At 48.2% G+C, this 71,917-nt stretch overlaps 2 protein-coding genes and 2 pseudogenes across 2 annotated transcripts; all 4 read left to right on the forward strand.

Annotated features, from left to right (window-relative positions):
- The first annotated feature begins 25,449 nt into the window (after positions 1 to 25,449).
- Positions 25,450 to 30,825, forward strand: LOC136457245 (uncharacterized; annotated as a pseudogene).
- Positions 30,826 to 31,319: 494 nt separating this feature from the next.
- LOC136484569 (uncharacterized) lies at positions 31,320 to 32,686 on the forward strand. The gene is made up of 4 exons (XM_066481630.1): positions 31,320 to 31,428; positions 31,525 to 31,886; positions 31,969 to 32,109; positions 32,199 to 32,686. Exons 1-4 carry the CDS (start codon positions 31,337 to 31,339, stop codon positions 32,321 to 32,323), a joined length of 720 nt encoding a protein of 239 aa, XP_066337727.1. The 5' UTR covers positions 31,320 to 31,336; the 3' UTR covers positions 32,324 to 32,686.
- A 2,056-nt stretch (positions 32,687 to 34,742) lies between these two features.
- On the forward strand, positions 34,743 to 35,682 carry LOC136457253 (non-specific phospholipase C4-like; annotated as a pseudogene).
- Positions 35,683 to 35,880: 198 nt separating this feature from the next.
- Positions 35,881 to 37,792, forward strand: LOC136484585 (uncharacterized). The gene is made up of 2 exons (XM_066481631.1): positions 35,881 to 36,013; positions 36,114 to 37,792. The coding sequence occupies exon 2, from the start codon at positions 36,129 to 36,131 to the stop codon at positions 37,554 to 37,556; it is 1,428 nt and encodes a 475-aa protein (XP_066337728.1). The 5' UTR covers positions 35,881 to 36,013; positions 36,114 to 36,128; the 3' UTR covers positions 37,557 to 37,792.
- The last annotated feature ends 34,125 nt before the right edge of the window (positions 37,793 to 71,917 follow it).

A 71,917-nucleotide genomic window follows, 5' to 3' on the forward strand; every position in this document is an offset into this window, starting at 1 on the left:
GTGCGAGGCCTCAGGCGAGGCGGAGAGCCAGTGGGCTCGGACGGGGCCGGCGATGAACCCATGTCTTACCTTCTTGCTTCATTGTTGATGAGATTTAAGTGACTCTTTTGGTGTACGCTCAGGGTATCCCGTTTTATGGTACCCAACACTATGTGTATCCAAATGCTTTGTATTTCCGTTGGCCTAATGGAAATGGGGAACACCTCGTGTTAAAAAAATATCTTTCTGGAAGAGAGCTCTCACTGATTGTCCAGACACACACACAAGTACTTTTTTCTTCTTCTGCTATATAAAAGCAAAGCGGCTTTATGAGTGGCACAATCAAATTCAACATGTTATTTAGCATGTTCGCTTGTTGATTTCAGCCAAGCCTTATCAGCCAACCGACAGTATTTTTCTCTCACAACAAATCAACATCAGTCAGATTTATCAACCTAGAAACTAACAAAATGATACGATACAAAAGCGGGGCACTTGTCGCTGTAGTGTCTTTTCACGTTTCACTAAACTTAGGGTGCGTTTAGATCCAAAAATTTTTGGATTTTGGCTCACTGTAGCATTTCGTTTGTATTTGATAATTAGTATCTAATTATGGACTAATTAGGTTCAAAAGTTTCGTCTCGCGATTTCTCGACCAACTGTGTAATTAGTTTTTTTTCATCTACATTTAGTACTCCATGCATGTGCCGTAAGATTTGATGTGACAGTTACTATGCAAAATTTTTTGGCAACTGAACGGGGCCTTAGCAAGAGGAACAAAGCATCGAACACGGCAAGTACAAGTTGGTGCGGAGTATAGTAGTACTCCATCACCAAGGAAACAAAAGAAGAAAGAAAAAAAAAGAGACGGATGAGCTCCCAGTGACTAAAATTGTGAAACTAGAGCAGGGTACTGGGTACGTCGTGTTCATGACCTCATGTTTACCTGCAGCGGTGCAGGGCCGTCATGAACTGGACGTTAATGCTGCTCTAGATTGTATACTTTGGATTATTTATTCAGACATTTCGTAATCATCCTGTCTTTTCTAGAGCTCGTAAAGTCGTAAAAGAAAGTCAACTAAAGTGATGTTCAACATGTCCGAAATAATCTTTCTTACAGTAACGTCAGACTTTTTAGAACAATTCAACCAAAGCACCGTCGTCCGATCCCTTTTCACAAACCCTAAGATCTCGATCGATAAATTCATTCAAACAGCAAAATTATAAATAAATAAATCTTCGCGAGCTTCACCTCCCTCCGAGTTCTTCTGATGCGGGCCTTCGTTGTATCGCGGTGGATCGCATATTCGGGTGCCCCAGCCACGTTATTTTGACGGGGCTCTCAAGTGAAATTTCAGCCAGACCCAGATGTCACACGCCAGACCACGCGGGGGCTTCTATGCTCGAATACTCAAGGCCGTAACTTTTTTTTGCAGATAAAAAAGTGGAGATAGGCCTGGCCGCCGGTGGCAGCCGTCCTGTTTGCTTAGCTAATAAATCATGATTGAAAGTACTGTTGGTTAATTTATTGTAAAAGAAAAATACTATTTATTGACTAAAAAAATACGATTTATAAACCAAACGAAAAAGACGCATTTCGATCTGCACCACAGGCGTCCATGCACGTTGCGGCCCGTCAGCGTAGCCACGTCTCGCCTCGGGCACCCTGGACAGCCTAACCAAAAAATTACGACACAGTTTCTATACTTATTATCAATACCACACATAAAAACTATATTTTTAATTGATAGACATAGTTTATTATGTAAAATTTGTTTTCTTATTAAAAAAAACAAGTTCTCACCGGCCAACACCTGGTACCTCGCTCGCTCATGGAACAGATGCAGACCCTGTGCAACCGCTTCAAGTGCTAGGCGGCAGGCGACCGGCGAGGAGTGGCAGAAAGCCAGAGAGTGGGACGTGTGGGTCAATTCGAGCGGACGGGCTTCACGAGTGGCATCAAATACTCAATCTGTTCGCTTGTTGCAGCCAGGACTTATCAATTAATCAACAGTATTTTCTTCTTACAATAAACAAGCATCAACCGAGCTTATCAGCCCAGAAACCAAACAACGAACATGCCGACTATCACGAGTCGCAAAAATGTCGACCAAAAACACCGGAACACGAGAGAGAGACAAAACGAAAGCGAGATAAACAACCTGTTGGCCGAGCGTGGGACACATGTAAAAGCTGGAGAAAAGGGATCTTCGGTGCAAGCGGCTACAGTTGAGAGCTCCGGTACGGTGGCGCTAGCAAGACCTTGCAGCGCTCGGCTACTAGCACAGATCAAGCGTGGGGCACGGAGATGAGGATATCCGACGAGTGTGGTGAAGGAGGGGCGCAGGCCAAGCGAGCGCGAAAAATGTACTGCAGTGTGGGACCTATATATCAACTACTTCATCCTACATCATATATGCCCCTAAACCTAAACACAAGACAGAGATGAATCCGTCCTCTTCAATCAAATATGAGATGAGTTCATCATATCCATCCTAAAAAACAAAGATAATTTTATCCCATCTATAAACGATCGAAACGCATGCCTATATAGTTCAAAATCGAAGTGGCGAGTGGCAAACCAAATAGCCAATGGACCCTGCGTCCATGATCTTGGACCGCATATCCATCAAGATAAAGATGCCATGCCCATCTCCCTCATGTAGATGTAGACACTTAAGTGTATTGTGTAATCAGTAAATCAGATCATGTATATATATTCTATATCACTGCGTGCCGTATGGTTGCTTGTATATGCATACAATCAGCCTGTTCGGGAGGCCGTATCGTATCGTGGATTATTTACTGCTGGCTGGTTTGGTGTGAGAGAAAAACACTGTTCCCGGCTGGAAATTTACGATCGTTTACGAGCAAGCGAACAGGCTCTGTATTCAGCCTGTTCGCTTGCTCGTAAACGATCGTAAATTTCCAGCCGGGAACAGTGTTTTTTGGTATACCTACTACCTAATGTCCTAATGAAGAGAGTAGCTTCTTGAAAAACTAAGTATTTATTTTGCCTTTAGAATTGTTCAAGTTTAATTATAACTAGCAAGAACCCCACGGCAATCGCCGCAGGCTAGGCAAAGTCAGCTGGCATTATTGGTTCTGTTCTCTGTAGAACATAGATTAAACATTTCGAGACAGGAAGCATGAGAAATTCTGTACCAAGACTTAACTTTTTCCGGATATATCTGTACCTGAGAAAATGGTAAACCAACCTATTTCATCATTCAACTAACGTAAGAACCTAAGAAAAAAACTAACATATATGAGTCTCGTATGGTAACTCTGGCAACTTCACGGTCTATATGGTTCCTGATGATCTTAGACATACCATAGTTATAGATGATTAATTCATTGTGGATTCTGCACACACATATACGTATATGTATAACTCGATAGCTGTAGGGCTGCATAATGCAGCGGCAATCCCATACATAAGGCATTGTTTGTCTTAAACTGTAAAACTGTAGAGAAGCAGACAATTGCTAGGTCGGTACGTAAGAAGAGAGAGTTTGAGCCAGAATCTTTTCAGCAGGCACAGCAACTCTTCTCAGCTTGTATTTGGTATACTGTCGCTGGCCTGTGCAGCCACTGGCAGTGCGTGGCGGATCAGGTTGTGGTACCTGCAAAAAAGGAAGCACATTAACTTTGCATGGTGCGGAAAGCGTTCGCAAACACCGCACTGGGTTTAAGTCCATGTTGAAGTTGGTTGGCATGGTTGAACCTAGTAATGCCAGACAAAAGCAGGAATCCAGCCAAGGTAGATCAATCTAGGCATGTCATGCTATGACAGCTTGCATTTTAGATCGATAAATACACTGAATATGTATTACTTGGTGGCAAAAGGAGTAGCAGATGAAAGAATTCGAACATTGTTTTGCATGCTCAGGCACATAGCTATGTTCAGGAAGGACGATGTAGATGAGCTTTTCTCTGGACGGGTGTTTGGCATAGGCATGCAAGTTGCTGTGTGGATTGGCACATAAGGACAATGTTTTCGTAGGTAAATAGAATAATCTGAACATGTGTTTTTTTAGGTAACGAAGCCACAAGTGGCACCTGAAGCAAATGAACGTGTAGGCATCAAACTAAAATGGCAGCAGCACAAACCAAATCAGTAAGAACCCATTAGTTTGATGGTGTGTCACAGATATGTCCATCTAAATTGGCCAACTATAAGTCATGGAATAATTATGAATGTCGCAACATAAATCATGTATTTCAGGGCAAGGCATAGAAAATGTGAAAAATGTCAGGTTTTATTGTTTTGCAAATAAATGCATATGTTTTAGACGATACGTGGAGGCTATGTAATAGCAGCATAATCTTGAACCACACGTGCAAATAAATTTGAGCTGCATAGGTGGCCTAAACGCTGAAAATAGCATGGATACCATGAATTAATGCCTTAATGGGTTGCGTGTTTCAGGCACTAATAAACCGGGACATATGATTATGTATACCATTCAATTGGGTACCCAAATTTTGCTTTCGCGGCCTATTAATTTTTTTACAGGAATATAATTCTACATATAGTCCTATCAGTTGTGCAGAGATGTATCCATCTACGCCTAATAATAGTTAGATGTAGGGCCAGCTGGGAAATATATTACTTTTGCACAACAACTGTAAGGAAAAAATGGAACACAATGTATTTCATCGTTATGTTTGGCATAATGGTTTCCCAGCATATATAGGGTTGAAAAAGGGTTATTTTCAGGATAGCCTACATACAGGAGTGGAGGAAATTGGACCTAACATTGGCCTACTAATAACAGCAAGACACAATTGTTGAAGCTATAGTATCACTAGGATCATAGATCTAGCCGGTAGAGTTATTCTATTCGGGATAAAAGACGCAGTACATCCTAATACATGTAGAACTAGAGAGACAAAGAGGGAAGGGAGAAGGTGTTGAACCTGACACTGCAGAAGGGGAGGGTTCAGAGGACGCCATCATATTCGTTGGTGTAGTCTGCGCACGGACAACGACGGTCGGTGAAAAGGGCGGTGAAGACGTCGACGTCGATGGAGCGGGCGACGCAGCTGGTGGCTTCCCGTCACTGGCCGCGCCCCTCTCTAGATCGGGTTAGGGTTTTCGTGTCGGTGGGGAGCTCGGCTCAGGCGAACCTTGTGATAAGAGCCGTCGGCCCTCACCTCTTTTTATAGCGTAGTGTGACACGGGCCCTCCAGCCATGGTGGGCTGGGTGCCCCCGATCAGGGCGCAAATCAAAGGCCCAACTGGGTCGTTGGGTCCAGTTAGGATTAGAGATCAATCTAACAATCTCTCCCTTGATCTTCTTCTATCTTTTATTTTTATATCATTTACTTTTGTTCATTCCATTACAGATTAGCGCATAGAGCATGTCTCACCATCACGGTCCATTGCCGATAGATTTAACAGTTACAACACACCACTCTGTTCTGAAATAGATACTTATCTTTGGGCCTTTTTTTGTCCAGGAATTATAGGCTTTCCCTTAAACCCATGCCGGCTACATGTTCTCTGAACACGTTGGGTGGTAAGCCTTTTGTAAACGGATCCACGAGCATCTTTTCAGTACTTATGTGCTCAAGACTTATGACATGATCCCGGACTTTATCTTTCACAACATAATACTTTATGTCAATGTGTTTGGCAGCACCACTTGACTTATTGTTGTGAGCATACTGTACTGCCGGATTATTATCGCAGTATAACTTAAGTGGTCTATAGATATCGTCAACCACCTTCAAACCGGGTATGAACTTCTTTAGCCAGTTCACTCGCCCCGTTGCTTCATAACACGCTACAAACTCGGCATACATTGTGGATGATGTAATGACGGTTTTGCTTTGAGCTTTTCCATGAAATAGCTCCCCTGCGAGAGTGAATACATATCCAGACGTGGATTTTCTATCATCTCCCGCATAATCAGAATCTGAATATCCCACTATATGGAGTGAATCAGATCTTCTATACGTCATCATGAGGCCTTTCGTTCCTTGCAAATAACGCAAGACTTTCTTTACTAATTTCCAGTGTTCTGTTCTAGGATTGCTCTGGAATCTGTCAAGTAACCCGATAACAAATGCTAAGTCAGAGCGCGTACATACTTGAGCATATTGCAAGCTTCCGATAGCTGAAGCATATGGAACTGCTTTTATTTGATCGATCTCATATTGGTTCCTGGGGTATTGAAAATCCCCATATCTGTCGCCCTTGACTATAGGAGTAGGTGAGGGACTACATTTGTGCATACTGATTTTTTTTAAGATTTTTTCTATGTATGCCTTTTATGACAGTCCTAATACCCCTTTACTTCTATCTCGGTGAATCTCGATCCCTAGAAAGAACGAAGCTTCACCAAGATCTTTCATATTAAATTTTGAGGACAAAAACTTCTTTGTCTCCAGTAGTAGACTGACATCACTACTAGCAAGTAAGATATCGTCCACATACAGGACAAGGAAGATAAACTTCCCATTTTTAAACTTTGCATAAACACAATTGTCCTCAACATTCTCTTTAAACCCAAAATTCCTTATTGTCTGATCAAACTTCAAGTACCACTGTCTTGAAGCTTGTTTTAATCCATAAATGGATTTCTTTAGGCGGCATCCCATTCGTTCTTTTCCTTCCATGACAAAACCTTTTGGTTGTGCCATGTAAACATTTTCCTCCAAGTCTCCGTTGAGAAATGTCGTCTTTACATCCATCTGATGTAATTCTAAATCGTAATGTGCCTCTAATGCCATTATGATTCTGAAGGAATCCTTACATGAGATTGGAGAAAAGGTCTCATTGTAATCAATCCCTTCTCTTTGCGTAAAGCCTTTTGCCACAAGTCGCGCTTTATATCTCTCTATATTCCCTTGAGAGTCAAGTTTTGTTTTGTAGACCCATTTGCAGCCTACTGTTTTGGCTTCTTTAGGAATTATTTCCAAGTCCCAAACTTTATTGGCATTCATAGATTTCATTTCATCTTCCATGGCCTCAAGCCACTTTGATGAATGATCACTTCTTATGGCTTCTTCAAATGAGGTGGGATTATCCTCCATTTGAAATTCCTTAGTATTATATACTTCATAGTCAGCAGGAATAGCTAATCTTCTAACTTTTTGAGATCTTCTAGGGGCCTCCACATTTGGCACATCTTATGTTTGAGGCTGTTGTTGCTCCCCCTCATGTGTGGCAATAGGATCTACAGGATCCTAAAGAACAGGTTTCTCATCGTCATTCATTGTTGCCACAGGCGAAATAACAACAGATGTTGGCACCACAGTGTCTTGCACTGTCGGTGCAACGATAGCAGGTAGTGAGAAAAATGGCTCATGAATCATCGGAGTGGGCGCATACACCCGCTTCTCTTCAAGGTTAATTTATCAAGCTACCATGCTCCCCCTCATCATTTCATCCTCTAGGAAGACAGTGTGTCACGTTTCCACAAACTTTGTATGTCTATCTGGACAGCAGAAATAAAAACCTTTTGACTTTTCTGTATAGCCAATGAAATGGTAACTCACTGTTTTGGGATCTAGCTTCCCAATGTTTGGGTTAAATACTTTAGCCTCAGCAGGACTCCCCCCCCACATGTAAGTGGTTTAGTGAGGGTACTCTTCCTGTCCACAACTCATACGATGTTTTGGGCACCAACTTACTTGGTACTCTATTGAGAATATGAATGACAGTTTTTAACGCTTCCATCCACAGGCTCAACGGTAAGGTGGAGTAACTTATCATACTGTGCACCATATCCATCAGGGTACGATTACGTCTTTCAGCTACTCCATTCTGCTGAGGTTCACCAGGTGTAGAATATTAGGCTACTATACCATTCTCCTGTAAGAACCTTGCAAAAGGTCCAGGAACTTGGCCATATGGGGTATGCCGACCGTAGTACTCCCCCCCATGGTCGGACCTTACTATCTTGATCTTTAAATTGTGTTGGTTTTCAACTTTTGCCTTAAATATCTTAAATTTATCCAATGCTTCTGTTCTTTGTTTGATTGGATAAATGTAGCCATAACGGGAGTAATCATCTGTGAATGTTATGAACGAATCATAACCATCCACACTCTTTACAGGAAATAGACCACATATGTCTGTGTGAATAATCTAAAAAATTCCTGCACTTCGTTTGGCATCTTTCTTAATTTTCTTTACATACTTTCCTTTTATGCATTCTCTACATTGTGCTAAATCTGAGAGCTCTAATGAAGGAAGAATATCATTCTTAACTAGTCTTTCTATTCTCCCCCTCGAAATATGGCCTAAACGACAGTGCCATAATTTCGACAACGCGTCGTGAGCTCTCTTTCGTTTTCTATTTACATCCACAGACGAGGATACATTTTCATTGTTGCACACAACGTTCCCATCATCGCATTCAACATTCACATCATCATGTAGTGATAACAAATAAAGCTCATTTTGTAAGATAGCAAAACCAACACATGCATTATTAAATGTTATCTTACATTTGCCATTTCCAAAATGGCAATCATATCCATCATTGTCCAAGCATGAAACACTAATCAAGTTTCTCTGTAGAGAGGGAACATATAGTACATCTCTAAGTAAAAGTGTGAAACCATCAGCAAGCTCTAGAGAAAGATCGCCAACGGCTTCAACATCTGCTTGGACTCCATTTGTAACTTTAACGTGTCTTTCGCTTCTTTGCGTAGTCCTCGTCGAATGGAATACCTATAAAGAATTAGCAACATGAATAGTTGAACCTGAGTCAATCCACCAAGTAGATTTTGAATACTGTACATACAGGGATTCATTTATGAACATAATAATGTTCTCACATTTCTTTGCCATGATCATCTTTAAGTAATCAGGACAATCTTTCTTATAATGTCCCGTCTTCTTGCAATAGAGACATTGATCTTTCTCTACTGTGAACTTGTTTTGTTGAGGCTGATGCAGCATGGGACTCTTTCCCTTTGACTTTGAGGAGGAGTTAGTATTACTATTCTTTTTCTTATTGTCTTTTAGATAATTAATAGTGCCACCATTGACAGCTTTCATTCTCTCCTCCTCTTGCATACACACAGCCATGAGTCTCTCCATGTCCCATTTCTCGGGCTGTATATTGTAGTTGACAACAAAAGTATCAAACTCTTTTGGCAAGGAAGCAAAAATCAGATAGATAAGGAACTCTTCCTTGAGAGCCAGATCCATTGGTTTTAGCTTGGATGCCAAATTGCTCATCCTTAGTATGTGCTCTCTTATGCCACCATTACCTAAGTACATCTCTGTCACCAGCTGCTTTATTAGCTGGGTAGCATATGCCTTTGAAGAGCCAGTGAACTAACTCTTTATTCTTTCGAGGTACTCGATGACGGTGTCATGCTCTAGGATTGAGCCCACAATGGTAGGCTTAATCATGTTCTTTATCACAGCCAAACATTTCTTGTTGGTAGTGAGCCATTTCCTATGCTCAAGGTCATAGGACATCTTTTAGGATACAAAATCCCTCTCTCTCTGGTTGCCCAAGTGGTATCAGCCTCGTTTGTCTCCCTTACCGGTGCCACAGGCTCAGTGGGACACGGTGAGGTGACTACCCAGTCCACCTCAGCCAAGATGAAGGCTAGGTCAATCTTTTTCTTCCACTCCATGTAGTTATCACCTTTGAGAGTGGGGATCTCTTTGATACAACCCATCAAGTTGTATTCGTCTGAAAACACAATTCATATAGAGTGAGAACATAAATATAATAAAATACGCAGCAGAATAAATGAACTCATTTTCTTGAATTTTATCCACAGGAAAAATTCTCTTTTCTATTTTCTTTAAGCCATTAATCAATTTCTAGGAAATAAAACTTTTACTGGAAAAAGAAAAACAAAAAAATAATGCATTTCTTTACTGTTCCTTCGGCTCGACCAAGAATTCGGACTGGCCCAGCTCCGCTGATGCGCGTGCTGTACCTCCTAGGCCACAACCTAGGCCTGGGTCGGCAAAGCCGCCCGCCCGTGCGCTCACGCCTGGGCCGATTGCTGGCCCGATCACGCTCGTCCATTCATCCAGCATTAGACGATCGCGCGTCGACTTTGCTCGGAATAAAAACCGACGCTGCGTCGCCCCCGGGGAAAACCCTAATTCACTCTTTGTTGCTCTCTCTCTCTCTTCACCTTGCTCCGCTCTCTTCTCAGCGTAGGCAGCAGCCAGTGCAGCAAGCAGCAGTGGCAACCGAGCGACATGGCGCCTTTGCTGACCCCTTCATCGGTGTGCGCGCTCCCCATGTGGGTGAGCGTGCCACCGTCGAGTGGACTAGCAGCGGTGCCCTTTTCCCCTCAGTGAGGAGCTCCCGAAACCCCAAAACCCTAGATCTCCTTGCCTCTTCTCCACCTTGTTTCTCTTAGCCCCACGAGCACATGCCCGGTGGCTCGCCCCTTCTTGCGAGTCGACGAGGTGGCAGTGCGGTACAGTGGTGAAGTTTGTTGTTTCCCCTTCCCCATTTCTTCTTTGATTGGATTTTTGTTCTTTTCTTCTCGGATCTATCTGATTTCTACCTTTTCTTTTTGGATCTATCCGATTTCTACCTTTTCTTTTCGGATCTATCTAATTTATGGTTGGGGATGGGGATCGAAGTTAGGGTTAGGGTTTTGGGTTTTGTTAGGGTTTTACTATTTATCTTCCCCGTGAAGTCTTCACGGGTTTAGGGTTCGGCTCTCACCTTCTTAAGGCCGAAACCCTCTTCATCTTTTCCTTTCCTTAACCCAGTTAGGGTTGGGATTCAACTGAACCCTTTGTCTTCTCAGATCCGAACCAGATCTGACCTCTCTCTTTTCTAACACCTCTGCCGAGATCTACACCTAGTGGACTGGCTCTGATACCATTGTTGAAGCTATAGTATCACTAGGATCATAGATCTAGCCGGTAGAGTGATTCTATTCAGGATAAAAGACGCAGTACATCCTAATACATGTAGAACTAGAGAGACAGAGAGGGAAGGGAGAAGGTGTTGAACCTGACACTGCAGAGGGGGAAGGTTCAGAGGACGCCATCATATTCGTCGGTGTAGTCTACGCATGGGCAGCGACAGTCGGTGAGTAGGGTGGTGAAGACATCGACATTGATGGAGCGGGTGGCGCGGCTGGTGGCTTCCCGTCGCTGGTTGTGCCCCTCTCTAGATCAGGTTAGGGTTTTAGTGTCAGTGGGGAGCTTGACTTAGGCGAACCTCATGATAAAAGCCGCCGACCCCCACCTCTTTTTATAGCGCAGTGTGATAGGGGCCCTCCAGCCATGGTGGGCTGGGCGCCCCTGATCAGGGCACGAATCAAAGGCCCAACTGGGCTGTTGGGTCCAGTTAGGATTAGAGATCAATCTAACAACAATGACCAATAAAATGTAGGACAAATAATTATAGATGGTACCTGAACAGTACAGTATCCCAAGCAACGATTTTGTTTTCTTTTGCCTAATCAATGCAATCTTTTTTAGATATAATTGATCGATACAATCTTATAAACCACTGGTATTTTTTAGTTCCATATGAATGAAACGAAATAAGATGAAGCGTACACCTCTCTGCAAACACAAATAGAAGCATTTATGGTCCAATTTTGAAAGACATGAAAGCTCGTTTAGGATGACACAACAAATGAACCTCGTATTGTAATGGTCTTTAGGTGGTGAACAGTCCAATAATCCTAACACTTATCGAAATTAGCCAGCATTAATGACATGGAGCAGCACATATGAAATAGGAATTGCACTACCATACCTTGAACCTTGAAACAAACCCTTGTAGGGAAGTCCTCTGATACCAGGTCTGTTACTATGCTTTGGGCGACTAAAAAACATACAGCTTTGGGCGACTGATGCCAGGTCTGTTACTATGCTGGAGCAACATATAGTCATCCTCATCGAGCATGAATTCCTCTGATTCCCTGGGTAATAATCATATATCTCTTACATTTGAGGACAGTGTACACAATAGACGCACAACTATTAATTCATTGATCTTGACCATCCTCTGCACATAAACATATTTGTTAAGTTGCTACTCCACAAGCTTTAGGGGAAATCATAGTTTGATACTAACAACCATACAGTTGTTGCCTCACAAGCCATAGGGAAATCATAGTTTGACACAACCAAAAAAAAAGGTGTGAATGAAACAAAAGACACGGCAAAAACAAAGCATAAAAAACTGAACAATTCGAATAATAAGGAAGCTAGGGACAAAACTACACATCCCACAACCAACAATGTAGAGTCAACAACATGAAGAAATTGCGAGGAAAATCAGACCATCATCATGGTCGTCATCATCGCCATGGTCATCCATATCGTCCCTGTCCCTCCGTGATGACTGTGGATCATCCTCGATCTCATCTTCTAGGGTTCCAATAAAGCCACTAATTTCCATCAGTAAATGCACACAAATCACCATGAAAACTGCCAAACATCCCAAACCGTAGAAACCAGCGGGAAAAAACAAATACCATCTTCATTAGAGAGCAGCAAATAGCTAGGGTTTAGGTGCTCGATTTCGCACAGCAGGAACGAAAGAGAAGGGGTGCGCGTACCTATTTGCCGCTCGTTATTGGGGAAAGCCGAAGATGGAGGCCTGGGTAGGTAGCGTAGGGCAGAGGCGGCGGCGGTGGCTAAGTCATCACCACCAGAGAACACTCTCCACCGCTGCCCCATGCCCCTTCGCGTTAGGCAGATTCGGTCATGACGGAGCTGGTGCATTATCCGTGAAGGGGGGAGAGGGGGGGGAGCGGGTGAACCGGTGTCGGTGGGCGGGGGAAGCAGTGGAAGAGAGAGGCGGGCGCTGGCAGTGGCGATGGATGGAGAGCGGAGAGCCGATAACCTAGGACGGAGGGCAGGGATGGAGCACTGGTGCTGGGATTGGATGGACGTGGCAAGGGCAGGGAAATGTAGGACTGTTCATTTCGGGGACTGTTGCCAAGGCGGAAGAGAAACAAGAGATCTTATATAGGCAGATCTGGTCATGACGGACCTGGTGCAGTATCTGTGAAGGGGAGGAGAGAGCGGGCGACGGCGGGTGCACCAGCACCGACAGGCGGGGGATGCAAGGGAAGAGAGAGGCGGGCGCTGGCAGCAGTGGTGGATGGAGAGCGAAGAGCCGGTTACCTAGGATGGAAGGCCGGGATGGAGCGTTGGTGCTAGGATCGGACGGACATGGCAAGGGCAGGGAACTGTAGGACTATTCATTTCGGGGGCTATTGCAAGGGTGGAAGAGAAACAAGAGATCTTATATAAAGAGAAGCCCCTTTTCAAATAAAATGAAAAGAAGCAGAGACATTGTATTTTTTTTTCTAGAAACACGTAGCAAAGGTGGCTGCGACTGTTGTTTTAAATCCTTCCCCATCTCCAGATAAATGTGGCAGAAGAGTAGCATGAAGAGCAAGAGAGAGCCACAATTAAAAAGAATGTCATATTCTATGCCTCACCCCACCTCCTCCCTTCCGTGCTTGTTGGTTTTTGACATCAATCACCTTCACCAGGACCTAGGTGAAAGTTGTGGACTTAATTGTTGGATTATAAGTCTTACCATGTCCAAAGCTTATGTATGTCGAACTACAGAGACAAATTTTATAATTATTTGTCAAAATTGTTAAATAGAATTTATCGAATTTATTCTTTAATCAAATTATAATTTTGCCACTGTATATAAAGGATACCCTCTCCATCCCAAATTATAAGCCATTTTAAGAATCTTAGAGAGTCAAAGTATCTTAAGTTTGACCAAATTCATATGATAAGATAATAACATTTATGATGTCAACTAAGTATCATTAGATTCTTTATCAATTATATTTTCATAGTATACCTATCTGATGTAAAAAATCTTTATAATTCTCTTTATAAATTTGGTCAAACTTAAGATGCTTTAACTCTCCAAGATTCTTGGAATGACTTATAATTTGCAATGGAGGGAGTATTAGATTTAATTTGCTATTTAGCCTAAATTTCATGGCAAAGCTCCTGCTATCTTTTTGTGGTTTGTTGAATTGTTGTGGGGCAATATATAGGCAGGGGCTGTTGTAGCTTGTAGGAAAAAGCGGAAATTTTATTTTATTTTTTAAGCAGAAGGTTAATTAAGGACAAGTTTGAATGGTGAAAGCGCAATTGTAATTTCTTTTTTCTTCTATTCTACACACAGGCATACAAAATATATTTTTCATCTAGGGAAATCCATTTTTACCATTTGATTGATAGGCACTAGTTCTCGCTAGCGCTGGACCGCTGGTGGCCAAGAAGCGAGAAGTCCTACACCGGCTCTTTTCTAGAAAAACGGGCGCGCAATACAACTCCTTTAATAACATGGTATTAGAGTTGTCCAATATCATTTTCTAGATTTATTAAGGGGGATGCTGCAGTAGTACCTCAATGTATCTCCCACAATACTCATATGAAAGGTGGGTCTCACGGAAGTATAAGAGAAAATATGGCTGAAAAGTGGTAGTTAGGATGGTCCCCATGGTATTGGGGAGTTGTATTATCGGGAACCAATACTAGGGTACTCGAAGAGAAGGAGCTAATGACCATCAACATTGACTCATTCGAGTAGTCAAGAGTGTGACTACAGCTCCAACCGGCCCCATGCGTGCAAGCTCCGCTTCTTTAGGCCACTGGGTCTGCGCACCTTGCCCGGCCTCTAGGGAGGACTCCGCCTCGCCCGACCCCAAGGCCGCAGGCTCCGCCTCGCCTGACCCTGAGGTCGTGGGCTTTGCCTCGCCCGACCCTAGGGTTTGTGCTCCGCCTCACCCGACCTCTAGGGGAGGACTCCACCTCGCCTGACCCTGAGGCCGTAGGCTCCGCCTCGCTCGATGGAAGCCTATACCATCGCCAACCACTCTAGGTCCAAGTATATGGGCCCGAGTCAAAGCTCTAACACCAAGGAAGAGATTGGCACGCCCCGATGTAACCCGTGGCCTTGATGGGCCATACCAGAGGATTCACATCAAGAACAGCGTCGGGTGTATCGGTGTTGTTCTGCCTAACCCCCGTATGAACACTGACGGGTGCGTTAGTTCACCACGATGTTCGCCAGGATAGAGTGGATTGCCATGACTGGCATATGACACCTGTGCATGGCGCTAGTGACGGATAGGACCGCGACACGAAGCAGTCCATGTTGACATCTATAGGGTCGGCAGAACCCGCATGAAGGATAAGAAGGACCCAACGATCCTAAAGGCCTTTGGCTCTCTCTCTCGTTCTTCTTTTTCCTTCACTGTAACCCATGCTTTCCCTTAGCCTATAAAAGGGAAAACAGGGCGTCCCATAAGGGACATCGCAACACATCACATCAATTTAGCCTAGATCCAATCGAACCATCATGAACCCATCAAACCCCAAACACACGGTCGAGTAGCAACCAAGCTCTTGGCACCCGTTCACTCTTTCCACCAGAGACTTGGGACCTATCTCTCTCTTGCTCATTTGTAACCCCTACTATGAACTTTCAGTGCTAGTAACATGAGCAGCAGCAATGAACTAGACATAGGAACATTCTACCTGAACCAGTATAAACCTCGTGTCCTCTAAGCACACCATCCAAGCTAGACGCGTAATATTAGAAATTTACTTGTCGGTAGCAACTCGAAACACCGATAGTTGGCATGCCAGAAAGGGAACTTTTGTGTATCTTGACATCTACACTAGGCCTCGGATGGCTAGTCACAACCTCAGCTGGGTCCCAGGGGCGCACGTGCGCTTCGGGGACCTAGACTTCATCGTCATGACGGAGGGAGAGTAGGCGATGGCTTCTATCGTCGTCCGACCTCTCAACTCCGTTGGCCTCGATGCGATTACCGAGGCGCTTAAGGAGCTATAGTTGCATGCACTAGAGGCCCGCGCCCCAATGAAGCGACCAACTCCTCGACTTCGACTACGGGAGGTTACAACGCCAGCTCGGCGCCTTCCTAGGGCCCCGATCATCCCGGGAGGACCTGTGCCACCTCACCTTCTCGTTTGCCAATGTCATGGTGTAGCTTGCTGAAGGGGAGCTACTCTCTCTGGAATACCTCATCTAGAGCACCCCGACAATGCTCTCGTTTGGTCTCCGCAACACCGTAGAGATCGATGGCCACCTTGTGGCATAACGCACGCCTCCATCCCCCATGAACGATAGGTTCGTGGGGATAACTAAATATGTCGCAGAATCTTTTCACGACCTCCTCGTGAGAGAAATAGAGTTGCCCTCTACCTCTGACTCCAGCAGGAGGAGCCATCACCTCTCTTGTGAGTGTTTCAAGGTAGGTACCCCCGAGGGACACATCAAAAGCATCCATGAGGAAGAGGCTACCCCAATGAACGACCTCGATGACAAGGTCGAGAGGGATACAAGGGCCCCACCACACCTACGGGTGGAGCAGCTGAAGGCCCAACACCAAGAGCTTGAGGAAACGTGACTCCAGCTTGAGCAGGAACATGCGGAGCTCGAGCGAGAGATCGAGCGCCACAGAGATGGTGGGCGCACGTGCGCCATGGCCCGTGACGTGAACTAGAGGATCATCGAGGAAGATGAAGCGCTCCCACACTTCGCCTAGGCAAGCCAGAACATCGCTGCTACGGCCGCCTTGCTCTAGAGGCTTTTGGGGCCCACGATGCCTGAAAACCGTTGGGCCCATCGTGAGATTCGCACGCTATTTGAGCGTGCGGTGGCGCAATAGGCCGAGAGCTCGCTGTCTCGACGACATGAGCTCGACGCCAGCCAACGCACGCCCTCAAAGTAACCCGACAAGGACACATCAGTCCACCTAGCGCTGCAAGGCAGTAGGCCGTGCTCTGTGGTCCCAGTGCATGAGCGTCTTGGCCACCACTTTGACGCGCATGACACCCTCGATGCCCGCAGGCATGCCCACAACAATGCGAGGGAGGGAGCTAGCCGTGGCTATCACCCTTGTTGTGGCGGATGTTACGACCGTGACGAGGACTGAAGCCTGAGCCTGGCCTGCCAGGACCTCAGGCCTTCGGCCAACACATCCTCAATGCCGCCTTCCCACCACGGTACCGACTACCGACCAACATCCCGAGATACTCTAGGGAAATGAACCCTAGACTATGGCTTGAGGATTATCGGCTTGCTTGCAAGCCGGTGGAGTGGATGATAATGATTTCATTATCCACAACCTTCCACTGTTCCTGACCGATTCGGCGCAGACATGGTTGGAACACCTTCCGCCCAACAGAATCCAAAGTTGGGTGGACCTGAAGGAGATCTTCGTGGGGAACTTTTAGGGCACGTACAAGCATCCTGGGAACCCATGGTATCTCAAAAACTATCGGCAGAAGGCTGGGAAAACCCTTCGAGGGTACATTCGGTGCTTTTCCCGATTGTGCAACGAACTGCCTAATGTCATCGATGCCGATGTCATAGGAGCTTTCCTATCTGGGACCACTTGCGAGTCCCTAGTCCATAAGCTAGGATGTAAGGGCCCGCAAACCACCAAGGAGCTCCTCGACATCGCCACTAGCCACGCCTTGGGCGAGGAGGCAGTCGGGGTGATCTTTGACCACCTCAAGGGCAAGGCGAAGTGGGACGAGGACATCGGTGAAGGCACCTCCAACCGCCCAAACAAGAAGAAGAGAAAGTCATGGTGCGAGGGCTCGCTCGTGGCCGTCACCGACTGCAAGGGGGTTGAAAGCCCGTAGAAGGTATCCTGAACCACTTCGAGAAGCTGCTTGAAGGGGCATGCCCAAACCATGCCTTCCCCATCAAGCATCTCTACAAGGACTGTGGCCTTATGAAGCGATTCTTGTCTAGATGCTCCAACAGTGGGAGCACAAGGACGACCCCTAGCCGAGCCACCAGCTACACACTGTTTTTCATGGTCTACGATTCTGAGGCTATCCTCCCGACCGACCTTGACTATGGAGCTCCAAGGGTCAGGGCATACGATGAATAGGGAGCCAAGGCGTCCCTCAAAGATGCCATGGACCAGCTAAACGAAGCGCGCAACATCGCCCTCCTCCGCTTAGCCAAATACTAGCAAGCGTTATGCCGGTACCATAGCCGTCGAGTGTGGGGTTAGGCCTTTAATGTCGGGGACCTAGTGCTCTACCTCGTCTAGAGCAATAGGAACCACCACAAGCTCTCTCCACCATGGGAGGGACCGTCTATTATTGTGGGGGTGCTCTGACTAGGCGCATACAAGCTCAAGACCATCGACGGTGAAGTCTTCATCAATGCCTAGAACATCGAGCAGCTACGTCGCTTTTTCCCTTAATAAATGCATACTTTCTCTTCTCAGTTTCGCTTTCAAACTCCCCGATCTTTAGTGACAACCGACCCCAGCAACGATGAGGGGTCGGGCCTTGCTTGGGGGCTAGTAAGAGTGTATCTATCCGGAAGACATTCTCTATGTTTGACCCTTTCTCACATTAAGACCTAGAAGCGAAGTTTGCAGAAACAAACACTGAGTAAAACTGGTTGGACTGCAAGAAACCTATGCCTTAGTGGCTATGGCGTCTTTGCTCACCAATATGATTAGACTTTTTTCTGCACCCCAGGCTTTTTGGCCTTAGCAATAGAAAGAGTCGATATGCATTTAAGAGTCTATCCGCCTGGCAAGCATTCTCCATGCCCAACCCTCTCTCATGACGAGACCTAGAAGCTAGGCTTGCGGAAACAAACTCTGAGTAAAACTAGTCGAACTGTGAGAAACCTATGCCCTAGCGGCTACGATGTCTTTGCTCACCAGCGTGATCAGAGTTTGTTCACCCGCACCCCGAACTTTATGGCCTCAATGATGGAAAGGGTTAGAACACACTAACCTTTTTATATAAAAAGAGGAGAAGGGCTAAAAATCTGTTAGGCCATAACAAAATTTAAGAGCTTGTCCACTTATTATAAGTTCGCCGCATGGCTCATCTGCCAAACTAAATTCTTGGGGGGATGATATCATCCTCTATCTCCATAGGAAAGCCCTATGCCAGCGGATCACCCAAGCTGCTCAAACGGCTCAGGCCGCTGCCGAGAGACGGTTAGGGAGTAGTGGAATGCCACACAAGGGTTATGCCAGCCCTGTTACGAACAATGGACCCAGGTTCCACCCGGACATATCCAGTAAGAGCTTCCCAAGCCCATCACTCGAGCCATCGAGTTAAGTCCTGTGCCAGCGGGTCACCCAAGTTGATCGGACGGTTGGGGCCACTGTCGAGAGACGGGTCACCCTTAATTTACACACGATTTCTTTTATCAATTTCGCTATCAAGCCCGCGACTCCCAGCAATGGAAAGGGGTCGGGCCTTACTTGGGGGCTGGCAAGAGTATCTATTCGCTAGACATTCTTTATGCCCGACCCCTTCTCATGTTAAAAAACTAGAAGCAGGGTGTGTAGAAACAAACTCTGAGTAAAACTGGTTGGACCGCAAGAAACCTATGCCCCAGTGGATACGACGCTTTTCTCACTAGCGTGATCAGAGTTTTTGTCCCCTCATCGTGAGCTTTAGCCTCCACCTTCTTAGGAAGGGTTTGGTGGGGCCCACCTACAGAATCTCCATCGAGGAGAGGCTGGCAGGTCGCTCAAGTTGATAGAACGGCTTGGGCCACTATCGAGAGATGGATAGGGAGCAGTGGGATGCTCTATGTAGGTTACGCCAGCTCTGTCATGAACACAGACCCGGACCCCACACAGACATATTCGGTAAGAGCTCCCTGAATCCGTCACTCGAGCCATCAAGGTAACTTTACTGACCCCCACTTTTCTTTTCCATTGCATGATCATTCATTCATCCATTCTCATGCATGCATTCATACATTCATTCATCTATTCATCCATACATTCATCCCATACATCCAAGCATTGCATATGCAATTGCTGCATCACAACGCTTCGCGTCGTGTCACAAAGCGATAGTCGTCTCATTCGATATGAGCGGCGACCGACCAAGGTTCGAAGGCCGGCCCGCAAAGGGCTCAAGGCCGCCTCACATCAAATAGAGCTAGGGGAGAAAAACATAGATGAGCTCCAGCGGCCTTGCCCGACCCCTCTCAGAAGCAGATAGGGACATCTAGACCTTTCTTGTTCGATCCTAACCTCGAGCCAAGCCCATAGAATCTCCATTCGAGGAGAGGCCAGCGGACCACCTAAGTCGCTCTCCGGAGCGACATGGGCATCTGCCGGGAGATGAGTTAAGGAGCAGTGGAATGCCACATGAGGGCTATGTTGACCCCATCAGCGAACGACGGGCCTGGATTCCACTCGGACATGCCTGTTAGCGAGCTCACCGAGCACGACACTCGAGCCATCGAGGCAAGTGTCGTTAGCTCAACCCCTCTAGTTGCGGAAACCACGGACAGGATGATGCATGAAACTTGGCTGACCCCTACCGAGCCTAATGAGGCTCGGGGGCTTGAGCCGCCCGACCCTAACTCGGGAATCCAACTAACAGGGGTTCGAAGGCTGACCCACGAAAGGATCGAGGCCACCTCGTGTCGACCAGAGCTAGGGAAGAAAACACAGATGAACCCCAGTGGCCTTCGCCCGACCCGTTTAGAAGCGGACAGGGTCATCTCAACCTTCTTATTTGATCCTAACCTCGAGCCAAGCCCACAGAATCTCTATCGAGGAGAGGCCAGCGGGCCACCTGAGTTGCTCTCTAGAACGACCTGGGCATCTGCCGAGAGGCGGGTTAAAGAGCAGTGGAATGCCACATGAGGGCTATGCCGATCCCATCACAAACAACGGTCCCGGATTCCACTCGAACATGCCTGTTAGTGAGCTCGCCGAGTGCGCCACTCGAGCCATCAAGACAAGTGACGCTAGCTCAACCCCTCTGGTTGCGGAAACCATGGACGGGGTGACAATCACAAAGACGAGCCAACCCTTGACCGAACCACCGCTACATGCGGGGATCGAGGAAAGTTGGGCTCGCAAGAAGACCAAACGCACGGTCGTAGAACGATAGACCCCTGAAGGGGTCGAAATCAGGGAAGGACCTTTTTCGACCCACCAAACCTCACGGCTATACCCCCGAGGGGTCCGATCTCGATCAAAGGGAATCACCGTCCCTAGGTCACGCCATGGGTGACAAAAGAAGGCCAAGGCCATCAAAGTCCTCCCGCTTGGAAAAACCTCCGAAGGAGTTTTCTACTCCTCCGCAGGCTCGGGGGCTACTGTCGAGGACCAATACTAGGATACCTGAAGAGGAGGAGCTAATGACCATCAACATTGACTCATCCAAGCAGTCAAGAGTGTGACTACAGCTCCAACCAACCCCCGGCGCGCAAGCTCCGCTTCTTCCGGCCTCTGGGTCTACGTTCTGCCTTGCCCGACCTTGGGTCTGTGCTCTGCCTCGTTCGATCCTTGGGCCTGCGCTCCGCCTTGTGTGACCCTTGGGTCTGCGCTTCGCCTTGCCCGACCCCGAGGCCGTGGGCTCCGCCTCGCCCGACCTTTAGGTCTTCGCTCCACCTCGCCCAACGCCGAGGCTATGGCTCCGCCTCGCCCGACCCTTGGGTTTGTGCTCCGCCTTGCTCGGCCTCTAGAGGAGGACTCCGCCTCGTTTGACCCTTGGGTTTATGCTTCGCCTCGCCTGGTCTCTAGGGGTGGACTCCGCCTCACCCGACCCCGAGGCCGCGGGCTCTGCTTCACCCGATGAAGACCCATACTGCCGCCAACCACTCTAGGTCCAAGCGTATGGGTCTGAGTCAAAGCTCTAACACCAGGGAAGAGACCGGCCCACCCCGATGTAACCCGAGGCCTTGACAGGCCATACCGGAGGATTCACATCAAGAACAACGTCGAGCGTACCAATGTTGTTCTGCCTAACCCCCGTATGAACACCGACGGACGCGTCAGTTCACCACGACGTTCGCTAGGACGGAGTGGAGCGCCATGACCGGCATATGACGCCTGCGCATGGCGTTAGTGACGGACAGGACCATGACGCGAAGCCATCCCTGTTGACATCTACAGGATCGGCGGGACCCGCAAGAAAGAGAAGGACCCGACGATCCTGAAGGCCTTCGGCTCTCTCTCGTTCTTCTTTTTTCTCTGCTGTAACACATGCTTTCTCTTGGTCTATAAAAGGGAAATTAGGGCGTCCCATCAGGAGCATCGCAACATATCACATCGATTCAGGCTAGATCTGATCGAACCATCACGAACCCATCGAACCCGAACACACGGTCGAGTAGCAACCGAGCTCTCGGCACCTGTTCACTTTTTCCACCAGAGACTTGGGACATGTCTCTTCCTCGTCCGTTTGTAACCCATACTACGAACTTTCAGTGCTAGTAACACGAGCAGCAGCAACGAACTAGATGTAGGGATATTCTGTCCGAACCAGTATAAACCTCGTGCCCTTTAAGCACATCATCCGAGCTAGATGCGTAATATTAGAAATTTACTTGTCAGTGGTAACTCGAAACTCCGACATGTGTCTTTCCCTTTCTTTGACGGAAGATGAGAGAAATATTGGTGGCTAAAAAAAAAGAGAGATATTGGGAAACCGTTGGAGAAAAAAAAAATATAGTTATCTTTAATATAATAGTTTTATGAGAATAGGAGAGGTATTATGGAACCGCTGCGTATGCTCTCGTTGCTTGTGGAGAAGAGTACTCCTTCCGTTTCGACCTGCCGCTTCGAGTTTGGACGCACGCGCGGACGTGGCTCGCCGTCGGCACTCGGCACCGCCCCGGACCCTCAAAGCTCCTCTGCCCACTGCTGTCCCCTTCCGCACGGGAAACGCCGCCGTCCCACTCCCACGACAGCATTCACGTGCGGCGCAGGGCCGCGGACGCACGGAACGGAAACCCCAGCCCCAGGAAAAATCTACTTCCCCGCCCGTTGCCGGAAAAGAAAAGAAAATGCCGCCACACCCAGACAACAACAGCGGGCCTCGCTTTTGCTAGTGGCCGGCCCCCCTCTCTCTCTCACACTCTGGCCCTTGCCTTTATTTTTATGATACTGTACTCCGTATATTGATTAGCAATAACTTGTGGCCTTTGCGATTGCGTCCACACCGACGCACGGCCCGGCGCCACGCACGGTGGCCTTTTTCTTTCGATCGGGGCCACAGGCGCACAGCCTCGTCGTGCCGTCGTGCGATCTCTTTCCACGTACTGCACCGAACCAGCGGGAGCTGTTCGTGTCACGCCTCTCTCTTTTTCCAGCTTCCCGTGCTCCTCGTGCCGGTGCCTGACTGGCTGTGGCCCCATTTCCGTTACGCTTGCGTGCCCAAGAGCCACAGGCCACTAGATTTTTTTAGGCCCTTATCGTGCTTCAAGTCGGGTGCTTTTCTATTGCCGGGACGGCGACTCCACTCGGCCAGTCACGGCCTGTGAAAGCACGTCCACGTCGCGTCGTACTTGCGTGAATTATTCTGCACTCTCCGCCTTCGGAATCAAAATGGCATGGAATCGTCAATCATGGATGGATGCTGTTGTGGCCGGGAGAGTACGTGACAAGGTGGTAGAGTAACGGTACTGCATGCTCGCTCGCTTTACCTACATCTTGTTGGATTATTATTGCTGGCTGGTTTGGTGTAAGAGAAAAATAATATTTTGATTGAAAATTTACGATCGTTTATGACCGAGCGAACAGGACGAGTTCAGGAAAGGAGCGGTTGTTCCATGTTCCTCTGCTGTCCCGTTCTAGGATCCACGTTAATATTGGGTTCGCGAATAAATTTTCTTAGCCACAAATACTACTGAATGGTGCAACGCTATATGTCTCTTTCGTTTGCACGGAACGATAGCGAGCCAAAGAAGAAAGAAGAAAGAATATATTAGCCAACACAAGGGCGAGCAACCCCGTGAGCATGCTGCTTCTATTGTGTTGATTGATGCTCAATTTCTTTTGATCCTTGTCATTTTGTTTCTTTTGATATAGGATGCAGGGCAGGCAGTCCGGCACGCAACCGGCCGTCAACGGTTCCCTACCTCATCCGCCGGTTTTCGCTCGTCTGCTACAACCTACGAAGCGCAAAAGCCCCCAGGCCCAGTTGCAAACTTGCGATGTGTACGCACGGCACTTGGGCCGCGCCGCGCCTGAACCGAGCCAACTCCCGCGAGGCCACACGCCCGCGCTGGGCCGCGCTCCCATCCCAACTCGCAAAAGGAATTCCCTCGCAAAAATACATGGCGCGGCATTACCGGCCCGCCCGCGGCACGGATTGGCTCCCGGCCCAATCGGACGAGGCTTCTTGGCCGCGAGAGACCAAGGCAACGGCCTCTGCTGCTGCCTGCCGCCTGCGTGACCGCGTCTAAGGATGGCAACAGGTATATACCCTGTCGGGTATCGTCGGAACATTCTCTTTCCCGTTACGGAAAATTTATCCCGTCCCCATCCCCATTAACTGTCTCGGGTATAAATTCTTGCCCATCCCCGTACCCGTCGGGTATCGGTCGGGTAACAGATACCCGACGGGTACTGCATACCCGATAAACAAGGACACTTGGGGTCGCAGCTTTGCAATCGGAGACGTTTCTTTTTCATCCGGGTATAAGTGTCGGAGTCTCGGAGATGCCGAGGAGAAGGAGCGAGGTTGCGAGGAGGACGAGCAAAGGTGGCAGAGAGACCGAACTGAGGAAGCGAGGGGCACGAGCGCTCGTGAGACAGGCGTGCTTGTGCTGTTGACGGAGATGGTGAGGAAAAATTGAACGAGGGTTCCAAGAACACACAAACTATATATATGACTGTTCAAATTTGGACCAAAATACCTCTTTGGGCCTAATACTCGCATAACAGCTCAAATATTCGGGTTCCCCAACGGGTAACGGGGACGGGTAAACAGGGAACGTTTCCGCACCCGCTATACCCGTCGGGTATGGATTCTTGCCCATTTAGATGCCCGCGGGTAAAGATATGATCACATCCCCGTCCCCTAATGAATCAAATACCCGTCGGGTATCGGGTATCGGGGCCCCGTTGCCATCTTTAACCGCGTCGAGGGCCTCTGCTGACGCGGTGACGCCTCCGCCACCGCCACGCCACTGCTCGCGACATCATTCGGCTTCCTCCTCTACTACGGGCGCTTGCTTCTTCCTCCTCCTCCCATTCCCACCCAAAAAAGAAAAAGTCCACGATGTACCCATCCGGTACGGCGGCCGTACGCCCCTCGGATGTCGCCGTGGCCTCCCGGGACGCCAGCCACTTCCTCCCCAAAGGTGCGTGCCCGTCCCATCCCATCGTCCTCGCGACACCGACCCTTGCTTACCCCCAAAAGGCTATCCTAGTCAGCGCCGGCCAGCACTTCGTTCATCTTAATTAAACCCAAACCATCGACAGTAGCAACTAACCCATCAGATCATCTCATCACTACAGCAGTACAGCGCGTACGTCGCCCAGTTGCATTTGGGTCTCGGGGACTCTCACTCGTTGTACAAGTTGCATTTTCAATGAGTACGTACCCTCTGTCGTGACAGGCCAGCTCTAGTATATCTCCATCTCTTGGACATTGCATCGGCTTCAGCTCCGTTCATCCCTCGGCGATCATTACTCTCTGTCTCCAACGAAGACAACCCAAATACCATACCCATTCAACGGTATATGTCAGCTACAGTGAAAAGGTCACGGACCCAAAAGTCTGCCTTCTCCAACAGACCACGAGCAACACACCACCGCCCCCGCTTCCTCCCCCTCGCCGGCGCGCTCCTCCTCCTCGCCGGCGCGGCGGCCACGCTGCTCACGGCGGCGCTGCCAGGCGCCCGCGGGTTCTACCTCCCGGGGAGCTACCCGCACAAGTACAACCCCGGCGACTACCTCAACGTAGATCCGGACGGGGGGCGCCGCGGCTGCTCCGGTGCCGGTGCCGGTGGCGGCGAGGGCGCGAGGCTTGAAGCAGAGGAAGGAGGAGTGGCGGGCGGCGTGGCGGAGAGGAAGAGGGCGAGGACGTGCGGGCCTCCGCGAGGATGTGGCGCAGCTCAGGCTCGTCGGTGGAGGAGGAGAAGAAGCTGCCCCCGGAGCCCGAGGAGGACTCCCACTTGCACCGCTCCTAGAGGCGCCGGTGCGGCGGCGGGGTGGACGGAGCTCACGCCGAAGCCCCCCTCAGCTCCCCCTCTCTGCTATGCTTTTGCGTCGTCGAGAGAGCTGACTCGTTTTTGCCTTCCGATTCGCCAGGTACCCAAAATGCCTGCTTTAGACGCGTCCTCCGTTGGAGCGCGATTTTGGGACGTAAAATACTATAGATAACGTATTTTGCGTTTGGGTGACCATTTGCCTGCGCCGTTGGAGACGGTCTCAGCGCCCGTGCGCACGGCACATAGGCTCCAAAAACCGGAGAGGACCCGGGCTTCTGACACCGACATCGTTGGCTCAAGGATCGAGGACGACGCGGCCGGGCTCGTCCGACAGCTGACAGAGACGGACGGGAGAACCGGCTGCACGATCGTCGCCATTATCGGCCCCGACGGAATCGGCAAAACCACGCTCGCCAAGAAGGTGTACGGCAGCGAGAGGATACGGCGCGGCTTTGGGGCGAGGTCATGGGTGTGCATTCCCAGAGAGTACAACGAGGCCGCCCTGCTCTCCCTGGTCATCGACTCGTTCGGCGGCGACACAACGGGCGGCGAGAGCTTCGCCGACCTCGAGAGGACGCTGGTCAGGCTGGTGGAGGAGAAGAGGTTCTTGCTCGTGCTGGACGACGTGCGGTACGGCGGGGTGTGGGAAGACGTGCTGAGGAGACCGCTCAAGCGCGCTGCTGGACGCGGCAGCAAGGTGGTGATCACGGCGCGGCACGGCAGCATTGCTCGGGAGATGGGCGCCGGCCACGTCCACCGCGTCAAGAAGCTGGACATCGACGATGGCTGGCTGCTGCTTCGCACGGCGGCCTCTATAGTTGACGAGGCCACGGCGGGCGAACTGAAGGGCGTGGGTGAGGGGATCGCTGATAAGTGCGGCGGCGTGCCATTGGCGATCAAGGCTGTTGCCGGCGTCCTGAGGACACGGGATGCGACCGCCCAAGAGTGGGGCGAGGTGCTCGCCAGTACGGCGTGGTTGGTGAAGGGGCTCGCGGAGGATGCCATGAAGCCGCTGTACCTGTGCTACGACGACTTGCCGTGCCACCTCAAGCAATGCTTCCTGTACTGCTCGTTGTTCCCCTCTGACCTCACCATGGATAGGCGCGTGCTCGTGCAGCTGTGGATAGCTGAAGGCTTCGTGCAGATCAGAGCCGACGCCAGTGTCGAGGAGGTGGCCGAGGAGTACTACGATGAGCTCATCACAAGGCACCTTCTCCAGCCGGCAGAGGAAGATGAACATGGTGGCGCCGCGTGGTGCACCATGCACGACATGCTGCGAGCTCTGGCGCAGCTGCTCGCACATGGTGAGGAGTTGACCGGCGACTCGTACCGACTGTTGGTCGACAGCGATGCCGCCTTCGCACCATGACGTGTTTCACTCCCGGGAAGAAACCTGGCTGCGATACCTGAGAAGATTCTCAAGTTAGAAAGGGTAAGAACGCTGCTTCTTCAAAAGAACCCACTTACAATTGAAGGAAGCATCTTTACAAGATTGCAACATCTTAAAGTATTGGATCTCAGTGAAACAGCAGTCGAGCTCATTCCAGAGAACCTGGGCAATCTTGTTTATCTGAGGTTCCTGAATCTGTCTCACGCAAGGATTCAGGCAATTCCAGAATCCATAGGCAACCTGTGGACCCTGAAATTCCTTCTGCTAAGAGGGTGCAAGACACTGCACGCGCTGCCAAAAGGGATAGAGCATCTGAGAGGACTCAGGGACCTTGACCTTGCCCGCACAGTGATCAATGACGCGGCATTCAGAGTAGGCCATCTGAGAAGCATCACATCACTCTGCTGCTTCACCGTGACGAGCAAAGAGGCGCGTGCTGCTCAGGATAGGAGTGGGTAGCCTCTGGATGAGCTCAAGAACTTATCTCAGCTGAGAACGCTGCACATACAGAAGCTTGAGAAGGCTGCTAATCGATCCGAGGCAACTGAGATGTTACTTGATGCCAAGAAAGGCCTCAGGGAGCTCGAGCTGTCGTGCAGCAGCACTGTCAGGTCACTTCAAACACCGGAATTGGTCAGAAAGATTGAGGATATCTTCGAAGAGATGAATCCGCCACTATGCCTGGAGTCACTGAAGCTTGTAAACTACTTTGGGACAAGGTTCCCAAGATGGCTATCAGTGACCTTCCTGCCAAATCTCCATGATCTAGACATCATTGGGTACAACTTCTGCCAGTCTTTTCCTCCATTAGGCCGTTTGCCAGAACTAAGATCCTTGTACATAGCAGACTCTGTAGCTCTGAAGGATATAGGTGCAGAGTTCACAGGCACCGAACATCCACATCAGGTTCCATTTCCGAAGCTGGAAAACCTGCACCTCCAAGGGCTGCAGAAGCTCCAGACATGGACAGACATTGAGCCAGAGGCATTTCCATCTCTGCAGGAACTTCAGCTTGAGAGCTGCCCCAAGCTGCAAAATCTTCCTGTTGGCCTCAGACATGTGACATCCCTGACCAAGCAACACATAGCAGATATGGCAAGCCTTGAGGCTGTGGATGACATTGCTACACTGAGGGAATTGATCGTTTGGAACACTCCTAATTTGAAGAGGATATCAAACCTGTCTTCCCTTGAAGATATCAACATGTGCCACTGCCCTATGCTGGAGAGTGGAGAATGTAGACGGATTACAAACAGTGCACATCTTTGATCATGACTTGCGGGACATGCCCAGATGGATTGAGGCACTGATAGGACTAGATGCCCTACCGGTTATAGGGGTGGAAGAGAGGATGACGTGGTCTGTACTCTCGACACCGGCGAGAGCGCGGCGGCTGCTGCTGCAGCCCTAGAATTCCCGCGGTGCTACAGTAGCGGCGGCACTGTTCACACGACACAGCAGGAGGCGGCTAGGGTTAGGAAATCCCGGCTCCCTTCAGGAAGCCGGAAACAATTCTTGTTTCTGCTTGATTATAACTGATACAGGGTTCTTTTTTTGTACAGATGACTGACTTACCCTTAAAGACATATCTAACCAAATCAATTTGACGTATCTTTTTCCTAACGAACCAAACCAATCTAATCTTCACGCGCTACAGTACCGCGTAGCCCCTGGGCCGGCTCCACTTGCCATAACATGGGCCTACACCTTGTATAATGGGTGCCGGTCGTAACAGGCACATGCTTCCAAGCTTCGATCACTGAATTTCACGAGCACAGTTGAGCTGCTGAAAAGGTGCTTGGTTGACGGTCCAGACTGGCCTGTGATTAAGGACATCAAAGAAGTTCATGGGTACTCCACTGGTTCCAGCTACATATACTATAATAGGAGTCCTTATATCTTTGAGAGCAATGTGAGTGATGAAGATAACCTCAGTGTCAGAGAGAATGAAGCAGATCCTGATAATGTTGATGATATTTCAGTTTCATCTTCAGGTACCAGTTATCTAGAAATCAGAGGATTCTTTGACTCAAAAGTATTGAAGGAAGGAACTACCAGGGCTGAAGAAATTGTATCGGGTAGGAGTGTCGGGAGCATGCTGGGGCTCACTCATCATCGCTTGCATAAGCTAGCAGAAGTTGCCCCTGAAGATGATGAGGTTGAGGACAGAGCAGATTCAGTTGTGCCACTTCCTTCTAATCCAACAAGAGCTACAGCATCTGCAGCAAAAGTTGGTTGTGTTGTGGCTGATTATCATAATGATCCTGGTTCATTGTCAAAAGCTACAAGTCATGAGTCTGAAACAATAACCAATGATGAAATCTGTCATGATAACATAGTGACGTCGGCTTTTCCCAGGCAAACAGAGTCCAAAACAGCAAAGGACGTTTCTTCTGAACCTAGCACTGATGGATATGCTACTCTTACCAAATCTGCTGCCCCAATTGGTCATAACTTGGTCCGACAAGGGTCTCGAGCAATCGACAATACTGAAATTGGTCAAGATTTTAACTTCAGTAGTATCCGAAGGAAGGAACACACATCCAAGAAAGGTGAAGGCACCACTGCTGATGTTACTGTCACTAAAGATATTAACCTAGTTCATCCAAGGCAAGTGATGGCTTCCAATAAAGGAAAAGATGATTTTGCTGATAACGCTGCAGCTAGCATCTATTCATCAGATATAATAAGTCAGAAACACATTAAAGGCCAGACTGCAACTTCTGCAAATGGAAGCACAAATGCAACTCCAAATCTCCAATGCCAAAAAATCCATCAGACAAAGGAGGACCCGAGAAATCTGCTGGTGTCACTGGTAGCAGTTTCATCCAAGAAGCATCTCATACAGTCTTTGTCACTGAACCCACTCGAGATCTGGCTTCAAGTTTAATACACAGCAAACAACAGATGTGGGAAAAAGAGGGAGAAGTTTCTGATGCTCTTGACCCTACTCATGCTGTTGACAAGAATGGAAATCAGATGGAGGATGGCAATATCAGTTCGTCAGTCAAGCTAACTCATGAGGAATCCAAAGCAATCGGTGCTAGTACAACGAACTGTGATTCAGGGCCTTGCAGATTGCTTGCCGGTTTAGCCTGCAGCAACCAACAGACAACAGCGGAGCCTACGTCTCATCCCATTGATATCACGGAAGCAGCCATGAGAAAGGCAGAAGCCACCACGGTAAGGAAACACTCAATGAATGAGGCGGTGAAACATGACCGTACCCACAAGGACGCGCCATGCTCCATCGACGCCAAGGCCGACGATTCTCAACAGGCGGCAAAGGTGTACTCCGCAGTGTGGGTCGACACTGACACGGACACCCTGCGCGCTCGGCTCGTCGACTCAATGCGGCACTTGCGCAGGATGGCATCTCGGCGGCGCCATCGGCAGAGGAAGCGCGGGTCGAATAACAAGTGGAGTATCGGGCCAGCGCTGGTGGTCATCCTCCTGCTTGTCTCCGTGGTGCAGCTGCTGTTCATACTCTGGCTGTACCGGAGGCTCCTGAACTAAAACTATCTTGCAAAACTTCAAGGACTCCTGAACCCACATGTCTAGTTTTGGTTCAGGAGCCTCCGGTACAGCCAGAGTAAGTTTTGGTTCAGGAGCCTCCGGTACAGCCAGAGTATGAACAGCAGCTGCACCACGGAGACAAGCAGGAGGATGACCACCAGCGCTGGCCCGATACTCCACTTGTTAAACCAACCAGCGAATAGGCCCACTACCACTCTCTTGGAGTCCTTGAAGTTTTGCTTCTACATTATCTTAAGATAAGTGTATGATTTAGTAATAAGTACCTTGTAGGAATCGCGTGGAGGTGATTCAGCCGACACTCCGACAGGTTTGGGAGGCCAAGACCGCAGTTGTGGCTAAAAAACGTGGCGGGAGAGCCTTGAAATTTAAAGGATCTTGGCGGCAAAATATTTCGGTAGCGGAGTGCCCAAGTGGGAGAGGAAAAGACGAGCCAAAGCCCAAAAGCGTGTGTGCCTGTGTCGGGGAACCAGAAGGAAACGAAGGAAATAGGATGAAGCGGCAGCAGCACCGGAAGAATTACCCGAGCGGGATCCGGTCGGCCGATGGGCAGACCACGCTCAAATCCTTTCTCTTCAAGCCCAGGTATATCATCGTCTGATTCGCATCCATCCCAATTTCCCCCCCTTCGGGGCCAGTTCTTCAATCTGTGTCCCTTGCGTTCCCCTTTTCGTGCTTCAGGGTTGTCGATGTGGTGCCGCCGCTGGAGGGGGTGATAGAGGCGCCGATCTGTCCGCCGGAGCCGCCGAAGCGGGAGATTGTCAGAGTTACCAAGGCGATCATTAAGGAGAAACCGAGCGCGTTCTCCTCGGTGGGCTCCGCGGGGAAGGACGGGGGCGGCGGCGTTGGCGGCGCTTTGAGCGCCGCGGTCTTCAAGCGGTTCCACAGTTCAGCCCCAGGGGCGAGAGCGCAAGCCGGCCACGAGGAGGCAGGGGAAGACGGCGACCTCGACTTCGGGGGTCCAGGCGAGGCCCGGCTGGACGTCCAGGAGACCGGGGCGGAGAGCCGCCGCGAACCCAGGAGTAAGCGGAAGAGCCCCCTTGGTGCGCGTCCAGCCATGCTCGTCTTGCATTTCGCTCAGAATGTCAGTCTTTCACTCGATGATGACAATATCGGTCTATCCAGGCGGCGACGAGCACGGGAGCGACGCCAAGGCCAGACGCGTGGTGGTGCTCGGCGACGACCCGAGGCCGCGGCCGGCGAGCTGGCGGGGGCGCGCGAGGCCCACCCGCGGCGGTGAGGGCGGCCGCGCTCTGTACAACCACTGTAAGATCGATTACTTCTCCCGAACTCTTAACGGCCGGTGGATCGGTGAGCAAACAGCAACCTGACGCGGTGGTTTGTTTTGGTGGCAGACGCGAGCGGGGGCGGGTGGTGGCACGGCGACATGGAGGGCGTGGACGGGGAAGAGGTCGGCTGGACGGACGACATGTGGGAGGGGATGGGATCCGTCACGCTCGGCGGCCTGGAGTGGCACTAGCCGCCGCGGCCCGTTATCGCCACGGCAACCGGCAGAGTATTACTAGGAATTAATGAATTAGGCAGCTATGAAGTTGTGGCATGCTATATACCTGTTCGCTCGTTGGTTTCAGCCAGCCCAAACCAGCCAGCCAACAGTGTTTTTCTCTCATAACAAACCAGCATCAGCCAGCCTAAACCAGCCAGCGAACATGCCGATAGTTTTGTGAGAAGGCATTTAACCTGCAGAGTGAAAGTCTGAAAGACGTATAAAGTGGGAACAATTATACAAGTCTGTCGATAACTGCCATAGGTGTTTCTTATCATGCCATTCTCTGAATCATTCTAAGTCTGCAATTGTTCTCCTTATTCAGACTCAGACATACTATTCTGAAATAGTTTTAGCATGCCAAGGTATAGTTTAATTACTTTGTTGGTTTAGGAATTGCACCACCTATGGGCTGATTTCGATGATGCACTTGCAAACTCTCCCACTCCTCAATTGCACAGCCTTGTGCAGTGTTATAATTAGTGCTGAATGTTCACGAATGGAAACAGCAAAGCTAACTGCAATTGTCAAGAGAATTACTATCTAACTTGCTATTACTATTTTTAGTTAAAACTCTAGAAAACGGGCCTCTAACAGACTAGCCAATACAATTGCTATCATATTTGACATGCTATCCTGCAAGCCTTGGCGGCTAAATTTGGCTAGCCGGCATACCTTGCTATCCTGGTGTATGTGAGGCTGACAGTTAGTGCCACGTTGCATTGCTCCAAATTCCATTCCTTTCTCTTAGAGATATAACCAGTCTGTTGGAATATGTTGGATTATGGAGAAAGAATTTTTATGAAGTAGATAGCTAAATGAAGATATGGAACATGAAATTTAGAATGTCTCTTGGAGATGCTCTAGGCCGGGTCAGCTATAGATGGCCAAATGGGCCAAGCACGATGGACCGGCCTGGGCATGGCCTGAAAAAGCACGACACTAGCACGGCCCAGGCACGGAGCCCATAGTGCCCGTGCCGGCACGGGCATGATCTAGTGCCATGCCTGGGCCGCAGGTCCAGCCTGCAGTGCCGGCATGAGCACGGCACAGTTAATGGGCCGGCACGATGCTGGCCCGATTGTTGTCAACCGTTGGATATGTTGTATGCTTTTATAAGCGTTGGATTTAGACAAACCCTAGATATAAAAGAAACCTCTTGACTCCTCAGTCCCCAGGCCGCCGCTCTGCACTCCAGTCCGTAGGCCACCACTCGCGACTACCTGTTCCCCGCGGCATCTCCTCGACACCTTGCACCTCTATCCGTGGCATCTCCTCGCGACCTCTCCCGAGAAGCGGTAATGCACTGCTGCACCCAACCCCCTCCGCCCTCCCCTTCCTCCACCCCGGCCACCCCACCATCGTCTACCTTGCTCGGCGCCCCCTCTGCTCCCCAGCTCGACAAGATCTGCAACGGTGGCCTAGGTGACAACGTCTGCGCGAGGTCTGCGGCGTGGCGTCGCGACGTCGTGGACGCTAAGCTACGTGGTGCGGTGGCATAGCGGGCGCGCGGCTGTGTGGCGCGGCGACGACATGGCATCGTCGCCGGGCGCGCGGCTGCTTGGCGCGACGACGCGCGGCATCGTGGCGGGCCAGGGTCGGCACGAGCATTGTGGGTCGTCGTGCCTGGCACAGCCTCCATAGGGCCGTGCCTGGGCCGCAGCTTCGGCACGGCGGCACTAACAGGCACGGCACGGCTAAGCCACCGTGCTCGATAGTGCCGTACCTCACGTGTCGTGCCCAACCCCGTGCCCGTGTCCGTGCCGTGCCGTGCGACCCGGTTGGCTCACATGTTAAAGCTGCACTTCTCACTTCTGTTTCATACAGTATTGTTGTATCAAGAAGAAAACGTCACATGGAAGAATTGTATAAGTTACATGTTTGGTTTCTTTGTGCAAAATATTAAAATAATATGTGCTCTAATATTAGAACCAACAATTTAAAAAGAATAGGGCCGGAAAGACGAGAGGATTGGAAGATCTGCAGCCCATCAGTTAATGCACTAGGCCCAGACCAAAAGTTCATTTTGTAAAGGAAAACCGCCCACTTGCTTGTTCGGTGTCCCTCCGTCCAGAGGGATATCTAACTATTTGCCACTCTTATGGTGGCTGCCTCTCCGTTTGCCAACTTTATCGTGTCAATTACAAAATTACCCGAGAAAACAGTAACCAGACTAATATTTTGCCATTTTCGTTGACGTGTCATGCCATATCAGCGCGCCAGCGTGGAAGTTAACGCCTCCGTCTCCGCTGACCAACCAGCTCCCCCTCCTCCACGCTGCCGTCCACCCTCGCCGCGAGCCTGCCGTTGTATGCTTCGATCAGCTCGTTCGCCTCCTCCACGCAGCTTGCCCGTTAGCTCCCCTCTCTGCTACTCACTGCTAGCGCCGCCCATGACCGGCTTCGCGCAGCAGGCGGAGAAGGAGAAAGCCGGCATGTCCGGCACCGTCATGAGCGGGTTCCGCCCCAACGCCGTGCCCGTGTACCGCGAGCTGGTGAAGGAGTTCGCCGTGTGCGATCGGTGGTTCGCGTCGAACCCGGCGTTGACGTAGCCCAACCGGCTGTTCGTGCACTCCGCCACCTCCCACGGCCTCGTCAGCAACGACACCAAGGCGCTAGTGGCGGGGCTTCCGCAGTGGACCATCTTCGACGCGCTCCACGACGAGGGCTTCGTCTCCTTCGGCATCTACTACCAGTACTCGCCGTCAACGCTCTTCTACCGGAACCTCCGGCAGCTCAAGTACGCAGGCAGTTTCCACGCCTTCGACCTCGACTTCCGGCGTCATTGCCGGGAGGGAAAGCTGCCCAGCTACGTCGTCGTGGAGCAGCGCTACTTCGACCTGGAGATCCTCCCGGGGAACGACGACCACCCGTCCCATGACGTGGCCGAAGGCCAGCGGTTCGTCAAGGAGGTGTACGAGGCGTTGCGGTCGGGGCCGCAGTGGGAGGAGACGCTCCTCGTCGTCACCTACGACGAGCACGGCGGGTTCTATGACCACGTGCCCACGCCCGCGCGGCGCCGGCGTCGTGCCTAGCCCCGACGGCATCGTCAGCGCCGCGCCTTTCTTCTTTGGCTTCGACCGTCTCGAAGTCCGCGTCCCGGCGCTGCTCGTGTCGCCGTGGATCGAGCCCGGGACCGTGCTGCATAGGCCGTCGGGGCCATACCCGACGTCGGAGTTCGAGCACTCCTCCATCTCGGCCACCGTCAAGAAGCTCTTCAACCTCAGGAGCTTCCTCACCAAGCGCAACACCTGGGCCGGCACCCTCGACTGCTTCCTCACGCGCAAGAAGAAGGTACTGATAACTGGGTTCCGAGCTGCTAGCGCCGTTTAGCTGGGCAGACGGGGACGTCAAGTTCCATGCTGGCACGCTGAAGTGGCGTGCCATGTCAGCGAAAATGGCAAAATATTAGTAAGATTACTGTTTTCTCGGATAATTTTGTAATTGGCATGATAAAGTTGGCAAACGGAGCCACAATAAAAGTGACAAATAGTTAGATATGCCCATCCATAGGCCTCCACCGTCCGGCGTCTCTTCCACTCCACTCCACGGGGCTAGCAGGAGGCGCTAGGGTTCTTAGAAATTCCCCAAATCCTCGGCCGCTTTTGCTTCCTCGGCACCGGCCAGCTGCGCCGTCGTCGATTCCGACCATCTCCGGCGGCTGGTACGTTCCGCTTGCCTCCTCGATGCAAAATTCTCTCTCTCTCTCTCGCAAGCACATACTCTTCATTCAAATTCCCCGTCTCCGATCCGCCGGTTCGCAGATTGGTCGCGGTGGCATGGACTGCTCCAAGAGGAGCGCGGCCGCGGTGGCCAGCCTCCCTGACGACACCCTGGTGGAGATCCTCTCCCGCGTTCCGTTTAAGTCACTCTGCCGCTGCAAGTGCGTCTCTAAGGCCTGGCGCGACCTCATCACTGACCCCCTCAACCGCAAGAAGCTACCCCAGACCCTAGAAGGGTTCTTCTTCATTGTCAACAGCTGCGTCGACGACTCCGACAGTGACAGTGGAGACGATGGCGAAGACATCGGCAGTGATGGAGGCAGCGACAACTTTGACAGTGATGGAGACGGCGAAGACAGTGGCAGTGGTAGAGGTGGCAAAAACTCCGACAGTGATAACGGAGATGGTGAAGACAGCGGCAGTGATGGAGGCGGCGACGATAGCCAGAGTGCCAATGGAGATGGTGAAGACAAGAGCGGTGACGATGGAGGTGGCGACGACAATGACAGTGATGATGGAGATGGTGAAGACAGCAGTAGTGATGGAAGCGACAACGACAACTTGCGACACCAAGTCTGTGTGCATTTCATCGACATGTTAGGGAGACCCCCGCGTCCTGTGGACCATTGCTTCCCGTTCCTGACTGAGCTGCCGGGGATTGTGAACATCTTTGTCTTGGATGACTGCAATGGCCTCCTCCTCTTTGGCTGTTTCCAGGGATCAGGCGAATCACTTAGCAAGAGCTATATTGTGTCCAACCCTGCGACTGAGCAATGGGTCGTTGTGCCCGACCCTGACATGAAATGGCTGTCGTTCGCCTATTTGGTTTTCGATCGGGCTGCCTCTTCCCACTTCCATTTGGTCCAGATCAGGTGGGACATGATACCAGTGCACATCTACTCGTCTAAATCTGGGGTGTGGAGTCCTGTCAGAAGTGACTGGGGTGACCTTCGCATGGCACTTGGCTTAGGCATCGCATATGCTAATGGCATGCTGTATGCGGTCTTGTATAAGGGGGATCAGATAGCTGTGATGGACGTGGAAGGCAACACAAGGAAGATCATCCCTGTGCCCTTTCAGGAGGGCGATGAGTTCCGGCCGTGTTCTGATTATGTTGGCCAGTCTCAAGGTCGTTTGCATTTGATTTACCATGCTGACCTGGGTCATCATGAAATCTCCCCAGAACAGCAGAATAATAAATTGTTCATATGGGTTCTTGAGGACTATGATACAGAAGAATGGGTCCTGAAGGACACTGTAAGCTTTTTGAAGCTGTTTGGCCAAACGATCAATGGCTTCGAAGTGGTTGCAATCCATCCAGATCAAAATTTGGTATATCTTCAGCACTTTAACCGGGAGCTGATATCATATAACATGGACAGCAAGGAAGTGTGTCATCTCTGCACTCTTGGAACTGGCTATCGGTCCATCACTCCATATGTTCCTTACTGCAAAGAGTTGTCAACACTTGAAAATAAGCACTGAAATTGTTGCCTGTGGGCTACGTTCCAGCCGAAATAAGATTTTCCAGTTATGTCTTTTACCGGTGCTGGTTATGTAGTAGGATTGGGCGTGATGCCTTTTACTGGTGCTGGTTATGTATGTGGTCCAATTAATACAGCAACCTGTTCGTAAGCTAACTGTACACCTAGTTGTCTCTATGCTTTGTGCTTCCAGAATTATAAAACTCCTTATATATGACACGTTCCTCGTTTTATGTGGCTTTACTAGTGGGTGATTACTGTCTGCTGTTCTTTTATTTTTTCCTTAGCCTGGTACATGTTCGTTTATACTGAACCTTTCAAGGCATTGAAAGCAACACATGGTAACAGAAGATTAAAAACGAAAGCTCTGCCACATTAACCTCAAAACTGTCTAATGATGAAAAGTACATGACTGAGATAGCTTTTTTATATATGCTGCTTGATTGTGCCTATGATATTGTTTGGGACTTAGGCTTTGTTGTTGTTGTTGTTGTTGTTGTTGTTGTTGATTGTGCCTATGATATTGCTTCGCTGTAGGCCTGTTCTGTATTGCTGCAGCTAATAGTTGTTATGGTACTTTAACAGCTACTTAGTTTTACTTGTACACGTTAGCTGTATATTAAAAAGACACGGCGCGGCTTTGCTGCGCCTTTGTTGGTGCGCCCTTGTTGGGTACGACGCCATGGACGATGGATTTTTGTTTTGCCAAGACATTTGGGTTGCAGATATTTATTTAGGACCATAGTTAGGATACAACTATCCATGGTCGATTGGAAATTGTGAAGTTGCTGAAATCTAATTAAAATTCTTATACCTTAATATATTTATTGAACAATGTCTAGGTAAAGTCACAAAATTATGGGTAGCGACGTTGTAAAAAGTTAAGTAACTCTTAGATACGAATATAAGATCCTATTCCTTTTGTACGAGTTCTCAAGCAAAATGTTTGCTTATCATGTGGTAGTGGTAGCTAGCTAATGAAATCAGGTCTCAGTGAAGTTTGTGATTGCAGTTGTGAAAAATGAGTCATGTTTCTCTTGTGATGTAAAATGCATAGAAATCATCTTGCCATTAAAAACTGACAATATTGTTGTAAAACCCACTGATAAAAGTTTAACTGTGTATGTAGAGAAAGCCTTGCATTTGCTCTGCATAGAAAACACGAAGCAAAGAATGAAATGCTGAAACATTGTGATTCTCTCAGATGAAAACAAATCTATTGTACTAAAAGGTTGTTGAATAGACATGCCGGCTGGGTTATTACTCTTTTTGGCGATCTATAGTGTTGCTGACATAAAGAATTGTCCCGAACCAAACATTGAGTTCATAAACTGAACTACTAGTGTGACACCAGTTGTTACTGTTATAAACGTGAAGATAGTATTTGTACATACAGACCATGTGAACAGCTCTTTACTCATTGCAAATTATGGACTTTCAAGGCTCTGTGTCGCCAGAGTGACAACAACATTCTGAATCTCATGAACTGAATGTTATTGAGAAATTGTGAAGCCCTGCAAAGGAAGAAAACTCATTAAAGTTATATTGCACATGCTAAGTTAAGCCTAAACAATTTGAATGGATTGACAAAGTCAATTTTATTTTTAATTGAACTGGCACAAAGAACTTTGCTAGAATGTGTCAAATGTCTGCTATTTTCTACAGTGAATTTTTGGATAGCATTTAGATCTCCGGCAAAGTTTGAGAAATAAACAAGGAAATTGAAGACGTAAGGACATTCATACATAACAATTAGCTAGCTTATCCTCGCCACAGTTACCAACCAACGAGGCTTGTACACAGGATAGATTTGAAGATTAGAACCTCTGATAATATACAGAGATGCCTTGTTCTAAAAAAAATTACAGAAATGCCTGAAGTGTTATCTGTTCAGCCAGATAAGGGTAACAAATCAGAGAAGGATAATCATAGCCTGAGTCTCTCAACAACTAACCTTGTAAGCATTAGTGATGGTGCTTCTAATAGCTCATCTTCAAGTGGGAAAAATGAGTTTTGGCTTGTCCGAATGGAGAAGCCTGGAGTTGAAGTCTTGACAAAAGCCCAAATGGTGGATCACTATACCCGAATCCTTATGAAGGTGTTCAGGAAGTACGTAATCTCATCATCAACCTAGCTACTATCAGCTGCCATCTTCTGCACCACCGCCTGCGCCTCTGGTTCCCTCTCTCCTCTCCAAGATCAATATGGTGAGTGAGTGTATATTAGCTTCTTTCTCCTGTCCCCTGATTATTCTGGTAAGAAATCCAAAATCAGGTGAATGTATTAGCTTTTTTTTAATCTGTTTTATTTTGATTCTAAAAATAGGCATTGTGGTGGATTCACAGATTAGTCAAGATACTGAGTAGCTATGCTGGCATTCAGGCTGGTGTCCCTACCAAATGAGGCCTAAGAGTATGAAGAACAAACATGAACTTGTTCTTTTTTAGTTTCCCAATAAGAAGCTTCCCTGTTAAGTTGAAGTTCTCTGGGTTTCCCTGATCCCAAAGGGATGTTCCTTGAGACAAAAAATTTATATGAGTTGATGTTAGTGATTACTCTACTGCGAACAATTTTTTTTTCTAAGCTATTAGTCCCTCCTATTTTGTTGTCACCTTTTGGTAGTACAGTACAACTTAGGTTATCAACACAGTATTTTCTTGTCAGCTGTTCTCATTAGCTTTCTTTCCTCCCTTTGCAGTTAAGATCGGCAGACCTGGGTATAAAGTAACCAAACAATATGATCCTGCAACGCAGCAACACTCATTTCTCTCTGAGGTTAGTATTACTTGCGTTCGCATTATTTATCGAGTCCTCACCTCACACATGGTTCTACATTGAATATGTAAACTGCAGGAATTTGGTTTAACTCCCGATCAGACATATCTACATGTAATTTTTGGTGTATTCCTCTTTGTTGTCATGTAATTTAGGGCACCTAACAATTTTCTTATGCCAAGGATCTTATGTTGATTTCAGCTAAGTTAGTTCTTATTTGCATTTTAAAGATCATCGCATGTAGTAGTCTCTTTTTATATATAAAGAATACTTAAGCTCAAATTTTGAAACCAGTGTTTATCTTATCTGGAATTTATCTTCTGATTGATAAACTAGCATAGTTGATTTGAGGATCCTCCAAATTATAATATGCAATAAGCATAGATTTTTAGAACTGTACAGTACAATGCTTTGTTCAAACATTACCAACCGAGATTTGTTGTCTCTTTATGTATCACAATATGGTATACATATGAGATATATATATATATATATATATATATATATATATATATTTACAATTTGGTTCTTTTTTGAAGAAAATTTACGTTTGGCCCCCTGGGAGACTTAAACTCATCTTTGGACCCTGGGGGTCGGTGCCAGGACTCATGGCGCCGAGTTAACACGTCTCGGTGCCACAGATCTTGGCTTCGAGGTGCCTGGCCGTGCACAGCAGGACATCCTAGGTGGCGTTCGCGTGGCCGGTACCTCAGCGCCAGAACACATGGCGCCGAGCTCGGCGCCACAGATCTTGGCGCCGAGGTCAGCGCCACAGATCTTGGCGCCGAGCTCGGCGCCATGTATTCTGGCGCCGAGCATGGATTCAAAACCCATGGCCAAGTTTCCCTTGCCGAGGCTGCTCTCATTTCTTCCTCCTCCCTCCCGGTTTCTTCCTCTTCCTAACCCGCCCAATCTCTTGAATCGACGAATTTGACCTTGGATACTTGGATTTGATCCATACATCTTCGCGAGCAAGGTATCCTCTCTCCCCTTATCAAATTTTACACATTGATTTGGTATATATTACGTCTATTTTGCAACCCTAGATACGTTAGTACCTAATGTTTGAAGTGATTTTTTTATTTTTTGTATTATGTAACAGTAGGATGCCAAGGCGTGGTAAAGCTAGTAAGCCAAAGTAATCTCTTATCATCGTGTTATATTATGTTTTCATTTATGTGCAACAAATAGAAAAACCCTAGGTTTAGGGTTTAATGTTCATTGCTTTCGGTTCTTAGAACAAATTTGGTTCAATTGTAGTTATGGCCGGATGACCGGAAATGCCTTCGACCCGTTGCCTCTGCCTAGTGGTGTTCCAGTGCCCATGTGCTTTTGCGGCGATTCTTGCAAGGTAGCCAAGTCCGATGAAGAGGACACGTATAGGCAGAGGTATTGGATGTGTGCCAATTTTGCGTTTGAGCCTACACTTCGTCAGTGCCGCATTAACAAGATGGTGAGAAATTGATGTTGTTTAATATTTATTTTGTGTCAAATGAAGTCTTGCATGATTTATTTGTTTTGTAACAATTGTATTTGTTGCAGACCCCTCCACCGCTCTATGATTTTGAGCAGTGGATCAACACTGAGATCAAGCCGGAAGACAAGGAGTGGATACATAACTGTTACGGTGGGAGGTAGAGGACAAGGAGATGATGGAGAAGAGACTTAGAGAGGAGGCTCTAGAAAAGGAGCACAAGGAAGAGGAGGAAAGGAGGCGTGTTGCTTAGCACAGGGAGGAGAGGGAGAGGAAGCTTGAGCATGCGCAGCGAGCGAAGGCAGCGATGGAGGAGAATCCCGATGCCCAGAGGAAGGGAAAGTGGCATCGTTGCACTCAGTAGTCTTCATAACTTGCTAGTTCTATGGTATATTCATGAACAATGTTGTCTAATCTTGGACTTTGCATTGTGTTGTCATGTAATACACTTTTAGTTTGTCGTCATATACTTCAAATGTTGTTATGTTGATTAATGTGCTCTATTATTGGACCTTTCATAGTGTTGTTGGTTTCATTATTTGTTGTCATAATATTGAGTTTAATATTGCATAGGTAGTGAAACGAGCTCACGTAGTGCAAATAAAACGTAACAAAGTAGTGGATTACCTAATTCAACACACACAACACATGAAATGGCATGTGATAACATGTACCAAACTAGGGTACAGAGGTCCTGGACTAAACCTAACATACCTTAGGTAATTGAAGCAAACAACAAGCACATGAAATGACATGTGAGAACATATGCCAAACAAGGGTACATATTTCCTTCGACTAACCCTAACATGCCTTAGGTGATTAAACCAAAAACAAACACATGGATGTGGCCCGTTAAAAAGATTGGTTTATCCTAGTAGTGTGGTCACATAGCAAATTGTGTTGCACCTTCTCCACAGTATCCTCCCATTGTTGGTGGTGGTGGCGGCGGGGGTGGCGACAGAGGACCTTTGTTCCTATGATTAGGGCAGGTGCAATATGGATCATTGCAGAGTGCCTCCTGTGAACGAGCACCATTGTTGTCGTCTTATTGTTCGTGGTCCTTGTAACCGCTGCTAACTTCCCTTTCTAGATCGAAGATACGGTCCTGCAGGTAGTAGATGTACTCCGCATGTGGATAAATAGGTCGATGATCGACCCACCTAGTGAACCTACAGTTTTCTTTGGCCAAGGAAGACTACAATAAGTATGTCATATAAGTTGTATAAAAGAGGAACATATTGAAGAAATAAATAGTAATAGCAATTACCCATGCTCACGGGCATTTGAAGAAACGACGACCTCCATCTATTCTCTCGGTGAACATCTGAACTAGGCAGTCCTCACCATGCATGCATTTTGGCCACTCTTCTTTCTGTTCATCGTATCCTCTTAGTGGTGTCTCTTTGGTGAAATCACTTTTGCTCTCAACTGGGAACCTCTCATAAAGAGCTTCCTCAAAGAAATCGGGACCAAGAGAACACTCCCACATAATGGTAGTTCCCTTTCCCTTTCCTCTCCCTCTGGACAACCCTCCAGACATTGGTACTGCAACGAAAGAAAATACTGAGGAGTGCTCTTCTTCCTTGTTATGTGTGTGAATGAGAGGGAGTGAGGGATTATTTATAGGTTGATAGGAGGAATGGAGGCCTCCCAATGTGCCATGTCAATGATTCGTGTGTCTCTTCACCTCAGCCCTTGGATCAAATAGTAATAAGATAGATGGTGGAGATAGAGTGGAGTTGTGCTTCCTTGCATGCCTTCCTATCTTGAGCAAATCGCCATTCCTATAGGTGTACTATTGTCTAAAAAGCCTAGATTCGTTCACTGTTACTGAAAAGCCTAGATTCATTTGCAAAGCGTCTGTATGATACGATTAGACTATACATGTTCTAATGAATTTATATTTAATCTGTGTACTATATTTATGCCTTTTTAGTAGTGTAGTATAATTAATGATTCACGGAAAAAATTCACAAAAGTTACCCTTATTTTAGGAGCATCCACAGTTATAAACAGAGACATCAATATATAATCTAAACATTTAATCGTCCAAAGAGCACAATACAACCACATCGAACATCACAATCAACATAACATGTCCTGCATAGTCCAAATGGTCCACAATGTCCATACAGTCCCAAATAGTTATAGAAAAGTAACTACATACTTTCTAAATCTCCACACATGCAAAATAAGCAAAGTCCATGCAGCCCAAATAGTTTGTGGCATCGAATCTAAGTTGGTACCATAGTCTTAACCTATAAGTCATCGTCACTGCCTCCTAGTCTTACCCTTGCCCTTGTGGTCAAGAGCGCCGGTGCCTGGAGTGTACGTGCAAGGCGGACGGCGTCTTCTCGTTCCTGCAACCTGCGTAGGCTGAGTCGAAGGAGCGTCCTGGAGCTGAGACTCGGCAAGCTCATCATAGCCATGCTCCTTGGCCTCCTCGTCGTCGTCCTTGTCTCCATGGCCTTGGAAAGTGTCCACAGTCGCAGTGCTAGTACCTCCGTAAGAAGAAGAACCGAGGCCTATAGGTGTGTCCCATTGTCGTCCATGTGGCCCGTGTACGTCCATCGCCATGCTAGTACTACAACCACAACGAGCTGTAGCACTCCACAACCTATGTGCTAGCCTCTATCATGTAAAGATGCAATTATTAAGCTGTTGAGTGCATACAGATAAGTTATTATTCAAATGAATGACATATCATCATCATACTACCTCTGTTATGCTAGATGTCATGCTTGAGCAGTGAGATATTAAGTACAAAACCACTAGCTTAAACAACTTATTTAAGCATAAAACAACAAGAGTGCTAGTGTCGACTTACTCTAAAAAGCTGTTTAGTGTGTGGTTGTTGGTGTTTCGAACAAACACTGGCTAGTAAATTTATAATTGTTGCGCTTTAGGCCCAGATGGTGCACTAAAGGACACAAGGTTTATACTGGTTTGGGCCAAATGTCCCTACGTCTAGTCTACTACTGCTCATGTTATCAGTACAAAAAAAGGTTCGTAGTAGGGGGTACAAACGGTCGAGAGAGGGAAAGATCCCAAGTCTCTGATGGAATGGTCGAAAGGATGCTAAGAGCTTGGTCGCTGCTTGATAGTATGCGTGATGTATTGTCTGTGTTGAATTGATCCCTCAAAAGTCGGTCCCCTTATGGGGGGTCCTGCCCTCCCTTTTATAGACCAAGGGGGGAGCAGGGGTTACAGATGGGAGAAAGAGGAAAATACCAAAGGTATAGAAGGTCCTTCGAGGGAGCCGGGTCTTCCTTTTTCCCTGTGCCTGCCTAGCTTAACATGGCAGACCGTGTCAGAGGTGGCGTGTTCACTAATCCTCGTAGGCCATGCCCTGGCCCCTTTTAACAAGTGGGTGCGTCCCATCCTATGCTGACGGACGGTGCGGCGTGTCGGAGAGCCGAGCTATGACCCCTCGGGGAGTAATCGGGGAAGTGACCATACGTCCGTCACTATAGATGATGTGAGTTCTGTCTTGGACCGTAGTGGCTGTCGTATGCCTGTGTTAGTGTCCGCGTCCGAGGGCTAAAGGCGGCGCCTACTACACTGTGGGACAAAAGTCGGCGCCTACAACACTATTCGGGCATTGTTATGTCAGAAAGGGCTTAAAGCGCACGTCCCATCGTATCCTGATGGTACCTCCCTGTAGGCGTGTAGGGCATGGTCCTCGGTACTGCGGTTGACTCAAATGTCCTGTCGTGCCCTGTGCTTGTCATCATGAAGGAGCAGGGTGCAATCGTCAAGCGAGGCAGAGCCCGCCCTCGGATGTCGGGTGAGGCGGAGACCACCCTCGGACATCGAGCGAGGTGAAGTCTAGCCCTCAGGGGTCAGGTGAGGTGGAGCCCGCCCTTAGATGTTGGGCGAGGCAGAGCCCACCCTCAGACATCAGGCAAGGCGGAGCCAGCCCCTAGCTATCGGGCGAGGCGAAGCCTACCCTCGGACATCGGGCGAGGCGGAGCCAGCCCTTAGCCGTCGGGTGAGGCGAAGCCAGCCCTTGGGGGTCGGGCGAGGCGGAACCAATCTTCCGTCATTCAGGCAAGAAGCGTAGTAGCGTTCATGTCTGACTGGAAGCATCAACGTTCGATGGTTATTAGTCCCACCTCATTGGGTACCCTCGGTATTAGGTCCCCAATAGTAGCCCCCGGGTGATTCGGATATAATCGCCTAGGGGGTATTTTTGATTCGCTAGAGGGTGCATGCGAGTGCACCCATCGGGTGTAGCCCCTGAGCCCCCAGGTGATTCGGATAGAATCGCTCGGAGGGTATTTTGATTCGCTAGAGGGTGCGCGCAAGCACACTGTAACACCTCAGGTGTTTAAATACTAAAACATGCCATGTCATCATATGCATTGCACATCATTTTGGGTTAGTGAAAATTTTGATATGCATACACTAAAACAAGTTTACCTTTATGTTATATGTGTTGACTTGTATGGTTTGAATTGAGTTCAAAATCTTTGTATTGAATTGAATTTCCGAAAACCCTAATTTCCAGTATTTAAATTCTACCCTGAAAACCTAATTCAAAATCTAAGTACATTTTGGGGTTGAGCCTAAAAGCAAAAGTGTAGAGCTTGTCAAGGTGTACAAAGTTGGTTTTTAGAGTTTTCAAAGTTGTTATATAAAATTTGAAGTAATTTAAAAAGGCGAAATGTACTTTAAGTGTCCCCTTTTGATTTTAAACTTGCATTTCAAAATGTAGACTGAATTAGAGTATGGTTATTAAAGCAAAGTTATAGAACTTTGAATTTGGAACAACTTTTATTTTTGGAGATTTTTGAGTTACTATATAAATTTGGGAGTAATTTGAGAAATTATACGAGTGGCAATTCGGTAATTAGTTGGAACAGTACCAGCTAGCAGCTGTCACCGCCGGCAACCTTCCTCTGGCTTCCAGGCGCGCTCGTGGCCATGTTTGGCTTCGCGCTGGCGTGGAGAAGGCCACGGCGTGGCTTCCTCTTGCTTCCTGGCCGCTCTTTAAAGCTTGTGCCGTCGCCGTTCTTCTCTTTTCTTCTCCTCTGCTTTTTCCGTCGCCACCGTGCTGCTCCGGCGAGCTCGCATCGTCACCATAGCGCATACCAGCCTCGGCAAAGCTTGTCTCAGCTTTGCCTGTTAGTTGTGAACCCAGTCGAACCACCCTTGTAGCTTGACTTCGTCGGGAAGCGTCGCTCGTTGCTTTTCTTCCTCGCGGCCGACAGCGTCCCCGGTGATCTCGCTTCACCGTGGCCGGAGCTCTACGGTTAGCCTCTGCCCTTGCGAAGTGTTGCTCCATCTTCTCCATGTCGCCGTGATGCTTTGTGCCTTGTTGCTTGACCATTTTGTCCACCGCAGCCACTGGAGCACCGTCGCCGACGTTGTTCGCGCCGCCGTGATTGCTGTGACCGATGACGAGCTTCTCCGTTGCTCCTCTAGTCCATCTTTCTGCTCGTGAGTGTTTGGGGTGAGCTCTTGATGCTTCCTGGGCCTTTTATTTAACTGCTACCGGTCTCCCTTCGCTGGTGTAGCGCAGCCGCACCACCGTGTCCGCCATGGCTGGCGTTGAGCTCGGTTTGAGCTGTAATTGGTGCAATTAGTGCCACCAATAGGTGCGCCTCGTAGTGGTGATCACATTAGTACCCTCGCCGTCGCCGTTGATCTCACCGGCGGCGAGAAATCACCGGTCAAAGCGCGGTCATCGCTGTTGAGCGTGGGAGGACGACGCTGACGTGTGGGACCCCGTTGCCAGTGACCGTTATTTGAAAATGGATTTTTCTATTTTGTAGAATTGAATGAATAGTGCCGTGATTTGTTATTTTTGTATAGAATTAATTAGAGCTCCAAAAATTATGAAAATTTTTGTGTGACCTCTATGTGATGTAAACTATTTAGGAAAAATATTAAATGTTGATTTTCAGTACATTTTGAATGTGATAAAAATTGCTCTAATTAATTAATAAATGAGCTTCCATGATTTTTCTAGGCTTTATTATTTATCCAAAAATTATGAAAATTGTTTTGCCACTTAGTTATCATGTGATAAGCCTTCATAAAAGTTTTGAGTTCATTTGGAGAAAGTTGATTTATTTCATATCTTTTAATTAAATAATTAATTCATAAAAGCAAATAGTAAACCTTAATAATTTAGATTTTTGTTTGAATTTTGGATTGAGTGATGACCTTGGGTCATTAGTATAAGATGATCCTTGGTACTTAAAGTAAGTGTTTGGGTTTATGAAAACGGTTTAGTTAGTTGTTGGTTTGCAACTGTACCGCGAAGGAAAATTGTATTCGAGTTTTTAATTTTTATATCCATCATCAAGCATCATGTTTTATATCTCGCATCATATTAAACATGGCATTGTTACTACGTGTAGTGAACGAAAGTGAGCACGTGGTAGTCAATCAAGTTGAGGAGGAGGTTAATCCGTCTGTTGAGGTCGGGTTTGATAATTGTGGAACGTCTCCGGACTTTTCTGTTAACCAAGGCAAGCCCCGAATGCATTTAAACCTACCTTATGTTTTACAAATTTATATCGCTTTTGCTTTTCAATACTGCATTAAGTGATTAGGAGTTGAGTGAAAACCTAATTGGTGCATTACCAACCTTATTTTTCAATACCAGCCTTGTTAACTGTTTCAATCCGAGTATGCTTATTTCATGCTTAGCCATGCTTAGAACGATAAAAGTCGGGTGATCATCAGTCACCTGCAAGATATAAAATGGTTTCTCGATTACGATTGGTTACTTATGTTATCATGAGATATGAGCATGTGGAGTAATAGATCGAGACCGGGCGGACTCGGTGTATGGGAGCCACAAGACATGGAGGTCTTATGAGCGGGTTCTTTCTGCCTATGTTGATTAAGACACATCCGTTGTTGAATTGCATGAGGTGAGACTTTGTAGTACTAGCCACATACTCCGGTAAGCCTTAACTTGGCTATTCTTTTACAAGAATGGCTACTCACGCACTGGGAGTGGAGAGATGGCGAGAATAGCGTGTACCCACGTGGCAATGGGTTGGATTGGTGGAGTACTGTATTCTCGGGTGGCGCAGACCCGTTCTTGTTTTAGAGGATCTGAGGGTAGGTTGGTATATGTAGATCGGGGACCTACATATGTCGTGTGGTTGGGAATCCCTAGCTAGGTTATAATCGGTTTGAATCATTGTTGCTCCTCGGTTATGGAGACTCAACTCACTGTTCATCATCGTAGTTAATAACTAAAACTTGAGGAAGTTTTGAGAAAGGGTTTGATATGAAGTTCATGATCTCATTACGGATCATGGCAGATTCATATATGATTTTGAGATAGATTTACATGTTGAATAAAAGAATCTTGTTAGAAAGCTTTTACACAAAAGAACTTTGTTTATTGCTAAAGCCATACCTTGACTCCCTAGCCTGCATTCCTGAGTCTTATCAGTTTTTACTTCGGTTAAGTCTTGCTGAGTACTTTTATACTCAGGGTTCGTTGACCCTTGTTGTAGGTGAGCCTCATGAGCAGGTCTGCTTTGGATCGTGCTGCATGACTGTTGTTCATATCGATGATGATAAGTAAATGTGTGGTCCTTGGGCAGGATACTTACATTATGTGTTTGTATTATGTTACTAATGCCACTCCACTACTATGGTTTGTAATAATTATCGAACTTAGTTTGTAAGGTTTGAAACAACTGGTTTGTAAACTAAGTTATTGTAAGACTTCCGCTATTTTACTCTGATGTAGATATTTGAATAAATGTTGTAATACTGCAATGACTCTGTAATGGGATCCTGCTCGGAAATTGTGGATGATTCAGGGTTCCCCGCGGACACCCTACAGTCTTCTTAAGTTACTGGGACATATGCATAGTCATCAAAGGTCATTGGACAGTGACAGATGCATGTGAGCCCTATAATTTAGGAGGTTCTGCCACACGCACCCATCGGGTGTAGCCCCCGAGCCCCGGGTGATTCAGACAGAATCGCCCAGGGGGGGAGGGTATTTTGATTCGCTAGAGGGTGTGCGTGAGCGTACCCGTCGGGTGTAGCCCCCGAGCACCCGGGTGATTCGGATAGAATCGCCTGGGGGGTATTTCGATTCACCAGAGGGTGCGCGTGAGCGCACCTATCGGGTGTAGCCCCCAAGCCCCCAAGCCCCTGGGTGATTTGGATAGAATCGCCCGGGGGTATTTCGATTCGCCAGAGGGTGCGCACGAGCGCACCCATCGGGTGTAGCCCTCGAGCCCCTAGGTGATTTGGATAGAACCGCCTAGGGGGATTTTGATTCGCCAGAGGGTGCGCACAAGCGCACCCATCGGGTGTAGCCCCCGAGCCCCCGGGTGATTCGGATAGAACCGCCTGGGGGGATTTTGATTCGCCAGAGGGTGCACGCGAGCGCACCCATCGGGTGTAGCCCCCGTGCCCCCGGGTGATTCGGACAGAATCATCCGAGGGGTATTTCGACTTGTCAGAGGGTGCGCACGAGCGCACCCATCGGGTGTAGCCCCTGAGCCCCCGGGTGATTCGGATAGAACCGCCCGGGGGGTAATTTCGGATCCTTCACGGGTAAGGCTATGGGATTCGGCTTTTGTTAGCTAGATAGTTTTAAGGGAACCCTAGTATCCCATTTGCGGGGATTTCATCCAGGGTTAGCCTGGCTAGGACTCGATTGGGGATCGAGACCCCCTTGATGCTCATGTACCTGAGTCCTGGTCGCTTGTGGGCCCATCCCTCATTGGGATGGCCGTCGAGACTGTTGGGCCAGCCCTTGGACCCGTATTCCCTCGGTGGGAAAAAGAGTCCTGGTCTACCTAGGGAAGGCGAACCGTCTGGCATGATTTTGGTGGGAAAGGATAGGGATCGCGGGCGCGTATCCCACGATGTGATGCGGTGATGTGTTGTGGCAGGCTCAAAGATCGAGGTGGATGGTTGCTCTTCTCGCATTCATCACCCCTATAAAACCATGGGGTTCACCCTAGGGTTCCATACTTCACCCTTTTGCCTTCGCATTATCAACCTCCGCCACCAATCGCTAGAGCCTCCCGCACTCGCATCGTGGCCGCCATCAAGCTCACATCCACCCCCTCCCAATCGTTTCAATGGAGCCATGGTGCGGATCGAGCATCACCCCTCATCGCTTGGAGGGCCTCATTCGCCGTGGCCTCCTTTGCCTGCTGACCACCGCCGAGCAGTGGTGGCTGCCCGGTAATGAGGACATGTTGTCACCGCCCGAAGGGTATGTCGTGTCCTTCACTCACTTCCATGAGTGGGGATTCGCCATACCTGCTCACAAGTTCCTTTGAGGGCTATTGGATTACTACCAGGTGGAGCTGCAGCACCTTACCCCTAATGGGATCCAGCACATGGTGGCGTTCATCGCCCTGTGCGAGGGGTTCTTGGGGATTGATCCTCATTTCGACCTGTGGCGGCATGTCTTCACCGTCAATCTTCTGAAGAAGCAGGTCAGGAAGCAAGAGCTGCACGTGCTGGTGGGATGCACCGGTATTCACCTCTGCAACAACCAGGCAGAAGCATACTCGTTAATGCGTCTGTTGACCTCTAACAAGGGGTGGCATTCACAATGGTTCTATGTCAAGGATAATGCCACCGCCCCTGCCAGTTTTCTTCGGGTGCGTCATCGAGGAGGCCCTGGGGTCGTGGAAGTGGGGCGTCCTGGTCAAGGAAAAGAAGAACCTCAATGACCTTCTCGCTGCCCTCCAAACTTTGAAGGATAGGGACATGAAGGGATCAGGGATCATTGGCGCCTGCCACGCGAGGAGGGTGGCACCGCTGATGGCGCACGTGCTTCACCTGCACCAGATGGCGCCTGGAGCATCGTTTGAAGGGACGGTGCTTGTCGACGAAGCACTCCCTCCCTCCGAAGTGGCACAATGCATCAAGGAGGCGATGGAGCCTTCAAAGGACACCGCTGGCATCATCCTTGATTTTGTGTTTTCGATGCCGGGGCATCCCCCAATGCGGCTGGAACTGGGGTTTATTGACTTTGTAAGTTTTCTTTCTCCATACTCCCTTTTTACTTGAATTTTCGGCCCCTTGAAGCTGACCTTGGGATGGTGGGACCAGCCAAGGGCACTACTCTTCAAGGAAAGCTTGGCTCCGCTACTGAAGGATAGGACCCTGGCGAAAGCGAACCGTATTGTGGCCGAGTGGGACAAAAGGACGAGGGAGCTCAGGAAGAAGAAGCTGCTACAGAAGCAGCAAGCGCGTGATCAAGGAGAGGAGACAGGCAGTGATGACGATGATGACGACGACGATGATGAGGTAGCTACCGACGTGGATTGGGATGTGTAATACCTCGGTGTTAAGCATGCATTAACATTTTGCAAATCATGAGCATAATCATTATTATGCATTCATAAGCATGACATGAAATATAGAATTGAAACATACTAATGAAACATGTATGTTGCATAGTTTTGTTTTAATAGATTGGATGCTATGTTTGTTTTGCCATGTGTGAACCTTGATTGACCACTTAGACAACTTAGAAGTAATTAGAATGCAATTTGGAGCAAAATGTATACTCAAAGTTTTCTCAAGTTTTGCTTGTAAAAATAATCTCCTAAAATAGGGTTTTTGATTTAAATTAACTTTAAATCTATAGTTCAAAATCTAATTGGATTTTGGCCTTACTCTTTTGGCAAAGTTGTAGAGTACATTTTTCTGAACAACTTTTATTTTGGGTCCAACTTTTGAAATTACTTTGAAAAGGTTTAAAAATTCATTTGAATGAATCTGGGGAAGAAAATAAAAAGGAAAGATCAGATTTTCACTTAATAGGCCGCCGCCTCCCTTCTGGCCCGCTCGTGGATTCGGCCCGCAGCGCCCGTGCGCTCCCGCTCCCACGCCGCGCCATGCCCCATGTCTGGCCCAGCGTCGCTTCGCCGGCCCAGGCCCATGCCGTGCCGCTCCCACGCGCGGACGCACCGCGCCCGCCTTCCCCGCCTGCCCGGCCGCCACGCGGCGTCCGTACACCGGCGGCGAAGGGCGGTGCTCCGCCCAGCACTCGGCTCAAGAGTTGACCAGATGCACGCTCCACCCCACGCTCCTCTCACTTGCTTCCTTGTCCCCCTGCCTCTCGCTCAGCAGCAGCAGTGTAGCGGTCGTCTGCCACCGCACGCGCACGCTCCCTCACCGGAGTTGGCTCGTCTGGCCACTGAAGCTCGCCGTCGACCGCTCCATCTCGCCCTGAGCTCCTCCTCCACCTCGTGCATCCCGTGCTAGCACCTTCTCACCGTGGTAAGCGATGAGTCGCCGGTAATCGCTCACCGGAGGTAGGTCGAGTTCACCGGAGATGCATCGCTCTGTGGACCTCGCCCCTCCGTCCTCCTTCTCACCTCCTTTTTATGTGCACAAGCACCGCATAAACATGGGGTAGCTCTCAAGACACTCCCCGCACCACCTCTCGGCCAAAGATGGCCGGCCGATGGTGAGCCGCGCCACCGTGCCGCCATGGCCGCTAGCCAGCTCGCTCTCGAGCTCCTCCGGCCCTACCGCTTGCACTGTCGTGTCTACCCTAGCACGGTGGTCATGTTGGTGGTGACCTCGTCGCCGGCCACCTCATCGACGGCGAGCTCACGCCGGTCAATGCCGCCTCCCCTGCCACAGTGGCTGGCAGGTGGGGCCGGCTAAACCACGAGGGTCGCGCGTCAGCTCCTCGGCGCGAACCTAGGTGCACTGCACCGGGTGCACCCAGCGTTTTAAGGCCCGCTAGTTTTTCAGAAATAAAAGAAATAATTTCTAGATTTTGTTCAAATGCTTTGGAAATTCACAAAGTGAGAAATATTGGTCCAAATTTGATGAAACAAATTTCTATATGCTTCTTATTCTTAGATCTACAGTAGAAAAATATTGCATGTGGTTTTTGTGATACTTTTGTATGGGTTTTATTTAATTCTTGTATTTGCTGTTATCTTAGAAAATGTCTAGTAAATAGAATAATTATTAGAAAAATATGGTTCTAGTTTTGTTAATCTCCTTTAGTGATGTACTTTGTAGGAAAATATATATGTCATGCATGTTCTGCAGAGAAATATTGATGTGTAGTTCAAGTGCCTTTAATTGATGATTTTTGTTATTTTGATAGAGCGCAAAAATTGTATAAAACATATGTATGATAATTTTTGTGCAGTGATTGTTTACTGTGTAGAACATAGGAAAAATATTAAATCTATTGTTTGATACTTTTTATAATACAAAGTATTTTCATGCTCATATTTATGCCATAGCTTGTCATTTTTGTGTAGGCTATTTTACTTATCCAAATGCCATGAAAATTTTATGGTAGTCTACTTAGAGTAGTACTATGCTACTATAATTTTCTCAGATTTTTTGTGTGCTACCAAAATAGGTGTTGCTGTTCAAACCTAGTTTCAATTAGGGTTTAATTAACCTTTTTAATGCATGTTTAGTTAATAATGTTTGCTTTGGTGTATCTTTGAAGCATCTTAGCTTGCTATGGTGACTTGGCATGTTAGTACAATGGTTGTAGTAGTAGTATAGTAGTACATGTTCTTGGATGATGTTGGCTACCTTGTAGAAGAGCTTTACTTCTACTATGTCCAATAAAGTTAAACATGTTCATCTACATTCCATGCATCATGATCATTATATGTCATCTCTCCGATGCACCTATGCATGAGCACTTATACATCTGCATCATACATGATCGTAGGAGGAGTTGCTAGTAGTAGTCCAGGAAGAGCAGACCGGGACAGATCCATAAGAAATCCAGGCACATGAGGTGCCAGAGGAAGAGGAGCAAGGAGAGGACTTGCCCGAGTGCGTGGATCATCAACCTAGTTCGTTCGAACGAGGCAAGCCCCGGAGCATTCTAAGTCTCCTACTTTATAAAAGCAATTCTTTTTATATATGAGTTTATATATTGTTGTATTAAGTTGTAGGAGTTGATTGAAACCGTTGATGCATTTATTACTATCCTTGCCTACCTTATTACCTTTTTACCCTGTTAGGTCGGGATCGAATAACTGCTTATCCTTGCTTAGACCGGTAGCGATCGGTGATTTCCGGTCACCTACATTTATAGGTGGTTACTAGAAGAATTTAGCTAGGGAAAGAATGATATCCTGGAATTAACCATGTGTGATGGATAATTGGAGACCGGACGGAAAAGTTGGAGGCAACCAGACAGGGTTCTGGGGTGCTGTTAGTTTTCCATCTATGTCGATTAAGGACCGATCGTTGCTCGTCCCTCTTGTCATGTTGAACGTATGCCTCACATTTAGCTGGCTGAATAAAGTACCTTTCGACCGCGAAGCTAGTGACACTATTCGAGCCGAGATAAACTCGGATTGGCAGACTGGTGTTGAAGGGGGTATGATGGGGATGCAAAGAGTGAGCCCAAGGTGCGTCCTAGCTGTCGGGCAGTCCCTGGGTAGTGCGGTCCATGACTGTTATCCCACAGCTACTTGGAAAGTGTCATTAGTGATCTGTAGCTCACTTGATCGGTGAGTGTGGTTTGTGTGAGGAATAAATCACCAGCTGGTTAGGAATCGATTTGAATCACCATCGCTCCTGGATAGTGTAACACCCCTGGTGTTTAGCTTCCACATTTGCACTGCATTTCATAAACATGAGCATCATGCATCCATTCGTGAACTTATAGCACATGAAACATAATTTCGAAACATTGCAACGTGTTATATATTTCATGTGTGTTGTTCTTTTATGAAATGTAAAGTGTGCAACACTTAAGTGCAACATGTGCCACTCACTTAGTGGAACAAGAATAGTTAATACTATGCAACAAGATCATGAAACATGTGAAACATGACTATGAAACATTTGCAACATTTCTTGTGTTTTTCATTGTTTCAGTACATACCTTGATTGATTCTTGTGTGACCAATGTATGGTATGGCTAGAAATGCTTGTAAGTAACTTAGTTACACATAGAATGTCTTTTGGAACATTGTTCATGTTGGTCACTTTGACTAATTAGTTTTCCAAGTCATGGTTGACCAATTTGGACCCCTAGAGCTCCTGTGTTTGACTGTTTAAAATGTGTAGCTTAGGATGTTTGCATGTCTGAGCAACCTAAAGCAAAGTTGTAGAGAATTATATAAGGAACAAACTTTGTTTAGAAGCCAAGTCATGAAAATGTGCACAACATGCTCTAAAGGGCCCCACAAGTTAGATTTGAGATCTATTTTGAAACCCTGAAAATTTTCTAAGTCATAAACCAATTTTCAGTTTCTTGAGCTGATGTTTGGAGCACTGTATCTCACAAACCAAGCCGAACCAGCTCGAGCTCCAATTGTGAAAGTTGTAGACCACATGTAGATCTCCAACTTTGTTAACTACAACTTACCCTGGATCGCCACGGATTGAGAGATCCATTGTCAACAAGTTTCGCTGACAGTCGGCTCGATGGATACTGAAACGAAAAATTCAGGCGCTACAGTGCTCGGGCGATTCAGAACTCGGTGGCCGCGTGTACGCCACGCGTCGACGGCCGGCTGACCGCGCTGGCCACGCGCCGTGCGCATTCTGGCATCGCAGCCGCGTCTTGAAGCCACCCCGCGCCTGCCGATGCACTCACCGCTCCAGTTCGCCTTTCTTCTCCTCCACCGCGCGCTGCGCCAAGCAAACAGCCGCTCCGCCATTGCCGCCGTGAGCTTCAGCAAGCTCCCGCGCACTCACCACCGTGAAAACGCGCACTACACCTTCACCGAAGCTCCGCTGTGATCCCCTCTTGCTTGTCATCATCTCCGCGCGGTCATTCGACCTCAGGTGAGGCCGCTGTCGGCGTTCCCGCGCCGTCGCACTCTCGCCGGAGATGGCGCTCACTGCGGCCAGCGCACCACCGCACCACTCCTCCATCCTTAGCCCGCGTCTCGTCTTCCCCGTCATGCGCTGATGCTCGGGTGATGATGTCACCACCCACGCCGGTCCAGCCAAGCCGGAACATGGTCACGCGCCGCCGTGCGCCATGGCCGAGCCGCCGAGCTCCGTGGCCGGGGTACCTAGAGGTCGGTAGGGTTTGCGGTTAGGGTACCAATCGACGCAGTAGGTCTAGGCGGTCACGTTGGTGCCATTCTCGTCACCGGTGAGGTCACCGTCGGCGAGCTACGCCGTCTTCCGCGTGTCGCAGCCGCCTCCTCTGCTTTGCTACCGCTGACCAGTGGGGTCGGCTGACAGCCGGGTCCCACACGTCAGTGGCTGTTGTTAGTAAGGATAGTTCAAAAATACAGTTTTGATTGCTTATTTGATATTTTTGTATCTCCTGTTATGTAGATCCAAATTGGATGGTTCCAATTTTGTTAGACTCACTGTGAGGTCTAGTATTTAATAAAAATATGTCTTGAGCACAGTAGGTAGAAATTTTGGGTGAATTAAATAGGAACTTGAAAAGTGTTTTTGTATGCATGCAAACTTGTTTAAATCATATCTTGAGTTTCTGTGATCCAAAAATTATGAAATTTTGTGGGTAAGCTAGTATTGTATAGTAGAAGCTCTGGTTAAAATTTGAGAGTCATTGCATGTGTAGTTTTTGAGTTATAGATTTTCTTTTTATCATTGATAGATACTTGGGTAAATTTTAGTAAATTAATTATGAATCCTATGGCCATGAAACTTGGTAGGTAGTATCTTGGTACCTTATAGATGCTAGGAAAAATATGAAATCTGTTGCTTGACACTTTTCACTAAGGTTTCCTAATTATGCCATTTTAAGCCATTCTGCCTTACCATTTTTGTGTAGGCTGTTGTACTTACTAAAATGGTGTGAAATTTTTATGGTAGTCTACTTAGGGCATGTAGGGTCTACTGTAATTTTTGTAGATTTAATGGTGTAGCTTTCATATATGTTTACTATTTTCTCTAATTAATTAAATAAATTAAGAAAGGTATTAGAGGAAATGTTTTGGTGATGAACCCCCTACTTTCTGGTGTTCTTGTGATATGTGTGATATATCAGTAAAGTTAGTTTTGTCCAATTAAGTGTTTATATCATAAGTTAGTAATTAATTGTTTGCATTATGTCCCTCTGGACAGATCTGGGGACTTTGAAAAGTTCCCCATGATATTTTGGTTTTCTGTGAATGAGTTGAATACAAGAGTTGTAGATAAATTAGGTAGCTAGCTCCTGTCAAAATTTGAGGGCATTTGGCCTAGTAGTTTAGAAACTACAGCTGTTTAAAGTTAGGTTGCAGTTTTTGCTGATTCTCTGCCTTGTGAGGATAGACTTCTGTTGATTGATGAATTCGACCTAGTAAAGATTTGAATCATGCTTTGAGGTCTGAAATTATATTGTAGACAATTTTATAAGCTTTCTAGATTGTCTTGTTGCATATCATTTGGATTTATAAATCTTTAGTTATGACTAGTTTACTGCGCCGCTACATAGTATTCATTTTGCTGAAATACAAATGCTTGAATGTATGTTGTTGTAAGGTTCTCGTTGATTGTTTAGGGGTTAGCCTAACTTAAGAATATGCTTAGGTGCAGGTGCTAGGTCATTAACGGAAGATGAGCAATTATACCTTAGGTTGTATAAACGTGGTAAGTGAAAGTGATTTGAATAGGGCTTAAGTTGGAATATGCAAACTACAGCGAACATGTGCATTCCCCGAGCATCCCCGACATTCGTACATGTGCATCCATGATATTTATCTTGCGCATTCATGCAATAGGTGTGCCGGAGGGAGTGACGTTGCTGGAGTTCAAGGGAGCCAACCAGGAGGAGGAACCCGAAGTGCAGGAAGCCGACGAAGCAGTCGCCGCGGAGGAATTGCCCGAGTGCCCTGACCACCAGCCTTCCTCGTTCCTGAAAGGCAAGCCCCAGAGCATATTAAGCCTCCTATGTTTTCACAAATACATTGAGTATCTTTTATTGTTGATGATGCATTAAGTATAGGAATTGGTTGAAACCAATTGCTGCATTATATCCTTCCTTGTCCAGATATCGCACTGGAATCCTATTTAAGTTCAGGAACGGGTTAAATGCTTAGCCATGCTTAGTGCGGTAGAAGTCAGGTGATTTCCTGTCACCTGCGAGCTTTAGGATGAGGTGGATCATGGTTGGCTATATTTGCTATCGTGGAAAAGAACCATGTAAATAATGAATTAAGACCGGGCGGGGTCTTGTGTAGGTTTGAACATAGTGACTCCGCCTGAGTCGTTTAAGGACCGATACGCTGTACGTCCTCATGTCATGTTGAACGCAGCCTAACACTTAGCTGGCCGGATAAGTCGTTCCGACCGCGAAGCCTAGTAGCTCGATTCAGGCCGGGAACGCGAGCAGTGGCGGCACTCTGGAGGTAGTAAGGTTGTGCGGAGAGCCATTGGCATAAGTCCAAGGCGGGTTAGAGTCCCGAACAACCTTGGCAGAGTGGTTCTCTGAGAATGCCGATCTGTTCGGACCCGCGACTCCTGAATTGTACCAAAGGTGACTTGTTGCGACCCTAACAGGGGAAGCAGGGTTTGTGTTTAGGAATACCCCTCCAGCTGGATAGGAATCGATTCGAATCGCCGTCTCTCCCAGATAGTGAGAACTTGACTGAGCAGCGGCAACGTAGATTCAATTAATTTAACGATATGGTTAAATGGATGATGATAAGGTTGCCACAATGAATACCTGATATGGTTATTAATGTTTGCACCCTAATAAAATGATTGCTTAGTACAGGTGCTAATATAGATGACAGGTTAATGGCTAAAAAGTTACTGCTAGTTCAGGTTAAGAGTTGATCAATATTACTTACGCTTTTCTGCAAAAAGAAAATGTCAGCCAGCTCCACTACATTAAGCTATGCATAATCCTTAGTGTCATTTGTTTGGTTTTCGACGGGTAAGTCTAGCTGAGTACATTCCCGTACTTAGGGTTTATTCCCTCTTGTTGCAGATGACCTTCTATATCAGGGTTTCTGCAAGTATTGTCTCCACCCGGCGGGTGATGAGGACTAGATCATGGGCATGATTTCCTTTCTCTTATCTGAATGCTTTTGCGGTCTGTGATCAGCGAACCAGTATGTGTATTTGAACTCGGTGTGTGAGTTAAACTATTTGCTTCCGCATGTTTTACAAGACTCGTTTTGTAATAACAATGACTCTGTGATGATGTAATCTATTTGCGAACATCTGTGAAATGTTGTAACGTACGATATGTTATGTTGGATTACTGTGATCTTGGTTGTATGCAAGTTGGTTTGAAATCCTTCGAGATTTCGGTTGACTACCGGGTTTATATGGGCTCAAGTTCGAGAATTTGATCGTTCCGGCGATTGTTTTTGTACTTGTGCTCTTATAAATTGGTCGGTTCCGTGACAGCTGGTATCAGAGCTAGATTCAACATTAAACATGTCTTACGGCTATTTAAAACAAAAGTTTTTGTTGTAAAGATGGTTTTCAAACTTATAATTATATATATAAGTGTTCAAAAATCAAAAATTTTTATGGTATACTGGTGATCACATCCCTTATAGCCCACTTAAGGACTTCTAGGTGGCTTATATATAATTACTAACTTGGGGGAATTGATTGTCTCTATTTCGTCACCCATGCGGCGTGATATTGCATGGATACCATTCGTTGAATGGTAATGTATGGATCAATTGCCTCTACGCTAAGGTAAGAGTGAGTTGTGAGAGCATGACCGTCCAACCGTCGGTCTAGGGGAGAGCTAGTTGTGGTTACTGGAGTATTTACATGTTGCATACATGTATATATGAAAGTACTTAATTGTGGGTACATTTGTCGGGTAGCTTGGATACCGAAGTATATATATCGGGGGATGTATATATGGAGAATATCTTAGTACTACTTGTGTAATTAGCATTATATCTTGTTGGGTTGGGCTGCAATAAAGTTTTTCTGCAGGTACGCTAACAACGCACCGTGTAGATCGACTAGTTACCGCTAATTGAGAGAACGTATGTATGCCACCGTATAGTCCGCTAAAGCTTAAATTTTCTTAGGTTTGGGAGGACGTACGGAACGAGCATGCATCATATTCACTCATGACATTCATATTGCATTACTCCCTCCCTTATAATTGCTTATCCCAAGTATAAAGTGAAATCTCTCGGCAAGAAGTTAGAAGGAGAGGAATACCCAGAAGAAGTCCAAGGTGTCTCCAATGTGGACAGTAATCGCTTCGATGAGTAGTTCATTAGCAAATCTCACGAGTTAAGCTTTTGTAGTCATACTGGTAATGTACTTTAATTCGCTCCCTTTGGGATGCGTAACGTTGGTGAAGTTTAAAACTTGTCATGTTGGAATGCACTGCATATGGCGCTAGTAATCTACTTGATGATGTGGGGATTGGAGAATGAATTATTGCCTCTGTTTATTGTATGAAGTTTTCATTCTCGTCAGTAAATACAGTTTGGCATGATTGTATTGTTCCTCTCCAATGTGCTGACATCATCAATAATTACTGGTTGCGCATTGTGCAGATGCCTCGTACTCGTTCCACCGGTGCGAGTGATGATGATGATCTTCCGCCACCACCACCCACACCCACGGAACTAATAGCAATGCTTGCGGAAGGACAGCGCACTATGGCCGAGGCCCTCCGTACGATTGCGAATCGTGATGGCCATGGTCCACGCCAAGGACCGGATCCAAATCAATACAGTGATTTCAAGGATTTCCTTGACACGAAACCCCCAATCTTCAAGGAGGCTGAGGAGCCTCTACAAGCTGATGAGTGGTTGAATACTCTCGAGCAGAAGTTCCGTCTACTCCGCTTGACTGAGGTGCTAAAAACTGAGTACGTATCGCACCAACTTCATGGGCCTGCTGGCATTTGGTGGAGTCATCATCGGTCCACTATGCCTGCTAATGCCCAAATCACATGGGATCAGTTCAAGTCTACTTTCAGGGGAAATTACATTCCTCCTGGTCTTATGTCGATCAAACATACAGAGTTCATGAAGCTGACTCAGGGAAACAAGAGCCTGAACGAATACCTGCAAGCTTTCAACAACCTTGTAAGGTATGCTACCGAGTTTGTGGACACAGATGCCAAGAAGATTGCAAGCTTCAAGCGGGGACTTAGCCCCAAACTGATGAAGACCATGGGAAATTGCAAGTGCGCTCATTTTAATGAGTTTGTGAGTGATGCTTTATTGCAAGAGAACAACAATGCGGTGTATGCTGCTTCAAAAAGTCGTAAGAGGGCCTATGAGGTGGGTGCCTCACAATCTAAGGCTCCCGTCGCACAAAAGGCTCCATTCCGTCCTCCAGCATCAGCCACCAAGTTTCGCCCCCCGCAGAAGAAGAATCCTGCCAAGACTGGGTTTCGCAAGGCATTTACAGTTGCTCTTCCCAAGGGCACTACCAGTCAGGGCAGTTCTAGGGCTCCACCCAGCAACATGCCGTGCTGGAACTGCAATAAGACAGGCCACTGGGCAAGGGAATGCCCTTACCCTAAGAAGAATAATTACCAGGGTGGCCGTCAAGGACAAGTGAACCACACTAGTATTACTGAGATCCCTTCAGGTGAGGTAGTGACTGCCGGTAAGTTTCTGATTGACCAACACCCCACAGTTGTACTATTTGATTCAGGTGCTTCGCATTCCTTCATTAGTCCATCATTTGCATCCAAGTTTATGCAGAAAACATATACTGTTGAGGGTGAGGGTTATTGTATTAGGGCTGCCAGTGGTATTATCCCAACCAAGCTGGTAGTTGGGGACGTACAATTTGAGATAGAGGGGCGAAGTTATCAGGTTGATTTGGTAGTTTTACCGGGGCTAGGTATCGATGTGATATTGGGAATGAACTGGATGAGCCGTCATGGAGTGCTTATTGATATGTCGACTAGAGTAGTCATGCTCAGAGATCCTGGTAATCAGGAGGGTTTTCTAGTACAGTTACCCAAGGACATCAATCTTTCTTGCATGACCAATGCGGTGCAAGCAAAGTCTCTGGCAGATATCCCTATCGTGTGTGACTTTTCAGATGTTTTTCCCGATGATTTGCCTGGATTGCCCCCGGATCGAGAAGTAGAATTCAAGATAGAGTTGCTTCCTGGTACAGCTCCCATATCTAGAAGGCCATATAGAATGCCTCCCAATGAACTAGCTGAACTCAAGACCCAGTTGAATGAACTGCTACAGAAAGGCCTTATCTGCTACGATATGGTTAAATGGATGATGATAAGGTTGCCACAATGAATACCTGATATGGTTATTAATGTTTGCACCCTAATAAAATGATTGCTTAGTACAGGTGCTAATATAGATGACAGGTTAATGGCCAAAAAGTTACTGCTAGTTCAGGTTAAGAGTTGATCAATATTACTTACGCTTTTCTGCAAAAAGAAAATGTCAGCCAGCTCCACTACATTAAGCTATGCATAATCCTTGGTGTCATTTGTTTGGTTTTCGATGGGTAAGTCTAGCTGAGTACATTCCCATACTCAGGGTTTATTCCCTCTTGTTGCAGATGACCTTCTATATCAGGGTTTCTGCAAGTATTGTCTCCACCCGGCGGGTGATGAGGACTAGATCATGGGCATGATTTCCTTTCTCTTATCTGAATGCTTTTGCGGTCTGTGATCAGCGAACCAGTATGTGTATTTGAACTCGATGTGTGAGTTAAACTATTTGCTTCCGCATGTTTTACAAGACTCGTTTTGTAATAACAATGACTCTGTGATGATGTAATCTATTTGCAAACATCTGTGAAATGTTGTAACGTACGATATGTTATGTTGGATTACTGTGATCTTGGTTGTATGCAAGTTGGTTTGAAATCCTTCGAGATTTCGGTTGACTACCGGGTTTATATGGGCTCAAGTTTGAGAATTTGATCGTTCCGGCGATTGTTTTTGTACTTGTGCTCTTATAAATTGGTCGGTTCCGTGATAGATAGTGAGCACTTGACTCAGGCTACAGCATAGTAGAAATTATGATGGAACACTAATGGTTATCTGGATGGTATGGGATATGCTAAATCTAAGTTGGTAACTAGATGTTATTGGTTAATCAAGTGATTGCTATAGTATAGGTGCTTACCTAGATGGATAGGTCATAATAAAGATGATGCAAAGTACTTAAAATGGTTTCTTCATGATAGCTTATGCTTTTCGCAAATGAGTCAGCTAGCCCACTAAAGAAAGTCTTGCATAATCCTTGGTGTCGCTTTATTTTGGTTTAAGACGGGTAAGTCTAGCTGAGTACCTTCTCGTACTCAGGGCATTGTTCCCATTGTTGTTGCAGATGGTCAAATGTACTATGGCTATTGCATTAACTGCCTATACCCGGCGATGGGCGACAACTAGGACCAAGGGCAATGGTCACTCTGTATCTCTCATTTGATGCTTTTGTTGGAGATGACTACCTACTGGCACTGTATTTGAACCAAAAGTGTGTGTGTGGCTTTAAAACTATTTGCTTCCGCCATTTCAGTTTGAACTTGGGTTGTAATAACTTTATGTTCTAAACTCTGATGTATCCAACTGTCATTGCAAACTTTATGTAACATGTGACGGTAATTGCTAAACTTGTACGATCTTGGTTTGTATGTAGATTGGTTTGAAATCCTTCATGGTTTCACGGACTACCGGGTTATACGGGCTTAAGTTTGCTAAATTATCTGCTTCGGCGGAAGATTTCCTTACTTAATCTCATATAATTGGTCGGTTCTGTTACAGGATGTCTGGAGGACGAGGATACATTGACAGACGCCCACCGGTCCTTGCAGGGACCCTTCCCGTTCCACGTGGAGGGAAGTGAGTTTGTGAGGTCGGTGGAGCTAGGCCCGTCCTTGGGTCCGGTGGCAGCCGATGGATCCACCGCCACACCCGAGGTGTCGGCGGAGGATCGGTGGATGGGAGGGGATGGATCTACCACCGCCCCCAAGGTACTGATGGAGGGGGGCAGCTCCATCACCGTGCCCCTAGAGACAAGGGAGACGAGTCCCCCTGCCCAGGAGGAGGGGGCAGGCTTGAAACGGTCCCACCTAGATGAGTTGGAGCAGGGGTCTAGGGGTTTATCCCCAAAATGTTCCTGCCGCCCAAAGGCGTCAGAGTCAGCCACTGATTCCCCTATTTCCCCCCTTTTTATTTTTTTGTTTTGACCTTATGCCTTTTACCTCTTACAGGTTCTTGCAACGGGGCCGCTCTCTAGGGCTAGCGCCCAAGAAGAGCCTTGCCCTTTAGGCAGGACGGACATCGTTGCCCGACATCGCTCCTGTTTCGGGCAGGAGCGGTGTTGATGCTGTGGCCTCGTTGGCTGGTCTAGCGGCACCTGTGGTGGCATCCGCACCCTCGGTGGTTGCTGAGCAGGCGGTGTCTTCCCTGGCGAGTGCGGCACCGCAAGCCGAGGGTCAGCCAGATGCGGCCACGGTGGTGTCCGAGGGGGCGGCGCAATCCATGCTTCCGGCGGCCCAAGCGACGGCGCCTGACGTGGGCTAGACGGAGGAGGATGCGGTCAGAGGGTCCCCAACCCTAATGAGCCAGGCGCAGCCGGATGTAGCCACGGTGGCATTCGGGGGAGCAGCGCAGTCCATGCCACTGGAGGCCTAGGCGGAGGTGACCACGACCGCAACAAGCCCGGTGCAGTTAGATGTCGCCACGGCGGTGTTCGAGGGGGCGGCGCAATCCACAACACCGGCGACTTAGGCTATGGTGCCTGAGGTGGGCCGAATGGAGGACACGGCTAGGGGGACTACGAGCATCATGGCGGTGGTGGAGAGGACTAGCAGGGGGTTGCCCTTGGGCCTAGTGCCGGGGGCAGCCGCTCGCCCACGCGGGGTGAGCCACCGCTCCACTAGATGGATCCCCAACACCCAACATCGACTCTCTTCTCGCTCGACGATGCTGCCGAGAGCATAGAGCAAGGGAGTCTTAACGAAGGGATCTCAATGATTATGGGTGTCCTAGATCAGGCCCGGGTCGTCCTGCGTAATGTCATTGTTCCTAATGGTTGGGTATCCGCTTGATCTTTCATCTCGCTTTCTTCTCATCATCATGTATTTTTGTATTTTGACACTGGTCTTCCTTTTTGTCCCTCATTGCTCGTAGCTAGTAGAAAACCTGATTCCTCCATGAGCAGAAGGTGGAACGGGACCGCCTCCCTGAGGAGGCTCGGCTGTGTGGAGATTTGAGTGCCTAGCTCGCCGCCACCTAGCAGCGGGAAACCGAGGCACGTCGGGACACAGAGGAGATCCATGGGATGTTCAAGGACCTATCGGCAAGGGTGAAGCTGGATGAGGAGGCAGCCGCCTAGATCTGAAAGGAGCAGGATGGGCTGCTCTAGAAGGATGCCGATGCCAGCCAGCGGGCTGTCGAGCTCGTGGTGGAGCTAGAGACGGAACATGATCTCAAGCTAAAAGCCAAGGATAGGTCCACGATGTTGCAGCAGAGAGCGAACTAGGATGCCGAGGTGATCACCCGGCTACGCAGGGAGCGGGACAAGCTATGCCAGACTAAAGAAAGACTTTGCTCAAAGCGTAGCACGGCCCACGAGGAGCGCGACTGGGCCATCCAAGAGCGCGATGAGGCGCATCGGGAGGCTAGGGCCCTCTGGGTAGATCTTGGAGATGCAGTGGCTCGAAGGCTGGAGGTCGAGGAAATCTCTGCCGGGCTAGGCACGGAACTCACCGAGGTGCAGGGGATCCTTTAGGTCGAAAGCGATTAGCATGATCTTCTATGCTTTGCCATCATGGTGGTCTGCGATGACCTGCAGGTGACATAAGGGGAGGGGACCAGCTCCCTTATGACTCGTGCTATGGTATCACGACACGGGTGGGCTAGCTTAAGGAGGACACCTTTCACGCTGGGATCACCCAAGCCTTCACTGTTGCCCGTTCTCATTATGATCGGGAGAGGTAATGATCCAAGGCTTCACGCCTGGCTATGAAGACACCAAGCTGGACGAGATTGAGAAGGCGGTGACTCCCATTGCATGGAACCTGGCGAATAGGCTAAAAGACATGGTTCTCCCTTCGAGGAAGTAGTTAGTTAAATAAGTTTGATAAATATTTATCTATAGTATGTGGACAAGTGTCGGTACTTTCGTGTCCAAAAATAGATTTGTGACTTTGTTTCGCAATTTCGTTTCATTTGTTGGATCTTACCTTCTTCCCTTTTTGCAATGAAAAAAGATTTATGCGATCTGACCCTTCCGCTCGTTAAGACTATAGGGCCCGAGGTGTTTAGGGGAAATTTTGATTGTGCTGGTGAGCAAAATTGTCATAGTCATCTGGGCGTGGGCTTTTTGCAGTCTTACCTATCTGTTCCCCCAAACTTTGCCGCCAGTCTCGACGCGAGGAGAAGGTTTGATGTAATGACTGTTTCAAAAAAAGAAAGGAGATACTCATACCTTTGTCAACCCCCAAGTGAGATCCAACCCCTTGCGGTCGCTGGGGCCGAATGTTACTGGAGACTGGAGCGAGGGTAGTGAACTTAGTCTTGCATTTGCACGTACCCCTTTCTTATGATTTTGGCGATCACTGCGTGACCATGTGTTTTGGTCCTATCACTAGCCCGGCCTTCCTCGAGCCCCCACGCGTGGTGGGGATTCGGTCAAGGGCTGGCTCATTTCATGACTATCGCCCTGTTCATAGTTTTTGTAACTAGAGGGGTTAAGGTGAAGTCACTTGACTCGACGGCTCGAGTGACAAGCTTTATGAGCTCGCTAACGGGGTTGTTCGGACGGAATCCAATCCCACTGCTTTGCGACAGGGTCGGCAAAGCTCTCGGGCGGTGTTCCATTGCTCCTTGACCTGCCTTCCAACAGATTCCCCCTTAATGGGGACTCTATGGGCTCAGCAAGAGGATGGATTGAACATAGAAGGTTGAGATGACCCTTCCCGCCTCAATGCGGGTTTGGGCAAAGGCCGCTAAGGCTCATCTGCATTTTTCTCCCCTGGCTCTTGTTGGATGCGAGGTGGCCTTAGACCCTTCATGGGTCAGCCTTTGAACCTCGATCTCTTGATCTCAGATCGAGCGGCTCAAGCTCCTTAGCCCCTTAGGGTTTGATAGGGGTCAGTCGTCTTTCGCGCGTCACCCCGTCCTCGGTTTCCATAATCGGAGGGGCTGAGTTGATGACACTTGCCTCGACGGCTCGAGTGTTCTGCTCAATTCACTCGCTAATGGGTATGTTCATGTGGAATCTGGGTCCATCATTCACTAACGGGGTCGGCAGAGCCCTCATGTGGCATTCCACTACTTCTTAACCCGCCTCTCGGCAGATGCCTGAGCCGTTCGGTAGGCTTAGGTTGCCCGTTGGCCTCTCCTTGATGGAGATTCTGTGGGTTTGGCTTGGAGTTAGACTTGAATAAGAAAGGTTGAGATGTCCCTATCCACTTCTGAGCAGGGTCGGGCAAGGCTGCTGGGCCTCATCTCGGTTTTTCTCCCTTGGCTCTATTTGATGCGAGGCAGCCTCGAGCCTTTTTCAGGCTAGCCTTTGAACCTCATTTAGCCACCGCTCATGTTGAATGAGGAGGCCGCCTCTTCGTGGCGTGACATGAAGCATTGAGATGCAATGATTTGCATTTGCAACGTTTGGATGATGGGATTAATGTGCGATTTAATTGAGATGAAAGCGGTAGTCGGTACAGTTACCTCGGTGGCATGAGCGACGAGAAGCTCTTACCGGACATGTCCATGTGGGGTTCGAGTCCGACATTTGCGATGGGGCCGGCGTGACCTGCACGAGCATCGCAATTTTTCATTTTCGTCTCTCGACGGCGATCCGAGCCATTCGGGTGATTTAGGTGACCTGATAGCTTCTCCCTGAAGGAGATTCCGCAGGAGGACCCCTCTAAACCCTTCTCGAGAAGGTGGGAGCTAAAGCTTGTGGTGCGGGGAACTATGAAATCGATTATGCTGGTGAACAAAAAACATCGTAGCTGTTGGGGCATAGGGTCTGATGGTTCGTCTAGTTGTATTCAAAGTTTTATACCCACACACAGTGCTTCTAGTTTTAGACATAAGGAGGGGTCAGGTGAAAAGGATGTCTAAACAGGTAGACGCTCTCAACAGCCCCCGAGTGGTGTCCGTGCCCCTACCGTTGCTAGGGTCGAAAACTCGGTAATGAAATTAACGCGCAAAGTAAGAAAACAGTGGTGCTTATCTTTCTATGGCCATTCGTTCGTCGTTTTGCCTAGACCATCCGATCAACCTAGGAGGCCCATTGGCCCCCCTGGACGGGGGTTCCATCGTCGGGTCATTCCATGGTCCTACCTAGGGAAGCGGAGAATCACCTACATGCGGGTGTGACCTGGTTCTCGCGCTCAGCGCGCATTAGTGGTGGGCCACACCCAGGCAATGTCCTGTTTGACCAGGTGACATCTCGTCGACCAGAGCGCATCTCGTCGGTTTCGGCGTGTCCCCTCGGGTTCCCGTCGGCATTGATTTCCCATCTACATTGAATAAAGGAAGGAAGAGAGTTTTTCGTCCCAACCTTTCGCCTTTCCTTAGCCGCCGCACCTCTTCCTTAAATAGGGAGGGGGAGGGAAGTTCTCATCCCATTCTCTCACTGGTTCTTGGGCCGCTACCTTTCCTCCTTTCTCCTCCTCGCCGAGCGCATTCGTATGTCACGCTGATTCCTAAGTGAGAGAGGGTAATGTGAGGGGGAGGAGAACTCATAGATCCATTCATGAATCTAGAGTGCGACGTCAAGCTGGAGGTCATCCAACGTAGATGAGATGGTGGTGTCCGTCTTCACCGAGAAGAGGCCACCTCTGCCGAAGGAGGAGGTGCACTGAAGGGTGGTGAGCATCGTCGGTTTTGCCGTTGTCCATGGTGGCCTTTCTTTAGTGGGGAACACCCCTCGCCCAAGTGTCATTGTTAGGGTTGTGGCTGATCACGATGGCGTAGTCCCTGGATGCCTCGGTGGAGGTGCTATTGTTAGGGTTGCGGCTGATGACGATGGCGTAGTCCCTGGGCGCCCTAGGGAGGGCACCACAGTCACCGGCATGGTGCTTGATGTTGCAGATGATGGTGCCCTTGAGGCTCCTATAGAGCGGTAGAACGTCGCCGATGGAGAGCATAGCACATCGACCATAGCAGTGCTTGCAGTAGAGCTAGGCAGAAGCTGTAATCGAATAAGTCATGGGGGAGCCCCTGAGTGAATAGTCTTTTGTATTTATGAATACATTAGTCCTTTTTGTGATGAAATCACTTTGTAAGTGGTGAATTTGTGTAAAAATGAATAAATTTTCATCTTTTGTTATGGCAAACAGTTTTTTAGCTTCCTCTTTTTTTTATAGAAGAGGTTTCGGTGCCTTCCGACCCTTCCCATGGTTCAGGTCGCAAGAACTAGGAGTGCGGGTGAATCAATTTTGATCATACTGGTGAGCAAGGAGGTCATAGCCACTAGGGCGTGGGTTTCCCATAGTGCTACTAGTTGTACTCAGAATTTGTTTCCGAAATCCTAGCCCTTAGGACTTGTTATGAGAAGAATAGAAAACTTAGAGAATATTTGCAAAGGTAACATAGGAAGTGTTTGCAAGATAAACATACTTATATCCCTTATATCAGCCCCCGAGTGGGGTCCAACCCCTCACAATTTGCAGGGGTCGGATGTCACTAAAGATCAGGGATTTCTAAAGACGAAAAACTAATAAGGAAAAGTATGTGTTTATTAAGGGTAAAAACAACGTAGCTGCTCAATGTTCCAGGCATTGGTGAAGACCTCGTCGTTGATGGTTTTCAACTTGTAGGCGCCTAGCCAGAGTACTTCTACGATGACGTACGGCTCCTCCTAGGGTGGGGAGAGCTTGTGGCGGTCCTTGTTGCTCTACACGAGGCAGAGAACCAGGTCCCCGACTTTGAAGGCTCGGTCCCGCACCCATCAGCTATGGTATCGACACAGCGCCTATTGGTATTTGGCCGAACAGAGGAGGGCGATGTCGTGGGCTTTGTCTAGCTGGTCCATGGCGTCTTTGTGGGATGCCTCGACTCCCTGTTCGTCGTATGCCCTAATTCTTGGTGCTCCATAGTCGAGGTCCATTGGGAGGACGGCCTCGGAACCGTACACCATGAAGAAAGGCGTGTAGCCGGTGGCTTGACTGGGAGTTGTCCTTAGGCTCTAGAGCACTACCGGGAGCTTTGTGACCTAGCGTGCACTGAACTTATTTAACCGGTTGAAGATCCTAGGATTGAGGCCCTGTAGGAGCATGCCGTTCGTGCGCTCGACCTACCCATTCGTCCAGGGGTGTGCGACGGTGGCCCAATCGACCTGGATGTGTTGTTCATCACAGAACCGAATGAATTTCTTATCAGTGAACTGTGTGCCATTGTCTGTGATGATGGAGTTTGGTACTCCGAAGCGATGGATGATGTTGAGGAAGAACAGCACGGTCTGTTCGGACTTGATCACGGAGATTGGTCGAGCCTCGATCCATTTTGTGAACTTGTCTACGGTGACAAGAAAGTGGGTCCAGCCCCCGTGTGCCTTTTTGAGAGGCCCAATTAGGTCGAGCCCCCAAACCATGAAGGGCCCTATGATGGGGATCATCTAGAGTGCCTGGGCCAGGAGGTGAGTCTACCGAGCGTAGGACTAACACCCTTCGTAGTTGCGGACGATTTGCTCGGCGTCGGCTACTGTAGTGGGCTAGTAGAAGCCATGTCGGAATGTGTTCCCAACCAAGGTTCTTGGCATAGCATGGTGACCATAGGCCCCACCATGGATGTCGCTTAGTAGAAGTCTTCCCTGTTTGATGGGGATACAGAGCTACAGGATCCTGGTGTGGCTTTGTTTGTAGAGTTCACCCTCTACAAGAATGAAGGATTTGGCACGACGTGCGAGCTATCGAGCCTCCATCTTGTTCGTCAGTAGTGCATCGCGGAGGAGGTAGTCGTGGTAGAGTGTTCTCCAGTCATCTAGAGGGTCAGGCTCTATCGCTGGATCCTCTTCAAGCTCCATGACATCAGGACCGTGCGGAGCCGTTGGTTGGTAAACCCCTAGGTCTGGATCAGATAGGCCATCGTTGGCCCGCTCTAACGCTTTGTAGCACACCAAGGGTTTGTGTTGGTCACTAGCGAAGATGCCATCGGCACCGGCTCTCAACTAAATGTCGCCTTCACAAGTGCGTCGGCCGCCTCGTTGAGGTGCCTTGGGATGTGATTGAGTTTAAGGTCATCGAACTTGTCCTCCAGCCATCAAACTTCTCGGCAGTATGTAGCCTTCTTGGCA

This window comes from Miscanthus floridulus, chromosome 1 (genome assembly GCF_019320115.1).
Source record: "Miscanthus floridulus cultivar M001 chromosome 1, ASM1932011v1, whole genome shotgun sequence".
Lineage (NCBI taxonomy): Eukaryota > Viridiplantae > Streptophyta > Magnoliopsida > Poales > Poaceae > Miscanthus > Miscanthus floridulus.

Excerpts from the sequence above, each read along its gene's own strand:
- LOC136484569 (XM_066481630.1), top strand. The coding sequence starts at position 31,337 with ATGAAGCGGCAGCAGCACCGGAAGAATTACCCGAGCGGGATCCGGTCG. Across the intron at positions 31,429-31,524 it reads TCCTTTCTCTTCAAGCCCAG|GGTTGTCGATGTGGTGCCGC; the intron begins GTATATCATCGT and ends TTCGTGCTTCAG. Across the intron at positions 32,110-32,198 it reads CCGCGCTCTGTACAACCACT|ACGCGAGCGGGGGCGGGTGG; the intron begins GTAAGATCGATT and ends TTTTGGTGGCAG.
- LOC136484585 (XM_066481631.1), top strand. The coding sequence starts at position 36,129 with ATGGACTGCTCCAAGAGGAGCGCGGCCGCGGTGGCCAGCCTCCCTGAC.